Here is a 72,089-nt window from a genome sequence, read left to right as displayed (position 1 = left end):
TTCTGTAACAACCAAATCCTGAGATGAAACAATGGCAAAATCATGATCATATATTCATATATAATAGAACTTGAGGATGCACCAACCACCAATTCAATACATTAACACATAAAGCATGGATATGGCACTTAGGTTAAAAGGAAAATTCTATAAAATAGTTGTAAGGCCAGCAAACAATGGATATGGCACTAAACATAATTGAATGGGAAAACAGGATTCATATAGCTGACCCAATATAGTTGGGACAGGGCTTATATGCCATACCAAGGGCATTTGACCAACTAAAATTTGATGAGATTGGATGGTTTCAAATATCCCTACTGTTTATGAGCCTCAAATATTAAACCCTGAGGCATTTCTCAAGTCTCAACTTAAGGTGAGCTTCAAGGCATAATCCTCAAATGCTCTTGAAAACTCTGTGGAGAAATGGCAGATACTTGGCTAGGGAGATTTTTTTTTCCTTTTGGGTCAATGTTTAGGAATATTCACTTCATGTAAACATCATTCCCACATTTTACCATCTAGATAATACACAGACCACCAAGAGTCAATAAACTACAAATCATCTGAATGGTTATAGTTGGGGTTTATATATACTTAGTGGCCCTGTGCTTCTGTATAACAATGTACTCTTTCTTGACCAAATAATTATAAAATTGAGTAAATTATCTTTTATTATAACACACTTTGAGACCTTTGACACTAATCACCATTTGGTGTTTCTACTAGATACCTGCTCCAGTTATTATGGAACCCCTGAAGGATGTATTCCCTGTAGCAAGTGCACCTTCCATGTTTGCATTACTCAAATTGGCCTGCAACAGTGAGAGAGTAACATGCATAAGCACCAATACAGAGGTGATACTTTCATAAATAAAAGCATGGATTATAGTAGATACAGCTCCAGAAGTAGATTTTCAATGCTAATAATGCCATTTTCCAATTTGGGGGAATAATTGTATCCTGGACAAATTCTATTGATCCATTAGATAATGTTATATACATCATACCCAATTTGACTACCCCCGCTCCCTTTTTCTGCTCCAAGGGGCTACACAACAAGGGGTAGCCCATACCCCAAACCAATAACCCCCCCCCACACACACACACACCCAGGTGCATGCATGATTAGATCCCAAGTCTCCACTACAACCAGCAGGAGACCTTTAGCCATTTGATGACACAGTACAAACTCCTAATGTTGAAATATTCAAGCAGTTGATTTTGTTGATAATCCAAAACTCTTGCTAGCCATTTGATGAGAAAGTTTAAATTGATACTTTGTACTTCTAATATGCCCATTTTTATTGAAAATATGTTGCATCGGACCTTTTGTTGGGATGATGGGTTCATTGGTTCAATAAAAACTTCATGGAACACTTGAATAAAGCTAGACTCTGTCACAGTTGCAGTACACTCAAGACTACCAAAATCAAGACAGTAGTATGGTTATTTTTGTATGTTCACTACCATTTACCATGTCATGGATTCCCAATCATGGAAATAATACCTACATCCATATACACGCTAATGTATGTTTACACATTGAGGCATCTTAAGTTCATCTGAAGAAAAACCTAATGACACAACATACGATGCCAGCTCGCTCACTGTTTGTCTTCCTAGTTTTATTTTGAGTTGAGAATTCTGACAATTCTTAAGTAGATAGACTCATATCCACACCACAAAAGATGTCCAGTTAGGACTTGTTTTTTATTTTTTTTTTTGATGAATAGTTAGGACTTGTTAATCTAGACCTTGAGAAAATTCATTAAGGTTGTATTTGATACCCAAACTTGTGAAAATCCAATTGCTCAAAGAATTGGATTGGGAATACTTATCAAAAAAAAGGATTGGATTTTATCAAAAAAAAAAGGATTGGATTGGGAAATAAATTTTATGTCCTGATGGACAATTAATGCAAGCATTGAAGAATAAAAAGAAACAGGGGAAACTGCAATCTTGTATAGATCACGGGACAAATGTGCCACCTTTTGTCATGCAGCACACAGGGCATACAGAGTTCCGTCATCCTAGCTTCCTTATGGAGCTTTGAAATTTATGGGGACTGGGGAGTAATTCCTTATTTATTTATTTATTAAGGTGGGGGGTGGGGGGTGGGGGGGAGTAATTCAATTTGCTCTTAAAATTCTCACCCATATGAGAGATATTTGAGTTGTCTCAGAAACCACCTAAATACAGCCACCTTTTAAACTTAGGTGGACTTTTGAATTTTAACAATTTCAGAAGGTCTCAATCTCTTTATTTAGGTTTTTTCACTTGTATTGCCAGAATAAGAATACTAACCTAATCTACTAAACAGTCTAGTCCTGTGACCTTGCATATCTTACTTCCAAACCTCTAGGTTAATCTATTACCTTTCTAAGTGTTTAATCAATTGTACAGGGTCACACTCGGAACTACAGATTATAAGTTTGCACCAGGGAACTTATGCCTTTATAGTTGAAATATTAATCACCATGTTTGTTTAGTAGGATATAAAATTAAGCTTGGATTTTTTTTCCTTTTGCTTTTCCACATTTCTCACACTTGTTTTCATGGTTCATGATTATATAAGGGTATAAAGAATGGATGAAAACTTGAATATCGAATGCATTATTTAGACTTATCAACTGCTTTGTTATATGGGCAATATGGTAAGCTATAGATCTCTGGTAGTATGGGATTTATACAAATAAGAACCTGTGCAAAATGAGAGACTGTAGTCCATAGAACATGCAGAAAAAGAAAATAAATGAAAGTATTAGAAACAAAACAAGACACGGATCTTAGAATTAGCAAGATCACCTTAGTCACATTTGCCAAGGAAAAATCTGCACCTCTAAGATCAGCATCAGAAAGATCAGCCCCTGAAAGATAGATATGGACAGCGGGTGAATAATATCTCAAAAGAAAAGTGCAAAAATATGAATTAGATTAAGATAGAAAACAATAGAATGAGTAGTTAAGAGTTGGTGAAGAAGTCCAGGGTGGAAAATTACTCAATCCAACAATGATACATGTGGACGAAATAACCAAAAAGTAATAGAGTGTGGACGAAATAACCAAAAAGTAATAGAATACTTAATGATGGCTATTTTTCCAATATATGGAAACACCTGAAGAAATAACTTACAGTATGATCTCCTGCACAGATATAGTATTTACCCATTGAGAGCTTTGCCATAACAGAAGTTTGAGCTTATCGACATCAACCACTATGTCATAATAAGAAAAATGGGGTTGCTCCTTCGGCAAAGCTGGGATAAAGTTGAGCCAAAAGGTCCCGATTCAAGATAAATTCATGAGGAAGTGGGATTTCTTTAGGATCTATTCTTGTTTAGTTGTTTTTATATAATATACCCAAAACTAATCCAAGTCAACCTCCTTTAGTCTAGTTCATACACTTTACTGTTTTGTAGAAATGCATATTGTATTTTCTTAACAATGACGCAGCAATAATTGTATAGCTCACTTATTTGTCACCTGATATTCTACTTCTACAATATTGCAAAATGTTAGCAACGCCTACCATAGCAATAATAAGAAAGTAATCAATTAGAATCATTCAGATCTCCTGCTATATCAGCCCCTATATGGTAATCTGTGTTTGAGTATCTAAGACACTATGTTGCATAGATACATGTAATAGTAACTCAACAATACAAACAACAAGAGTAGTGAAGCAAAATTGCTTAAACATAAGCAAGATTTTACATATCATTTAAATGTTCTAAAAAGTAAAGCAATGGACCTTGCCTTTTTTTCTTGGGAAGGTGTTCAATTGAGATCTTTGATATATGGCTGGTAAAATACCATATATCAAATCATACTCAGGAAAGATGCATGGTGCAAGGACAGGCCCTTATGTTGATCTTTTCATCTTTTTGTGGGGTCTGAGTTGATAGAAATGTTGGTGCTAGTGGTGCAATGAATTAACCAATCAGGAAAGATGGTTCTGTCATACTAAAACCATTATGTTTGTAGGTGAGAACTGAGAAGTGCTCAGGCATTAGGACTTTAAGCACATGTTATGATTCTCTAGGTCAAAATGGAAGATATGGTTATGTATACATATAAGAATCCACATTTAACGGTTAATAGAAGCTTTGAGTGATCCCTAAAATATATACGAGTTGGAAATTCACGGAAAGTACATAACTAGTTAAATGTAGCACAAATAATAAGAGTGTAAAGAGAAAACGAAACCTGTTAAATCGGCATCAAAGAAGCTAGCACCCAATAAGTTTGCACCTTTAAAATTGGCTTGTCTTAATATCGACTAGAATAAAGAAAACAAGGAACCAATGAGTCATTAACAAGTCAACAACTTAGTGCCAGCTATAAAATGTTCCGTCGGAGTCTGTACCGTTTTAAAGTCCTGCTTGATCAAAGTCTTTCCGCTAAAATCCTTTCCAGTAAGATCCTGACCCCTCGTAACTTCAGCCCCATAAGGACCTCCTCCCTTCCACATTGAGAAAAACAAAGAAAAAGAACACACACATGCAGAATCAAAAAAAAAAAAAAAATCATAACTTTGAGGGAAATAAAGAGGATACAGCTAAGACCTTAACGCAAAAATGATTATTAGCCCAAAAAAATGCAGAACTAGATTTCCTTCTTGTTCTGTTGATATTTTGCAAATCCAAAACCAAAGAGCAAGAAAGAAGAGAAATTACCTTGAATGCAAGCGCCGGATCAGCCAGGAACAGAGAAGCAGATAGAACAGCAAGCAAGCTTGCCCTAGCGATTGATTCACCAAGAGATGAGAAGTGATGTACTGGAGCTACGATCTTCTCCAATCTCTGTTAAAATGAGTGACAAACTAAGATGAGCGAACCGAATTGTTAGACTTGAACAGATAACTGGAAAGAATTGCAGAAGGCAGAGTGGGTAAATTGGTTACAGGTAAATGTTGCTGGTGCGCACGATAGTCGGAAGAGCATAAACACAAAATCGGTTTGGAATTAGAGCGATGAGGTCTGAGACAAGGAGACAGCTTTGGAGTGATTTTGGAAGAGAGAGGAGAAACGTGAAGAACCGCCATGGCCTTGGCTTGCCTTCCGCGAGATCGACAGTCCTCGTCATTTTCGCCTTATCCAATTATTAATTTATTATTGTTTATTATCAAAAAAATAATATTGATTCATTTCCACGTTTCACATCATTAACCGTTGAATTGGTATCAAAGAGGAATCATTTCCATTCTATGATGGAGTATAGGTGTTATGTGGATTCCAATCCAACGTCAGCGGAATAAGACCCAAACCAAGAGAAGGGGAGGGTTGGCCCAAACAAAAATCTAGGCCTGGTTCATTACGTTAGGATTTAGGAATTAGGATTAAGCCCTTCCGCATTCAGGCCCGATAGGCGATAGGCCCGTGCGAGTTGGCCAAGTTTGTAAATTTTAGCTTGGGTTCAGCTTTGAGTTGTTTAGCTGGGCCTTGCCTTTGGCTCAGCCCGGATATTATTTTATATTGTTTTTTTTTTTTTTAAACCTTATGGTTGGTTGGTTCCTTCTTTTTTTATGAATATAAACTAATAGGGCCCGTGAAAGGGAGTTCAAATCAGCACCCTACAACGTCCCACGGTACATCTCCGGCCGTGTATTGGGAACATCTCCCAATGATAATATCAGGAATGATGATGTCATCATCGGGAGATGTTTCCAATATACGGTGGAGATGTGCTGTGGGACGTTGTGAGGGGCAGTCTTGTGGGGCATTGATTCAGTCTCTGTGAAAAGCTGCTATTTAGGGGATTTTTTTTTTCTGCATTTTGAGAGGGAGGAAATTTGGTCAATGGGATTCAAAATCTCATAGACCAAGAAGCCCATGTTCTTTTTTCAGATATATGGGGGGACCAAGGAAAGTTTATTTTCTTGGGTACCATCTCCTAGGTGGGTAAATAATTTTCTCACTTGTGGGAAAAGTTGACAATACTTGAATGGAACAAAAATGCCCCTTTTAATATTAGATTTTTATGGCTAAAATGGTCATTGCCTTATTTACAAGAGAAATAAAAGAACATGCATAAATGCACTTACCCGAGTAAATCTTTCATGGGAAACACTTACCTGGTAAATGCATTTACCCGGGTAAATAACTTACCGAAAAGCGAACGGAGCCCTAATAGAATGAGGGAGGAAATTAAAATTGAAGCAAAAGAACAATTTAAGTAGTGTTTTTATTAAGAGAAATTGAAACCAAAAGAGCCTTCCAAAAGAGAAAAGTAAGACGATAAAGATCCTCCACAAGCAAAAATTCTGCACACACTCTGAAAGCAAGTGCGTCTAATCGTACATTGAGCACTATTTTCTTATGAATTTCATGTACATGTATGAAAGATATTCCCAATGTATGATTGGATGCCATGTGTGCAGAGATTTTGCGTGCAGTTCGGTCCTGGATGACAAAATAGAGGCATTGTATGTTTCCAACCAAGGGAAGAAATTGGATTCAGTTCTCACACCATGCTTACAGACAATTGTAGCTATGTATTGAAAATATCTCCCCATGAATTAAAACATATAAATATGGAGATGTTCCCAATGCACAGGGCTGCAAAAGACTATGAACACAATGTGAACACCGTTTTGTGAGGACTAAATCTGGTCTGGTCTCCCAAGGGAAAGAGACAATGGTGAAGCATTCCAGCGATCCTTATAGTGAATTTAGAACATGAATGGTGAATATAGAAGACAGAAAAAAAAAAAAAACAAATATTTGTAACAATGGATCTTCAGAAAATTGTTATACAATGCTTTTTGTTGTTCAATTGCAAGTGACAATGTTTTCAACCCTCCGTTGACCCGGCTAGTCGAACCGCTTAAAACGTCACTCGATTAGGATTTTGGGTCCAGTTTAGTCAAGACCCGTTAGACAATAAAAAATGTTGATTTGTTCAAGAACTGTTCAACCCGGTCGGTTCAACTATTGACTCGTTCAACCTAGTGACCAGGTCGCGGGGTTGCACACTTAATGCGTGCAAAACTTTCAGAGGCCATAACTTTGCAATCCAATGTCCAATTGGGGTAATTTTTTGTAACTTTTTGATATCTATGCATCCCAAGGAACCACAGTGCCTTGCCCCACTATTTTCGCGAAAAGAAAAACCCTTTTTGGCCTCAAATTGCAATTTTTAGTATTTTTTATAAATTAAAAAACATAAATTAAATATAAAATAATACATATTACATATCAAAAAGATATTTATACATTGTAGCGCGATCCGGTCACTCCTATCTGGCACTCGCGTGGCTCCTGAGAGGTACCTGGGACGAGAGGGAAGAAGAAGTTCTCCCGGGGGTTTGCCTAGCGGGAACACTCCGATGATTAAGTTAGTACTTTGTGCAAGAAGCGAAGGGAAAACGAAGGCTAAAAGTGAAGATTGTGCAAGTGGTTCGAAGATACCTTGTTCCTTGAGAATAAGCCCCTTATAACTGAATTTCGTTGCTTTAGGCCCTCTGCTTCTGACAGGGCAGGTATAACCGCCACTGTCAGTCTGCCATAGCCGTTACTGGCAAGGCTGAGGTGGCACGCGCGGAGCCGTCGTTGCAGGGTACGTGCCTGTCAGGTAAGAGACACCTTTCTGAAGGTGACAAGCGCGACACTTTCTGACGAGGGACATGTCTACTGTCCACAGATTTGTCGAGCACGACAGTCGAGTAGGAAGCCTTCCTGCGGTATGCCGAGCTACCCTTCCGCGAATTACCCTGAGCCGGACTGTCTCTTGAGTGACGAGATGCCCGTAGCAAATTATGCCGAGCTGGTTGACCCGAGGTGTCCATGCCTCGGGGTGTCTAGAGATGGATCGGCGTGCTCCTGTCTGGGAGTGGCCCGAGGTCCATTGGGAGGAGCTCAGGCCTCAAGAGAGGTCAGGGCGCCCCGAAGTGCCTCAACCCCGGAGAGGAGATGCGAGTGAGGCAGCTTCCGGCGAGTGGTTCATCCACCCAGTTGCCGAGATGAACTCGGTGGGACCTTCCCTCCGAGTTGTGGTCACGTCCGTTGCGCTGTCATGCTAAGTCACTGTTTGAGCAAGGTCACGCCCACGTGTACCCGTACTGCGAGATCGGGCCAAATCACCCTCCATCAATTGCCCCCCACTCCCTGCGCTGGCGGCGATGACCCAGCGTGAGGAGGTCATGACACGCCGGGTGGATTTGGCGTTGGTCTTCATGCTGCTTTGTCGCGCGCTCCGTCCAGCTAGACCGGTTTAGCACCCGGTTTGACCAAAAAAAGACTCGAGTCGCGTCTAGATTACGTGCGGATCTCACGCGATTCAGACTTCGCGAACGTCAAAAACGCGCTCAACCGTTTTCGCCTCGAGGAACCCGCAGCTGTGGCTATAACTAGGGGGACCCTTGGCCATTTTCTTCGCCACAAAGCTCTCGTCGATAGTGTTTGAGCTCACCTCGGAGGTCTCTTAGCTTGGGTCTTCCAATTCGTCCTGTTCTCCCAATCCGGTTGCGTTTCTTTTGGTAGTCCTCCCGAGCTTCCTTCCCCTTTTCAATTTGTTTCTTCGCTTTAGTTCGCTATGTCATCTAGCGTAGACAACCTTATCGACGAGCCCGAGGTGGGTACCTCGGCTCGGGGTGGCTCCTCTATTGCTCAGCCATCCAAAGTACGGGTGGCTTTGGGTCATCTGGCGTCCACCTCCCACCGGGATCGGGAGCCAGATCAGTTCAGCCCTTCTATAATGACTTTAGAGAGGCTTCAGGACCTCATACAGAGGTTCCGCCTCCCTAAGGAATACTCATATAGCCTTCCCACCGGAAACTTCTCATGGGAGCACGGTCCTGACGAGATTGTGATCTTCAGGGAGCAACTGATAGTCGGGCTCCGACTTCCTCTTCACGCTTTGATTGTTGAGGTGTTGGTACACTTTAACATCACCCTAGACCAACTCCACCTGAACTCCATACAGAATGTGGTGGGGTCCATCTCTCTTTGCTTTGACCATTCCCTCTCCATAGATTTAGATGTTCTCAACTCTCTCTCTCTCTCTCTCCTTATAAATTACAATAATGCCTTTCTCTCTCTTGCCATCTCTGTCTCTCTCCTTATAAATTACAAGAATGCCACTCTCTCCAACTGAGGGAGACCTCAACTCGGCATCTCGACTGCTAAGAGACCTACAATCAAAGGTAGTCGAGCTTGAGTTCAAGTCTCTAATTCGAATCAAGCTCGAACTAGACGACACCCTATACTTTAGGCTGAGTACCAATTTAGTAAGCCAAACTTTAAAACGTGACAATGTAGTACCCGAACTTTCAAAATGCTACAATCTAGTACCTATCGTTAATGGACCGTCAATTATATATATCACGTGACCTTATGTGTGATTTAAGACTTTTAAAAATATCAAAATTACCCTTGGACACTGTTCATCATCTTCTTTCTCAAGAAAATGAAACAAAGCCCAAACACACTACTCATCATTTTCTTTCTCAAGAAAATGAAGATCGAATTCCGGGAACACAAAACTCTTGATGGAGGTGAATCCTCCATCCACCAACCGAGGAATGAACATATGGCTTTCTCAAGAAAATGAACGTCTGACCGTCTTCACCGCACCTCGGGAATTTTCCCTTAGGCTCTGTTTGATTGCTAGAAAGAGGTGGAAAAGATGGAATATTCCTAAAATATTCCACTTTCCCATGTTTGTTTTATGAGACACGAAAATGGGATGGGAAAATAGGGGGCACGTACTTTCTCAAAAACTGGGATTTGATATCGCACAAAAACAGTGCGACCCCGGTGAGAAAATAAAGGGAAAGAGTATCGGGCTTGCTTTTTAAAAGAGTTCGTTGTCTGTCTTCTCCACCTCCTATGCCCCAATAGCAAACATCCAAGCTTCCGGTGACATTTTCAGATAGATGGTTGTCTCCACTTCCTATGCTGCAATCACAGTGGGCCTGGCTGCCATGGTTTCCGACAACCAATGCCAATGCTCACTCTCTCACTCTCTCTCTTCAGCGTTTGATTTCCTTCTACCATTTTACTTCGATCAAGATATAACCTATTTTTTCTTGAAAAAATAGAGCTCTTTTCTTCTCTTCAACTCTCCATCTCGTACTCTGTTATCTCCCCTGTCTACTACATGGATATTACTGTTCTCCTAATACAATGATTTCCACCAAATGTTTCCAAACACCATTATCGTTCCTTCGATTAAAATTCTGATTTTCATAAATTATTTCCAAATGCACTCAACTCATTTTGATAATTAATTATTTTCAGAATTTATCCAACTATAGAACAAATAGATGCCCTTATACAATGTTCAAAGCCCAGAAACCAATAAACGAATCCCAACTTTGGCAAGCCAGTAGTGTTGAAGCCCAGCTTTAAATCTCCTCTAAACCTGAAAAATTGCAATCACCCACCATATGTTCGACCAAATTTCCTGTCAAACACCTTCGCTTGGAACAGTCTCATCCAAGCCCATGTCACCAGTCGTGATCCCTATCATCTAATTTGGAGCCTATGGGCACTTGAAATCACTACAGGAAGAAAAAGAATTTATGAATCATGATACTATAGGACAAAGTGGGTTAAAGCGCCTTCTCACAAATGCCATTTCATGGATAGCAATGGTCCGTTGTTATGTGAAAAATTATGGATTCAATGAGTTTGAAACTTTTTAGAGGGACAACTGATTTTTGGAGCTAAATAATTTTATTTTCAATTCTGATTTATGTCATGTTTTCTCTCAATAATTTTCTCATAAATCAAATGATGGAAAATGAAAACTTCACACTTTCTCATCCCATCCCATTCCATCCTTTCCCATCCCACAAACCAATCAGAGCCTTAATAAAACAATCGTCTCTCCTGACTACATTGCTGAGGAAAAGCTAGAAAGAAGCCTGATTATATCTGCATAAACGGAGAACTGATATGGTACACGACCTAGTCATCAAAAAGGATGCAAGCCAATTGTTAGAGGATATATGAACTCTTTTACGCCTCATAAGTAGGGTGATAAGTGTGACAGATAGTAACAATCTCATCTCAAGCATCTGTTTCGAGCTAAGAAGCTTCCTCTCTGGAGATGGGGAAGCTTTGATGTTTGTGGCCTGCAGACTACTAACTTACATGAGCAAACCTGCAACTCAATTATCCATGTCTACGTGTGATTTTGCCTTCTGGGTGCGATCCTCACCATGAGTGCTCGAAAACGACAGAGATTTGAGACAAATAGCAGGCCCCTATTGTCCTTCCATAACGTATAGAATTGATCCAAATTTACTCAAGAGTTTCCATTTGAGTGTAAGATAAGAGTCTTCGCGGCAAATTAGTCCAGGCAGTTAGCCGTCCGTCGGTCCATCTAGGTCCTTCATTTCATGTTCATCAAATGTGTAATGTTAGGTATTACCAAAAAGTAATGTTAGGTATTTAGATATGTAAGTGGTGAAAAATAAAATAAAGAAAGGAATTATCCTCAGCAGTTAGCAATTCTCATTCTCTTTCTGGGTATGTCTGCTCGCGAAGGTCTGAGCAGAGGTGTCTGAGTATGTGGAGTAAGTTTGGATTTAAAATCGCAAGAATTTCATCCCCCGAATTCGGTGGCAACAGATGCATAGTGGCGGAGAACAGTGACAATGAACTGTGGCGATGAACAGTATGATGCGGAAACCATTGTTGGACTGGAACAGTGCCAAGGAACAGTGCGGTGAATATTCATAGACTGGAATAATAGCGGTGAACAGTGCAGGGAACTTTTGTTTAGTTCTGACTCCATGAATACTGGTTTTCTCTCTAGTTTTCTCTTTTGTGGCGGGGAATAATGGCAGTGTTCAACGAAGGAGTCGATGAATAGTGGCGGTGAATAGTAAAAAATTAGATGAAATTTAAGGGGTATTTGTGTCTTTTCCCATGACACTTAACGGTGAGTGGATGCCAAGTATTAGATTGTAGTAAAATGAAAGTTCGGGTACTACATTGTCACATTTTAAAGTTAAGGTACTAAATTGGCACTGGCATAAAGTATAAGGTACCTGTCAAGAATTTTTCCTTTTTTTTCAAATTACAAAAATGCCACTTTCTCTCCTATTAACTCTCTCTCTCTTTCTTATAAATTATAAGAATGCCACTCTTTCATTCTCTCTCTCTCTCTTGCTTTTTTTCCGTACAAAATACAATAATGTCATTTTTCCTACCAATTCTCTCACTTTTTCCTTACAAATTACAATAATACCACTTTCTCCTATCACTCTCTCTCCTTATAAATTACAAGAATGTCGCTCTTTCCAATTAAGGGAGACCTCAGCTCGACATCTCGATTGCTAGGGGGCCTGCAATCAAAGGTAGTTGAGCTCGAACTTCTGAGCTCGAGCTAGACAATACCTTGACCACTAAGAGAGACCTCAGCACAGCACCTTGACAACTGAGGGAGACCTCAGTTCGGTACCTCATCAACTAAGGGAGACCTCAGCTCGGCACCTCTCCTGCTAGGGAAACCTTAACTCGACACTTTAGCAACTAAGGGATACATCGGCTATTGAGGGAGAGCTTGGCTCGGCACCTCGGCTGCTAGGGAGACATGCAATCAAAGGTCTCACGAGCCTAATCAAGTGTATACATAGGGTGTCACCTCGGCTTAGCACCTCGGTCATTGAGGGAGATCTCGTCTCAACACCTCGACAACCGAGGGAGACCTCAACTTGGCACCTTATTAAGTAAGGGAGACCTCAACTCGACACCTCGCCTTCTAGGGAAACCTCAGCTCAACACTTCAGCAGCTAAGGGAGACCTCGGTTTGGCACCTCGACAATTGAGGGAGACATTGGCTCGGCGCTTCGGCTACTTGAGAGACCTGCAATCAAAGGTAGCCAAACTCGAACTTCCAACACAGGGCCTCGAATCGAACTTGAGCTTGATAGTTTATGAGCGAGTCCCAACAACACAAGGCCCCCTCTGCTAGTATATATATATACACGATGACGTGGCACAGTCTGAACCATTCAACCCAACCGATCGAACTAGTGACCCACAACCCAAGAGGCAAAAACGGCCTCGAGTTGGTTTTTAAAACATTGGCAAGTGATATTGCCCTTTTATCTTTTTTAGTATTTTTCCTAAAATGTTCGATACAATGACTATAAAGTTGGATTCTAATGGATTTCTTTGCCCTTTTAAGCCTTGGAATCAATGCTTACAAGACGTTACAAACAACACTATTATGATAGAGACACATTCAATCGTCCCAATGAAAAAGGAAAATAGTTGAGCAATACAATTATGAAATGTTCATCTTTCTTTTTTCTGTCATTTGAATTGAAATGACCCTTGATAGAAAGGAATGCCAAAGTAAGGATACATTACATAAGCAAACCCCCTCCGCACCAAATGGAATAAGGTCACTTGAAACTTGAAAAATGAAAATGTAGAGTCGGGGCCGCCTGTCGCTTGATGTAAAGTAAAGTAAAATCTTGGCCCCGCAAGCATGAGCTGGTGGGTCTGGATCTTTCTTCAATTTCCTATTCATATATTTTCATATGAACTAGCGAGTGGCGCCCGTGCTAATACTGAGTAAGTGGGAGAATAAAAAAAAAAAAAAAACAGAACAATAGAAGCTGTAGTTGTGGGATCTGAATCCGGGTTTCTATGAAAACAAACAAAAGAAATACAAATTTTATATGCATGAGTACAAAAAAAAAAGATTTTACAAAGTTACTAAACATATAATTCTTAAAAGAAATACAAATTTTATATATATTGTAATGGAACCATCTTACAAATAAAGTCATCAAACATGCTATTCATCTTGTGAATGTGGAATAATGTCTTCAACATATGAAACTATCCTCAAGGGAGCACTTATAACAGAAATATACCCTACGCAATTAGAAAGAAACATCGATGATAATAAAGCCCCTATCTAATTTGAACTTAATTTAACTTCACTCAGCCTATCAAAAAAAAAATCACTCAAATGGCCACTATGGTTTACTTTTAAATTTAACATGCTACATATCCAATGAAAATTAGTTAATGAATAGGCAGCCAATACCAATTTGGCTATCCTTGGAAGGAGAAGTAATTTAACATTTATGCTTGAATCACAACATAATTATAGTAAGAAACTTGAAAAGGTTAAACCAAACAAAGACAAGGCATGCAACAAATCTTAAGACAACTTGAACATGTAGCAAGAAAATACTTAAATAAAAATCACAAGGGAAACCCAAGTAGAGAACCGAAACCATTTGGCAAAGCCACATCATAAAATGCATGCAAAACGGATTATGCATGTTCGAAAAAACCAGAACAAACAGAGAAGAAAAATGATGAAGAGTCGAGATCTTAAAAATCCTACAAAATAGATCAAATAAAAGGAAGAAGATACCATGTGTCACAGGTTAGATACAGGGAGATTGAGGCTTGATGGTAACCTGCAAAAGAAAAAAGAAAGAAGATAATTTATTCAATAGAAGAGTCAACATAGACCCATAAAGGAATCAAGGGAGGGAGATGATAGAAGAGGAGAAGCTCCTCCTAATATTTTTGGATGAGGTGGGGAGTTACATATTGGGGGAGCGGGTGCCTTGTTGACAATTGTACTTGAAGAAAGCTGCAACAACAAACACAACCTCATTAAAACAATTAAGAATGCTTCAATAAACATTGAAGTTATAGGCGGTGCTCGATTCCACTTTTGAGTCCAAAAAGAGAGGGTTACTGATTGAATGACCTCTCAACCAGGCTGAGATGTGGATACAGTATCTATACATAAAGAACAAAAATAATAAAAGAAATTAAGAATAGAATAGGCAGTTGCCTATGTACAAAGATCGTTAATTAATTCTCTTTCTAATTTAGTGGTTGCCAAATCTGTATGAGAGCCTTTATTAGTAACTGCTATTCTTGGAGAAGATCTTTTATTGGCAACTGCTAAAGATCTTTTATTGGTAGCTACTAAGCTAGACTGAGAGCCTCCATTAGTAACTACCAAACTTGTAGAGTTACCTTCCAAAGAACTTTTCTTAATACGCCCCCCTCAGTCGAAACTGGGTTGGAAGCACATGAAGCTTGGATCGGAGAAAATCAAATCGAGATGGAGCAAGAGGTTTGGTAAAGATGTCGTCCAGCTGATCATCAGTAAAAATATACCGGATGTCCAAATTTTTACGGAGAATATATCACGCAAAAAATGAAAGTCCACTTCGATGTGCTTGGTACAAGCATGAAACACCAGATGTGCTACCGGATACGTGGCGCCAATATTATCACAGTAAAGAATAGGTGGAACAGACTAATGAATACCCAAATCCCGTAGTAGAGACTGAAGCCACAATAATTCGGTTGTGGTGTTATCTAATGAGCAAAATTCGGCTTTAGTGCTAGAATGGGCAATGGTGGGCTATTTCTTCGCACTCTATGAGATTAAATGAGACCCAAGAAAAATAACATAGCCGCTAGTAGATCGGCGGTCATCAGGGCAACCGGCCCAATCAACATCTAAAAAAGCAACTAAATACCCAGGAGAATTAGAAGCAAAAAATAGCTCATACTCAATTGTGCCTTTGAGATAACACAAAATGCGTTTCACTACTGTCCAATGACAATTGGTCGGGTTCTGAAGGAATTAGCAAGCCTTGTTCACCGCAAATGCCACATCCGGTCGTGTGAACATAACATACTGCAGGGCCCCAACAATGATGTGATACTAAGTAGGAGGTCCAAAATGTAACGCCTTTGAGAAAGAAATAGTCCAGTCTTGTGTCGATGAGCTTCTACTCCAAGAAAATAGTGTAGAGATCCGAGGTCCTTAAGAGAGAAACTTCAAGACAGATCCAAAATGAGTTGAGAAACATGAGTAGCAGAAGAAACAGTAACAATAATATTGTCAACATAAACCAAAATATATAGAGAAATATTATTTTTGGTGTAAATGAAGAGAGAGGGATCACACTGAGAACTTCTGAAGCCAAAGATCATGAAGTCTACTATTGAGTCGAGAGAACCAAGCCCGAGGGGCTTGACGAAGACCATAGAGAGCCTTTTTAAGCTTGCAGACATAATCTAGACATCTATGATCCTCAAAACCCCAGGGCTATTTAATATAAATATTTCCTTGAATAAATCCATTCAAGAAGGAATTGTGAACATCTAACTGCTTAATGTCCCATCCTTGTGAGATGGCCAAAGATAAAACCGTTCGGACAATGGTTGGCTTAACAACAGGGTTAAAAGTGTCAGTGAAGTCGACACCAAGAACTTGAGAGAAATCCTGAGCTACTAGTCTGGCTTTGTATCGTTCCATAGAACCATCAAGTTTTCTCTTAATTTTGTAAACCCACTTAGAGCCAACAATATTCATAGACGGACCATAAGGAACAAGCTGCCACGTACCATTCTGTACGAGAGCATGAAATTCATATGTCATAGCAGTGCGCTAGTGAGTAGACATTGACGCCCGAGAGTAGGAAGTTGGTTTTACATCACTCTGACTACCATCTGCAAGTAGTCCTTCAGGTAAAGGATACCTTGTGGTAGTTTGCGCATGGTGGGAACTCATGGAACAAGTAGTCATATAATGTGTTTGTACAGCTGGAGCAGGAACAACAAGTGTGGCATCCAGAATCTCTTGAACCAACCGTGTTTTCTGACGTGGTTGATCTGTCTGATTATCAACATGAGATAAAGATTCATTAGTATCAGTTGAAGACGAGCTTGCAATTATCTAGTTTAGGTTAAAAATTTTCTTACTATCATCATTAGGATCTGGAATTTCCTCTGATGGTGCCTTGACTAAACCATCAATTAGGCCCATCAGTTTGTAGGCTCTAAGAACTGGCAGAAGTTGAACCCTACATAGAAGAAAATTTATCAATTCAACTTGATGGTGAGATGTGGAAAAATGTTAGGAATGGAGTTTATGGCTACTATAGTAGTCATGTTCTGAAGATCAAAGAAATTGGAACTCATGACTTCAAACGAATCAACACTGTGAGATGCCATAGGCTCTAATACCAAGATAAGAATGTAGAAGGGAGAAAAGTATAAAATAAAAGAATTCTTTATATTGCTTGAATGACCTGTTGACCAGACTGTAATGGGTATAGCATATATACACAAAGAACAAAAATAATAAAAGAAACTAAGAATAGAATATGCGGTTGCCAATCTACAAAGATTATTAATTAATCTTTCTAATAGTGGTTATGCGGTTGCCAATCTACAAAGATTATTAATTAATCTTTCTAATATAGTGGTTGCCAAATCTTTATAAAAGCCTTTATTATTAACCATTATTCTTGAAGGAGATTTTTCATTGGCAGCTACTAAAGATCATTTATTAATAGCTGCTAAAATGGACAGAGAGCCTTAAAACAATTAAAATGATTCGGTAAACATTGAAGCTATAAATGGTGCTCGGTTCCACTTTGATTCCAAAAAGAGAGGATTACTGAAGCTCCAGGCGGTGATCGGTTCCACCTAGAAAGAGAAAACATATAGAAACCAGCGGCAAAACTTGGCCAAGAAGGCAAGAAAAAGCCCAAAATCCATAGACATAGGTGATCACCTGTCTAGTCAATTAAATAGTCAAGTCTACAGACAAACACATGATTACCCCTATAATCCTCAACCGAGATTGAGAAGCCACTTGGTTCCACCACCAGGCTTCAGCAATGCACGTACAAGGTGTGCATGTGAGGTTCTCGAGGAGCGGTGTCCTCGTGTCGCTACCACCCCTGAAACTAAAGGCAGCTATTAGTTACGGACAGAGCTCGATGGAACCACCACCTCCACACCTGCAAACGATGAATGAATCAGCAACACAAAATAATAACTAATAAGTTTATAGAGAACAAATTATAGAATGGTAGAGAAACAAGAGAAAAAGGCAAAAGTGTTAGAGTTAGGATATATAGAAGCTTACCTCGTAGAAGCTTCAAGAAAGCTTCTTAGTAAGGGAAACTACCACCGCCACTGCCACCCTCTTAATCACCCCCTAAGATCTAGACGATCTTAGCCCAAGAGCGACTCTACCACTGCAATAGTCTCTAAGGATGATAATTTTTCTCATTTTTTTAATCTTCGCGGGGATCTACTCCGTTGAAGGGGGATGGCGGGGGGACAGAGAGAGCATTCTCTGCTCCGTGGGATTCCGATTTTTTAATATAATTGTAATTTTATTTTAAATTTACTTTTTAAATAAAAATAAAATAATTAACATTATAAAAAATCAGAGCGATTAGGAATTCCCGCGAGGATGGGAATGAGAATAACCTTGTCCCCGTTAGTGGGGACGGAAATGGGAAGAGGCTCCCACCTCGTTGCCATTCCTAATAGTTTTAGGCCTCCCCCCTCATTCACTCACTCTCTCTCTCATTCCTCTTCTTCTTCCTTGGTTCCACTTTCCCACTCTGTCTCCCTCTCCCCTCTCGGCCCTCAGTTGTTAGTCAGCTTGTCATGCCTCACAGCTCGAGACGCCCGGTGCGTCCGGTTAAAATTGTGCCTCACTCGAGATGCCTGACTAAAACTGTATCAACGCCCGATTAAAAGTGTGCTTCAACAGTTCGAGACTTCCGGTTAAAATCGTCTCTCAGCGTCGGGTGTCAACCTCCGATTAAAAGCATGCCCTCAGCAGCTCGAGACCTCCGGTTAAAAGCGTCATGAGCAGCGAGAGACCTTCGGTTAAAAGCGGCCGGCCCTCGCATGCTCAGCAACGTTAAGCATACCCTTGACCCACACACTCTCCTCATACAAGACTTGTGTAAATACCATTCTATGGAAGAAAAGATTCCATTTGACGATCAGACAAGCATCGTCTGTATGCCCTTTTTCTTGTTTATGATATATATATAGTGTGTGTTTATGATATATATATTTGGTAGCGCATCCCTCCTCTTAGTTGGAGGGTAGTTCGGACATCGGATGCTTATTTAGTCACTGGGGTGGCTTACTCGATGTGGGCACTCTGATGTTTAAGTCAATTAATCGTGCATATCTTGTGTCGTTTGGGTTGATACCCTTATATAGGTGAACTGTCATATGCCTTACGTTACGAAACACCTCCAAAAATAACCATTCTTTAAATGGGGGAATGTCATGGGAATGAAATTTAATTCTGTTCAACTAAACAATTGAAATTGAAATAGCCTATTCTGATTTCAATTCTAGACCCCTATCTCTATTAACCAAACGAGACATAAAACACCATAAATACTAACTTTAAAATCTAAACTCTAAACCCTTAAATAATTAACCCTAACCTAAAGTAGACTTTAAATTCTAAACCCTAAAATTAGTGTATAAAATGAATAGGATGCATGTCAATATTTTTTCCATTTGAAAAAGAGTGTAAATATAAATTTGCACAGTTCATACATATAAGCTCCATTTGTATGCATTTTTCCCAAATGAATAATTTATATGTAGATTCGGAGTCCATTTGGATATACTCTACCTAAATTTTCAACCCAACCCATGTTGCATAATACATAGAAGGGGTGGCCCACCAAGCAAGTAGCCCATGTAAGGCAATATTTTTTTCTACCTTTTGAAACAAATAGAAAAAGCAAAAGGAAATAAAAAGGAAAGGACAAAAAGACTTTGTGTAGTAAGTAATAAGGTATGTATCAGCATGGTTTTATACAAGCTTTCTTTATATTTCTTTTCTTTGTTTTGTAAGATCTAAGAGGGCAAGTCTCATTTGACCAAACATTTGGAGATTGTATTGTAAAATAAAATAAACTAGACAACTAGACAATATTGGGCCTTGGATTATAAGATTTGGACAGCCGTTTGGGACCCCATTACTTGGCCTGGACCTCAAGATCAGGACTAAGTGATCAAATAGACCAGAAAAGCAATACTTTGACCCAATTAAAATATACAAAAGAATTAATATTAACCTTAACAGATAAACTTTACAAAATCTATTAAATTAACCAATTTAAGGGGGGAATTGGAAAAGAAGAATAGTCCTGGAATTCAGAGGCAAAGGCACTTTTGAGCGAGAGAGAGAGAGAGAATAACCCACAGTCACAGAAGTGATAAGAAAGAGCAAGACTCTACAGTAGTTGCAAATCCTTTGAATGAAGAAAGACTCCAATCCAATCATGCATGTATAGTTGGTGCATTATCCCACTTAATTCAAAAGGGGGGGTGGTCCCCAAAACGGTCAACTGATTAGTTGGCAAAACGATTATTAATTCTTGATTATTGCAATCTCATTGCTGGGGGAGGATATATATGGATATGACCATTGTTTGGATAGAAATAATATTGAGGATAAGACAAGTGAAGGAATATAAAACTAAAAGAAAAGACAGAGAGTCAGAGATACATGTACACCATTTTCTTTTTCATTTTGATAAATGAGTTACATGTACACCATTACACCCTGGTTGTGGGACTAAGGACTCCGTAGCAGTACCACAGTTTTGAGGCATTTATAACCCAGCTACGACCTACGACCTGAATAAAAATCATTATCAGAGAATTGGATCCATTTAACTGGGCCAGAATTCAACTTTACAGAATACTACATTAATTATTAAAGCTCAAACCCTTACGGAATGCATGGATCAGAAACCTAAATGTCATCTCATATTGGTTGAGGTTGACCTCATCCTTTGAACATATATAGGTAACGTGAGCAGTACTGGTTGGGGCCTGGACTGGATGAACCGATTCTGTACCTGGACCCAAAAAACGATCCCATGTGTACATGAGTATAAAATATTAGATTAATTCCTTCACACATCCATCATCCCATGTGCTACACTAGATTGGTCCTGCAGACGAAGCAATGTCTTAATTCAGATGGTATTATTAATTTTGTTATTATTTTATGACTTATCTCCATGTTACATAAATCAAGTGGGCTGTGATTATTCTTCTGCCATAACTTAAACTTAGTGCTCCTCCTTTTTCTCTCTGTCTCTTGTTGCAGCGATTCGTTCGAGGTATATATATGAACGATTTTATACCGTCTTGGTCTTCTTCATGTCTACAAGATTGGATCCAGCCGGTTTGAATGGTCACAAAATTTGGCATTGGCACTATTCCATTCTATGTTGAGTTTTTTGCCTATTCCTTTGCCCATTCCAAAGTTGGAAAAGCATTTTATTTTTTTGGTTAAAGCTGATTGAATCAGTATCAGTTCAGTGAATCAGTGATGCTTTAATGAGGCACCGCCAGTCATATATAGAGGGATGGGTCATAGGGAGAGGGCCCCCAAAGTCCAATCCAGGCTTCACCCAATTCACCACAAATTACAAGTTGAAACTTGGAATCAATATAACTTGACTTAACCCATGATAAAAAGAATAAATTTCCATTGGAATAACAAGTTAACAACTATTGCATTTTATGAATAATATAGAGACAAACGGTGAAATGATACACATGTTAACATGTTAAATAGGAGACACCACAAGACTGCCCCAATAACGTCCTATATTACATCTCCGCCGTGTATTGATATTATCATCATTCTTGATTTATCATCGGAAAATATTCTCAATACACGATGGAGATGTACAGTATGACATTGTGGGGGGCAGTCTTGTGGGGGCTGATTTGAATTCGTCAAATAGATTTTAGCCTTCACTCGAGCCGCCATCATTGATGATATTTGGACTTTACAACAAAAGATATTGGCTTTGGTGCTTGTTGGCGGGCTTCAGCCTCCAGTTTGGTTAGCTTTCTAGTATATTACAATAAATACATGGATGCAAACCTGAAATTATGGTGTTTTTGTGTCCCGATCCCCACTGTAATTATGTAGTGGCTAACCTGAAAATTTTATTGCTTTATTTCTTATCGAATATTAAGTGAGATTTTAAGGAGGTGGGGCTACTTAATGGGTGAAAGTTAGGATTCATTGAATTTGCATTAGGAATTAGAATCAGAATTGAAATGATCTATTTTTATAGTCTTGTTGGTTCAGACAGAAATGAGAATAAAAATCAAAATCAATATGAATAAAATTCCATTCCCAAAGGAAGGGGAGGGAATAGTCATTCCCCTCAAATGGGGAAATACCATTCGACCAAAAATGGGAATGAGATTTTAGTTTCACCCAACCAAACAATTAAAATTGGAATAACCCATTCTGATTCCGATTCCAAACCTTTATTTCCTTGAGCCAAACAGAATCTTAAATTTGATAAATTATTATACCCTTAAATATTTATCATATAATGATTTTATTCATATTAAAAGACAAAGCAACAAAGCATTCAGTTCAGCAATTTCAGCTGTTTTGAATAACCTGTCAAATCCACAGCATTGTTCCTCACTACTTGCAAAGAATACTTGTACCACATGCGGTTAAAGAATGAACAAACAAGCTTTTAAATTTTGAAAATTTCAATTCAGTCATTTCACAATTCACATCAAAAATCTAAAATGGATTGTCTTAAGAAGAAAATTATTGGGTTTTAATTATTTTATTATTAACGTTTACATTTATTAATTTTGATGTCGTATCCAAAATCTGGCGAAATATATAAAAATAAGTGGCCAAGAGCCCTAATGTTCAGTTTGGAAAAAATATAAATACAAATTTGTAGAATGTAAAACCTTTTATTTTGTATATATTTACATTTGTACAAGAGCTACTGCATGATTTTATAAGGAACTCTTGATTGTTGATGAAGATAAAAGAGTTGGATTACATTTATCATTCTACTACCTGGTCTACCCAACTGCAATCGACGGGAAAAGCTTAATTAATTTAGGATGTGTTTGGGTTTATATGAAATTGACAAAGCCATATAGCCAATTCCATAACCTTCTGAATTCCATCCTTGGGTTTCAATTGTAGCGGAGTGGAAAATGAAACAATACAGATTTAATCCTACATATCCTCATTTTCGTGGCTTTTGAAATACCTAGGGCCTACCATGCATATTTGAGCTATGTAGAATTGAGGTGGAAGTTTAATTAGGTTCCATTAATTTCCACTTCTGCTATGCAAAGAAAGGATGGACATTGGACAGTGAGATTGGAGGATTGCTCAGATCCAGAGGGCCCTCATTTCCCTGATCCCTGTGGAGATTTATTCTGAATGGGGTGGGGACGGGGATGATTTCCCCCGAGATAAGGATGGAGAAATTTTCATCTTTGTTAACGAGGACGGAGAGAGCACTCTCCGCGACCCTAATCCCTGCCCCATGGGATCTCCACTAATATATATGTATATGTGTACATATGTTTGGATTTTTTCTAATAGGATTATAAATTTTAATCATTTTATTTTTATTTTTTAAATAAAATAAAAAACAAAAAATGGTTAATATTATAAAAAATCACAGGGAATGGGGATCCCCATGAAGATGGGGGGGGTAACCTTGTCCTTGTTAGCGGAGATGGGGACGGGGACGGGGACGGGGATGGGGATGGGGATTTTCGCAAGGACGGGGATGGGGAGAGGATCCCCACCCCTCCCCATTGCCATTCCTAATCCAAATGTCCACTTACTTTGAAGTTTGAAGACTCAATTATAATTAATTCAAATAAAAATGAGAAAAAAGTAGGAAAACAATAAATAATACAAAAATTCAATCCCATCTTACCTTAAAATAATATTTGTTTAAATAAAAAAATAAGAAAAAATATAGGAAAATAATGGCTCAGCCCAGGATCAGAATTTTTAAGCTTAAATTACAATTGAAATCGGAATTGAAGCCAATTTATGGGTGGACATTGATGTATAGATTGGGGGTATTTGATATTTTTGAATGTTCTTATAGTTTGAATTGGAATTCAGAAATCTGCATTGAGCCTTTACCTATGCGTTCTCTGGATCCTACTTTGCTTCTTCACTGCCCTCCGATGCATGCGTTCCATTCCTTCACTCTCTCTCTCATGTATGATTCTATTCATTTAGTTAATTTACTCAAGTTTAATGTGATGTTCTATATAGGATTATATTGTTAGCACTTTTTTTTTTTTTTTGCAGTTTGAATGGACCTTCTCTGGATCCTAGATTATTTCTTCTTTTTTTTTTTTTGATAGTTGGGAAAGGATACAACTAAAATATTAGTTTGGAAAGAGTACAAATATAATTATGTACAGTGTAAAACTTTATATTATGTATTTGTAAATATTTACAAAAAATATATATATTGTATTTGTATTGTATATATTTATATTTATTTACATTTCTATTCTTCCCAAAGTGAGCCAAAGACACAAACGATATGGAATAGAAAATAAGAAAGACCTCATGGGTGGCTTCTTTCTTCCTCGAATTAAAGATTGTACAAATTCCAACATATCCTTATAAATTACTCGTAGAAGCTTATCAAAAAGCATCTCTAGCAATGACAACTTGGGCTGTTCATAGTTTGGTTAATCGAACTATGAAACTTTTTTTTAACCAAACCAGTATTATCGATTTTTGGAAAATCAGTAATCGAAATCGAATTAAAATCAATGGGTTAATTGGTTGACCGGTTTGGTTAACCATTAGTTCAGTTCGTCGGATTTTTGGTTTTTTAATAATTATAACATATATTATAAAAATATATATAAATATATATATATATAATATTATATATTAAATAATAAATAAATATATCATATATTATAAATATATATATATATTTATATATAGTGTATATTTATTAATTTATAATATATAAAATATATATAAAAAATATATAGAAATATATGTATATCGCTCGGTTTGGTTAATTGCCGGTTTTCTATATTGATTAACCGAAACTAAATCGGTACCTTCGATTTTTTAAGAACACCAAATCAAAATCAAACTGACTAGTTCAATTAACCGATTTTTCAATTCTATTTTAGTCTGTTTTTTTCGGTCGATTCAGTTTTTTTATTTTTTCTGCTCACCCCTAATGACACCCACCACACATCAACCATCAGCTCTTCTAGATGCATCAAAATTGAGTTTAATCTAATAGAAATGTATACTTAACACTTTGTTGTAGTAGGTAAGATAAGAGCATTTTGGTTGTAGAAAAACCTAGAATTTCATCGATGACATGTAAACTTGTGAATTTATAAGATGTTAGAAACAAAAACCTATTCAAGGACCTTACATATAACAGCTTTGCCAAATGATTTTTTGCTTGAGGGAGTAAGTTAAAAAATAGAAAACATATTCAGAAATTTTAACTAACAGCTTAAGCTTTTATGTATATTAAAGGGTATGAGATAAAAATTTATAGAATAAAGCAATGGCATTAATCTGTTAACCCATATAATGGATATCTAAGAAAAGTTCTATATATGGTAAGCATATGACGAAGATATATATTAAGCCTATTCTGAAAAGCAGACAAGTATAAAGGAAATTTTTTGTATATATATTTTTTATGGGATACTAACTGAAGTGAAAAGTGCGGTATCTCTTGTTGCATTTTGTTCATCCTACACTAAGTTTTTATATATATGATGAAAGCCTTTAAACCAATAAGGCAATAAGGCTTTGTGATGTATAGATCTGTTCATGGGTCGGATGGTTCGATGGGTCAGCCCGGCCCTCGGACGGGCTTGAATATGTAAAAGAGCCCGCGGGCTTAACCTTAGGCCAAAAAGCCTGGCCTGCAATAAATTCAAGCCAAGTTCGGAATTTGCCAAAATAGCCCGGCCTGAGTCCAACTCGGCCCGACCTATAGATTAAAGTTAAAAAACCCTAGTCGAACCCCTCTTCTCTTTCACCTCTTTCCAGCCGAACCTCTCTTCTCTTCAGTTTTCACATCCTCCTCAGTCCTCAGTCTTTACACTCTCAGGCAACCACACAACCGATGAGGCGCGCGAACATTTACCGTTCCTCTTCTCACTTTTTCTCTCTTTCTTTCTCTCTCTCTCTCTCTCTCTCTCTCTCTCTCTCTCTCTCTCTCTCTCAGACGCGAATTGGTCACTCTTGAAATCGCAGCTTACAAATCTCAGACACCGCGAACTCAGCTTATAGTCACCGATGGCGACGGCGAGTTCTCTCTCTCTCTCAGACGCAAACTAATCACTATTGAAATCGCAGCTTACAGTCACTACGAACTCGGGCTTCGGGCTTTTTATCAAGGCCAGGCTCGGGCCCAAGTTGTAGGCCCATTGGTCGAGCCGGGCTCGGGTTCAGGCCTAACAAATTTCCATTCATGAAGAATAAAAGCCCGGACCAAGCCCGAGCCCGAGCCTGAGCCCGGCCCGGCCTGGCCCGCCCCATGAACAGGTCTAGTGATGTATCTTATGCCCATGTTTCACAAATTAACAGTAAAATGGAAAGAGGCCACTCAAGCCAAACAGAATCAATCGAGTACGAGTTGATTCAGAGCGATTTCCGGGTCAACTGAGAGGTATCCTTCTTACGGATCATGTTATGTTTTATGTTAGTACTTAGTAGGTGTAGAACAGTAGAAATACGTTTAAGTCACGCTTAAAATAGGTATTAATACATTAATGGCATTTGAATTAGAAAAGGCAGAGAGAGAGAAGGTAGCGTTGGCTGGCTGCTGGGGCCACCTTGGCATTCGATACTATGTCGGGACTCGGGAAATTGACGTGTTCGATGTTCCCACATCCTCACGCGCACGTTACCCCACACTCTACGTCTCCAATACCACAATACGTTACATTACATTATAATCTACTACTTATACTTTCTTCTCTCATTTATTATTATTACCTGTCTTTCTTCACTGATGAGAGAGAGAGAGAGAGAGTCGGAGGAGGAGGAAAGAGAGATTCATAATTTCACACGGAGCGAAAACCAGGAATCTTACAAAACCAGACATGCCAAAACCGCCAATCTGAATTCTGAGCTAACAGGTAGAAGCACATCCACCGCTTTTATCTGATCAAAGTCTAGACAGGTCGATAGATGGATAGGTAGATCACTACTACTACTACCACTAAATCGCTACATAGATCGGATGTGTTAATTACTCTAATATATGTACATATTATTATAGAGGGAGAAAGGGTTTATTTATATTTATATACAATAGAGATAGAGAGATAAGGGAGGAGGTGGAGGTGGAGGCGGGACAGGACGATGATAACGGCCTCTACAGTCATCACTGATCTGCTGATGGAGCATAGATTCATGTTCCTCGAAGACATACACGGGGATCGATTTTGCATCGTACGCCAAGTAGTGCTTAATTAGTTATTGTACGGTCATACCCAGAGAGAGAGAGAGAGAGGAACCACCTGTATTCCCCTGTACTTGCCGTATCTGTTTAGGCAAGCAAAGCTTTCTCCCTTTCTTTCCTTCTGCTCAGTTTTCAGTTATTAAACCCAGAAGAAAAAAAAAATAGAAAAGTAAACATACCCGCAGCAGCAAAAGTTGTAACTACATATTATACATTCCAAGAGAGAGAGATCACACAGATCTCGTCCTTGAAGCAGATGCAACAACGGGGTTTTCACGCTTTCACTTGAGGGTGAATGAAGTATAAGCTAACCTTCTTCGGTTTCTATGATTTCAAACGGTATGATGTGAGATAGTTGCATTCTCTGGTTTTTAGAAGCTGGAGCTTGCTCTTTATATTATTTCAGGATCTTATGTATCAGCCTTCAATTGCAAATCTATCAGTTAGGGTTTCATGCAGAAGTAAAGGAGAAGAAAACCCATGTGGGTAGCAGAACTTCAGATTCCTTCACCATCATAATTTGCTGGGTGGTGTGATTGTTGGAAGCAGTTCGACGACTGGCTTTGGGTGACAGACAACAAATAAAGTTTTGGACTTTTATCTTCTAGTTGGGTTTTCTTCATCATCAAACTCTCCCATTTTCATGTCCAACAACCAGAAAAAGTAAAAAGAAAAAAAAAAAACAAGAAAAAAAGAACAAAGAGGACTCTCCATCTTCGCTGTTGGGTATCTCCCTATCGGTCTCAGTCCACGACAAAGGCGGAGCGACACTTGGTGCAATATATTCAATCAACAACACAAAGAAGGGAAAGCTAAAGAGGGTCTGTTATTAATCTCCTTTTTCCTTCTTTCAATTTGCATTTTTCTCTACCAAATAACAAGGGTTTCTCCGAAGAAGCAGCCCTGGCAAATCGGTGGTGGGTCGGAAATGTGGGGTTGGGAGGGTTCGACCCGGTGCTGTCGACCCCGTCCCTTCAACTCAGAAACACAGACGATGACCATGGTGGATTGGGGCGACTCGGTCCTAGGAGAGAGCAAGAGCTTATGGACCCCGCTACTACCACCAATAGCAGCGGTAGCAACAGTACTGCCAATCCTAACGCTTCCAACCAAAACGCTGAAGACGATGACAGCAGGAACAACGACCGAGACGCCGAAGATCAGAACGCTGGTCATGAGGGTGTCGAAACTGGTAGTGCTCGGAGACCTCGTGGCCGCCCACCAGGGTCCAAGAACAAGCCAAAGCCGCCTATTATTATAACCAGAGAGAGCCCAAATGCGCTACGGAGCCACGTCTTAGAGATCAGTAGCGGTAGCGACGTCGTAGAAAGCATTGCGACATTCGCTCGGCGCCGGCAGCGTGGAGTCTGTGTTCTAAGCGGAAGCGGTGTCGTCACCAATGTTACTCTCCGTCAACCGGCAGCATCGGGTGCGGTCATCACTCTTCATGGACGCTTCGAGATACTCTCGCTCTCTGGGGCGTTTTTGCCCGCACCATCACCGCCCGGTGCGAGCGGGCTGACCGTCTATTTGGCTGGAGGGCAGGGGCAGGTGGTGGGTGGCAGTGTTGTGGGTGCGCTCATGGCGTCTGGACCAGTAATGGTGATTGCAGCGACATTCGCGAATGCGACGTACGAGCGGCTGCCAATCAAAGACGAACCGGCCGGCGAGGGTATGCAATTACAGCAAACATCAGGGGTAAATTCGGGAACTTCTGGTATTTCTGCATCTCAGTCTCATGTTTTACCTGACCCGTCTTCCCTGCCCATCTATAATCTCCCGCCAAATCTGCTTACCAACGGTCAGATGCCACATGATGTGTTTTGGGCTCCTCCCCGACCACCTCCATCTTACTAAAACAAGAAGAATCGATACAACTGCAAGTGAGAGAGAGAGAAAGCGATAGGAAGAGATGTAGTTAGTGATACTGCTCTTTTCATCTTCATCATCATCCTCTTATTCTTCTGTTTTCTTTTTCATTTGGGTTCTCTCTGAATGGTTTTAATTTTCTTCATTTCTGTGTCCTTGTGTAACATAGAATCAAAGTCGATATTTCTTTTTCATCTTTCTGTGAATTTGATGTCTTGACTCTCGAGTAGGTTTGTTCTGCTATTCTCTGTTTGTGGAAGAATGTATTCAACTTTGTAGAAAAAACAAAGCGGTCGAGAAATGACGTTGGAGTCTCAAAATCTATTTGGAATTCTCTCTTGGAAAGATTAAAGAACCCATTCTTCCTTACTGTTAAACCTGGTGAGTGAACCCGACATATCATACATATTTAATTGATTTATTTAGTTATCATTCATTGTCTTAATTCTACTTTTTGTTATTTTATGGGCGAGTTCCCTGAGAAGTGAGCAAAAGCTTAGTTTGGACATTGGAAAGGGTGCTTTGAGGAATTGCTCGGTTTTCATTAGTGAAGCAATGAGTAATGACAAACCAGCTGTAGCACTGATTTGACATTTCCAATTCTGATTCCTGAGTTCTGACACACTTAAATTAGTATTTTCTGTATGTTATCAAAACTAAATAAATAATAATCAAAGTAAAAAAGTAGGGCCTATAAAGCTCAACAGTTAAGCGAAACGAAACAATATAGGGGTTGTCTCGGAGCTTCTACAAGAGGATGATGATGGTTCATGACTTCATGGGTGCTTGCTTTAATTTGGTTACTTGCTGCCATAAAGGGTGGTGACGTGGTGGAGGTTGGGGTCAAGGGGGACTAATTAAGTTCATCTGAATCCTTCCTAAAATGGGTCACTTCTAATTCTCTAAGCAAGTTGGTCTGGTTGTTGGGTCCTTAAAAGTAGAAGGACCCAACCTGTTACCTGCTGTCCGAAAATAAAAATGCACTCTTTCACATCAGTTTGCAACCTGCGGTCATATTCCATAAGCTCTATCATTATGTGCATTATCTGCTGTAACATATACTTTTAGGAAACTCTATTTTTGGCCAAACACAGAGGTCGTACTAATGGTAGAGTATTATCTTTTCATGCTCGAACATAGATAAAGTATCCCTTTAATATTGATGGAAAATAGATTTCTTAGATACTTGATTTATAGCTTTTGTGTAAATACTGGTCCCTAGCTGTTCTGAAGGGTTCTCCCAGTCTCCCATTGTACTCTTTTATATCTTTTACAAATATTCCACTCTTTATACTTTGATTCCATGTCTCCTGTGAGGTAAGGTATTCTTCAATCAATTTAAGTAGTTTATTAATTAGCAATGCACCAAGTTTGCATGAGATCATACATACATGTGTGTGTATACAGAAATATTATTACATAATAAGACAAAATAAAAGACAGAAAATATACAAATTATGGTAAATACAATATGCTTTCTCGTTTATTTTTATTTAAAATTCATTGTTTAATCATTCAATCACTTGCAACCATGATGCAACATGCTCAAATCAACCTGCCTTGTAAAAGATGCATCAATTACCCACGTGTTTAGTTATAATTGTGGTTAATAGTTTAATACTATGCTATTTTATTTTCACTTTCTATTTTTAAATATCACCATGCCATTATTTAAAATATATGCTTAAAAGGTCATTACCCGATGTTGGTCCAATGGTCCTAGCTATCTGGGGTTTTGTGTGGGGTGGACTGGATACGGACCTAACCTTTGGCGACTTTTGCACCAAAGTGCCACTCTCAACTCAAACCCACGCTATAATGTGTGTCACCCAAGATTTTGCCATTACACCAAGCAATATCTCTTAATTTAGAATATATATATATATATATATATATATATATATATATGCTCCATGCATTATATATAGTTTGAGTTGACTTATTTGGACCCTCTTTGACAATTGGGCAGATGGCATAGTATGATGATCATCTTGTCCTCAACAAGCAATATTATAAAGTCACATATCAACTTAAATCCATGCTCTAATGCTTGCCAGCCCAAGATTTTACCATTAGACCAACCTATGACTCCTAATTCAGAATAGATGCTCCATGTATGATATATGTTTTTTATGAGAATTCTTTTTTTTTTTTTTGACTTATTTGGACCCTCTTTAAATTTGTGATCAGATTCTCATTGACAATTGAACAGATGGCATAGTAATGATGATCATCTTGTCCTCAATAAACAATATTAGAAAGCCATTTATCATCCCAACTATATATATGATTATTAGCACTATGTGGAACAAAACTCATGTAGCCAAAGAAGAAAAAAACCAATCCCTCATTACCTCGCTTACTTTTGGGACCTGATGTTCTAGGAGCATTGAAGTATACATCAGTCTCAACAAGACTTCCAGATGGCATGGATAATTAACCAACTAATTCTAGTCCTCCAAGTATTGTGATATTTCTTCCTCTCACATTTATCCATTTGAACTTTATTTTCCTTGTTTAGTGATTCTTCTCCTAAATAACTATAAAAGGAAAATCTAGTTGTCAATATACTACGAAATGTAAATGAATTAATGTTGCATTACTATTGAAGACAAAGTTCCAAAGGAAGAAATAAAATCTCCTACACCTACTAATTCATTGAAATTCCTTGAAGTTTGGTCTTATTTATTACTTGTATTCAAAAGTGAACAGGTAATACCATGCTCATATTGTTTTCATTATATTTGCATATTGATAAATTCTTCCTCCTTTTCTCTTGCAACAATTGTAGATTCTCTTCATAATTAAGTAGGACCTCAAGGATGAAATAGTAGTCCAAGCTAGCCTTATGATGGTATGAGAGAAAAAAGAAAAACAAAAGGAAATCCATGGGTTAAATATGGCACTATTGTTTCCTTCTTTCTATAGGTGGATCTTGGTGATTTTTTCCTCCTTGTACAGTTATACCACAAGTGTTCATTAGAATACCAGCCACTGCACTGCTTCAGAAAGACAAGTGCACTTCTAAGTACCCCCTCTCTTCCCTGGTTCAAACCTATCTCATATACCTTACTTAGTCTTTAGGCCCTAATCACCCTGCTTTTCAACAGATTTTTGAAGCACCCAAATCCCTACTGGATTTTTTTTCCTAGTGTTTCAATGTACATTTCCCTATTTTAACCATGCTGTGTGATGTTATTGTTGGTTTTGTGAAAAAAGATTTCTAGGGGCTTATAAATTAATTGGTCAAAACAAGAGATATTAAAACTCTCAAGGTAGATAACCACAGTGATATTCTTGAAATTGTGTTTTTTCATGACTTAATGAAGTCAACTCCAGTTTGGTTATTATTGTAATTTTTACATTAAAACCGATTTACACTGTGATGGAGTTTAGTATGGTTGGTAGAGACACAAAGTTGAAAAGAACACCATGATGTAATCTCTAAGCTGATGATGGCAAGAAAGTGATCAGTTTATGTTATAATTTTAGGAACTTACTTGCTCACAAGCAATTTTCAGTCCATGCTTATATAATCTAATGTGCTAGTTTTTTCAAGCACTGCGTATTATGATACTTGAAGGCTTGTTATTAATTTCCTCTAAAATAGAAGGATATTCTCTATTATTTCTCTATTTCAACCTCTCTTCTATTCTTCTAATGACTAAACTTTGAGTCCGTGTTTATTTTATCTAATATGCCAGTCTGTTCAGGCATTATGGTTTTAGTTTACGATGATACATTCATGCATGCTATTTCTTCTATATTGTCATGCTATTCTCTGTTATTGCTCTATCTCAATCTCTCTTCTATTCTCATTGCTGAGATTTTATTCAGTACCTCTCTCTCTCTCTCTCTAACTCTTCCATTCTATTCTCCACTAATTTATTCATACTGCTATTTTTAAGTTATTATTTACTGTGCACTGACCTTTCCTTTTGATTTCAGTCTTGAAAATTCTCCTAACCCCTGGCCAAACCCACACTATATACAAATCCAAACTGCTATCAACCAACCTCTTTTGTAACTTTAACTTAACCTTTTGTGGATATTTCTTACATAAATTTTCAATCACATAACCAACTCTGATAGCTCTCTTAAACATTAGTTTCTTGCATTCCAGTGATCAAACCTGAAAGTAGAAAGTAAAGGGCCCCTGCCTGTCCTACTCCTACATGGATATTGATGCTACCCTTGAGAATGCCTCCTACTTCTATCATCCTCTACCCACTTGTAGTATACTTCCTTCAGTCAACATGATCTCTTTAATATGAAAAAGAATTGAAGAAATTGGGTGATAGCTCTTAAATCTTCAGAGCTGAATGATCAAGTAGAAGGGTCAACATGCAAAGGAAATATGAAAATGGAGGATCTTGTGGTTACAATCACATAATGATTTAAATGGAGAAATGGATTCGGGATGAGAGTACAATGGAGACTAATGTGATGATGTAGATTCAACTTTATCCTGTTTTTAGAAAAATATATAGCAGCTGATGGTAGCTAAATGCCATCCATATTTCATGGATCCGGGAGTAGATGTCAATAGATATATGCTTCTTGGAATCAGAACTACTCAACCCCAAAATCTTGGGATGCAGATGCTAGGTTTATAGGTTCCTCAAATAGTACACTACAAATATATAAATGCATCATATGTTGAACAAAACAAATAAACAATCCACATCAAGCAAGGAACCTCTAAACTTTCAAAATAATAATGAACACCCAGAAATAATAGGGTAATGAAAATATTCAATTAGGTTAAGGTGGCACTAATTCCTATTTGGACATTGTATACATTCATCTTTCAACTTCTAGTTGTAACACTTTTTTAGCCATGTCAGTTAATAAATCATATCTTGTGTGTCCAAATAAATGGGTGGCGACCCACTCCATCAAATTCAGCATCAGAAAAGTGGTACCGTTTGACAGATTTTTAACACGTTAGTAGGTCAAATAAGTGAAAACATGATATAGAGTTTGCCGAGACTGTTTGGTCTTGTGCATAGAAGACATGGTTTAGTGTTGAATGCTCTAAATAGACGAGGAGATGACCAAAAATGGCATAGTTTATGTTAAGAGAAGACATAAGGAGTATGATTGAACATCAGATCTTCGGAGTAGATCTTATCCGGAAGAAGGAAGATTTCCAAATTCCTGCTGATCTAGTTAAAGTTTTCTTGTTGAACTTAGACCACAAAGACTCTGAATTCCTACTGATGTCAAACTTATACCCAATTGCAAGTACAACTTGAGATAGTAACAAGAACCCTGCAAGAAAGTTGTCAAAACAAACATAGCCTTAGGTCTTTGATGATTGGAATCCCTTTCCACCAAGAGAGGAGTGTCTCTGCTGGTTCCTGTCGTTAGATCTGGTACTGAACTTAAGCCATAACCTTTTCATCTAGAACCATGGTTCTCAGTTTATATATCTAACAATGCACATTATGATTGATAGGGAGGAGGTAAGGAACCCGGACTTCTACTCACTTTTTCTACCTGCGTAAATTGCAGCCACACATCTCACAATTCAAGATGGCGATGTGTGGCTGCAATTTGCACCGGGTAGAGTGTGGGTAGAGAGTAGTGGGCAGGAAATCCAGTTTAAGGGATAAGCCCATGATACCTAGATGCTTGTACACGAGTGCCATGTCATATCAGAGTTGGACTTTTTATGTAACCAACACTTTCTCTAATCATACTCAAGCATTATTTTGGGATGATGGGGAAAGGCTATGTGTGTATATGCTGGTTGGTTAGTGAACAAAGATAGGTATGCTTTCTCACCTAACTTCATTTATTGTCAGTTACCAGTGTTCTTGTAGATTTTGGAATCAATGCCTGCTGTTTTGAAATGTTTTGTTAACTATGGATCACAGGTTGCATCCTTTGTGTTTTCACATTTACATTTGACAGGATGCTCCAAACTTGTGTGGTATTGATAATTGAAAAAAAAAATCATCCTTGAGGTACTGCCATTGTGGACATGTGGAGGCATGTTTCTTGTCAAGATGTTTGTGTTTTTTTAGCGCCATGAAACTTAGTAAATGATATTCTTGTGTCTTGATCTTAAATTACTGTAAAACAACACCATTTACAGCACTTAACATGGTGTACAATTATCTATTTGATTTAGATTAACCATTTGAAGTGCCCAGGCTCATTGTGGTAGGGGCAATGAACCTCACAAGCACCATTGCACCCTGTTGGGTCCCCACCCCCTAATTCCCCACTAATGTGTCAGTGCCATAATTCTGAGTGCTGCGTGCCCCCATCATTGTTCATGTAGAGGATGATGGATCCCATATCATCAGATTGAGTTTTGAGGACAAGCGCTATGCTATTCAAGATGTGTAACCCTGAATTCTAGAGAATAGTTATCATATTTCTTTGTTGAATCCTGCTATTTGATTTAGATTAGCCATTTGAAAGAGCTAATTTTACCAAGTGTAATATAGTTTGGTTATTAACTATAAGGCATAGAAGTTAGAAAACAGCACAAGCAAATGTTCTCCCATCAAAGAAGGCTGAGACGATGGTTCTCATTTAAGCCTTGTTCATTAGCCGGTATTTAGCGGGTGTAGGTTGATCAACTTACCGTTGTTCGTTTTCCACAATATTAGGTCCCATGGAAAAAATTTTGGGGTTTTTATTCAGAAATCTTAGTTCCACCGTCTGTAATTTCATATTTCTGAGGTGAACTATAGTCTACTTATCCCAAAAATTTTTACTGGAGATTATCAGTTGCGTAGGTAACCAATACCCTCCCATGACTTGGGTAAATCTCTCTCTCTCTCTCCCTCTCTCTCTCTCTCCAGGTAGGTGTTAAACTTTCAGAATGCTGAAGCATGCTTCTTAGCCAGGTAAGTAAAAACGGACGAGGCCGTAGGGGGTGTTTGTCAGTGTGGACGGTTTAGGAAGCTGATTGCATGTTATTGTAAGCTTCAAACCTGGTTATCATTATGCGTATGTCAGGCCTGTGCATGTCAATCCTTTTATCTAAGGTAGTATATCTCTAGATGTTGGCCAAACCATGTCGCAACCTACTGTGCTTGCTATCTTCCAAATGTGTCAGTCCAGTAATTCACAGTCGTCTTCAACTCCAGGAAACCCTAGGTGCACATGTTGATCTTCTGCATTTGACAATAGACAAGGCTGGAAATAACTAATCAGAACTTTTGTCCTTTTTGAGGCCCAAAGATCTTTAACCAAGTATGCTAATGGGGCCATATGGTCAGGCAATACACAAGAAACATCTCCCACTATGAATCCCTTGTGAATTATTTGTGGGGGGTTTAGATCTCCCATTGCAACTAAACTCTGAAGGGCAAGGTTTAATGGCCACAAGGCAGGCCAATCTACCATGTGGCTACGCTTGTCGCTGTGTGGTGAGAGAAGCCCACTGTATGTCTAGTAAAGAAAGTTATCCGTACATCATGATGGGTTGCATTTGCAGTCTGTAGAAGTACCTCTTTTGGCTTTTGGAATCAACTTTGCTATTTTATCAAAAAAAAAAAGAATCAATTTTGATAGTTTATAAGGGATCAAAAGGTTTCACCGGATTCTTCCCTTCTGATTGACAGAAAGAAGAAGCTACGCTTGGATTGGTGAACATAGGAAATTAGGTTATGGTCCAAGGAGGTGGTTTGACGTCGACCCAAAATGGGATTGATCAGTGCGATGATCCCAACTGCAAGTTGAAGGTTAGTGCCTCAGCTGACCAATCCTTAAGCTTCTTGAACCCCCATCAAACGCTTTCTGCAACAGCTGTGGAATGAGGTGTTTAGAGAGAGAGAGAGAGAGCCTTAGGAAGGATATAAGAAGCGTATGCGCAATGTGACTGTCGACTTGGTAAATTACACCCGAGGAAATCGATCCAGGATCCTTGCATCTCCCATAGAGCTGAGGATGGATCAGAAAACTTGCAGTACGAATCTTTCTCAGATTGAATTTGATTTTTTTTTTTTTTTTATAATGAATTAGGTTTAGTTAGACCTCTCTGTTTGGGTTCCTTCTACTCCAGACCTATTATCACCATCTTATTTATGCCAAGCTGAAATGATGAAATTACACCAATCCTTATGGTAAATATGGTCAATCTAGGGCCATTCATGGCGAGTTTTGAACGAGGTGCTTCTGTGAAAGAGAATTAATGTGGATACACTGTCAGCAGAACTTTCAATTAAATATCTTGGTCATGGGAATTACAGGAAATTGAACACCAAACATTTAATAATTGGCACAATCAGCCATGAGTCGAGTGTTCTCATCAAACCCGAGACCTAGAGTCGTTCCACCAGATAAATAACGTCTGATCACCTCATCATCTTAATTTTCATATCAAAACCTTAAATCACTAAACCCTAAAAGTGAAATGAAAAATCAATTTGATTGGACACTGAGCCAAATATTACCCAGAAGCAGAGGGAGAGCTTTGGTTCTATTAGAGAAGTATAGATGGATCAGGTCACAAGCAAGGTTTAAAATATCAATATAGGGCGATCCGCCAGTATCGGTACTGTTTTTCTTTTTCTTTTTTTTTTATTTTTTCCGAATCTAGTTCAAAGGGACCGGTCTAAGGCCAGTCTATCCTCTGAACCACTCACCAACACAAAACACTCCCTGTAGGGGCATGCATCGAGAATGCTCCAATATGATATGTATTGACCGATATGGGCCAATACATACGATATTTTGAACCTTGCTCACAAGCTATAACTTGGCAATCTGCCCCGTACTTTAACCCTGACGGCCTCACCCAATTAAAAATGGCTTCCAACTGGAATGCTGACTGTATGCCTAGTATCTAAAACCAGATCAATCAGATTTCCTTACCATCTTGGTCTCTACAAGGGTATTATTTTAATTAAAAAGCATACAATTTCTTCACCATCCCGCTTGCACGATGGGCTTCGGTCCAGCCAATATGCAAAGAATTTAAGGAGCCGTCCAAGGTGAATCGAGTTCTGATGAAGGATCAGGATTCAGGACATGTCTGCAGTCCTCCCAAGTAATATGTTCGTAAATCCAATATTTACCAAAAAAGAGTGTTAGGGGACGGGGGCCGGCGCCTCCGGGCTCAGGCGTCAGGCCTGTAGATGGGACGGGACCCTCGGGGCATCTCAAGGATCAGGATTCAGGACAGACAATAATTAGGTGGCTTCCAAGTTGCATGCAAAACGCCGGTACCTCAAAATCAGTTTTCCTCATCTTTTCAACAGTAAGCTGCATAGCATAAATCACAATTTGTAAAAGGCAGAAGACCTAGCACGTCAACTTCTGCTTGGTGGACCTCACTCCTTGCTTTTTTTCATTGATATGCCGATTGATATTTATCCATAAAGGCCTTCCCATCAGCGTGACACCATATAAATAATGGTAAAAGAAAGCCTTGGCTAACATATATCGGCCACAGGTCTATTTAACTTTGATAAATCCACTCTAATTTTGCTTCAATTATGTGTCAAATAATGGGTAATAAAACCCTTAAACCTCCCTGGGCTTTCTAAAACGGCCTTAAACTTCTCGGGCTTTTTGGGATAAAGTGTTAACCCCCTCACTAACTTCATTACCATTAGAAATCCAACCAACAGCAACCGCTAATGTCATGCATTTTACTATATTATAATGCCAATTTTGCCCTTATGTAAAATCATCAAATGTTTGATGACCAAAATACCCTTAAATCTTTAACTAAAAGGTACCCTAAAATCCTTAACAAAAACATATTTACATGTATTAACAGTTCAAGGGTAAAGTTGGAATTAGAAAAAATCTACTACCTTAATTGGAGGAATTAGTATGGACAGAAGACATTTAATATCTTTTTCCATTTGAAAGTACCTGAGAGGGTCTATAAGTCCCTTTATCCCCAAAAGACGGAAGGTTTGGGGGCAGGTCAAACTGTCAAAGTTAAGAAGAGGTTTGAGGGATTTACAGTTACCATCTAGAGTTCAATAGTAACCCTTACCAAAGCTGTGACTGGTGCCATCCCTCAACTCCTCGGATGTTTTTAACTTCTCACAAAAAAAAAAAAAAAGAATCTGGAGATTAATAAAATTCAAGAGTCTAACCTACCTCAAATTACATACTAAAAAAATATGTAAATAATTGAATCCAGATATACCCCATGTCATCCAAATACCCAAATAACATCCAAACTAAAAACCATTTTACAACATTATTGCCAAAACTACTGAAATTCCACGAACTCCACTCTTGCCACTCCAACTGAACTAGATTCAGTCAATCAATGACTAAACACCTCTGTAAAAACTAAGCACCGCCACCTGGGATACACATTATACATCCATTAAATCAAATTTTGGCACCGACTCTCCTTCCCCCTAAAGATGTAGAAATCTAATGGGACAAAGAGATAAACTTTGCTAATACCAACCAGACAGTAAGGGACTCAAAACCAGGACCTCAGTTATAATATTTGCTGATGCCAACAGCCAACCAGTCCAAAATAGCAAACCAGTATCTCCCTTTAATTGCTTCTAATGAATAAAAACCCCCTCCATTCCATAAAAACCAAAATTGCAAAACATGAGTACTTCAAAATTAGTTTCATCAAGCAATACCCCATCAATAAGCAATCTTTTCATTGGATGGGGAAGACCGGGAAACAATAACTTAGCATCAAATCAGCATAAATTCCATCTTTACCACATCAAGATTAAACCCCATAGACTACCATGGTTGAAATTAAATTTGAGTTCAATTAGGGCACAAAACCAGAATTCCATTTATAGTTGGAAAATAAAATAAAGGCAAAGGCATCTCTCTACAGAAAAAACAGTTTAGGGGATCTCCCAGACACAGTGTTGTTAAGAACGAAGCAGACATAAAGACCAGAAAGCTCACAAAATCACTGGTTTACCAGGTTGACCAATATTATAATTGTCAGCCTGTCAAAAGACTCAAAACCACCCAAATTCAGGAACCAGAAGGCTCAATTTCCCCAAAATCTACCTCCATTTCACCAGACAATAACATATATTAATTGGGAGCAAATAGCACCAGAATTGGCCTTTCAGGGGCAGAAAGAACAACGCCATACCATACAAAGGGGATATTTGAGAACGACTGAAGTTGCTAAACTGAATGACTTATTGCTTTGCCAATAAATAATAATAAAATATTCAAGGGTATAGAAAGCTACCCAACTTCAGCTTCAGCCACTAAGGAGCACACAATCTCCTTAAAAACTTATTCACTAAAAGACAAAGCAATAAGCTTTTCAGTTCAGCCACTTCAGCTGTCCCAAGAAAGTCCAGAGTCCCAAATGCCAACTATATCCATGCTTTCTCCCAATCCCAAACTCTAGTGATCTCCAAGAGCCACCATAGCCACTTTCCTAACAAAACATACACTAACAGCAAATGCTAACTGAGAGGGTGACCCTTGTAATGAAATTTTCTTTTTATATGTTAAGCGTATAATCATTATAATTCTGATACAACCCACTGAATACTAATGTCAAACCATACAGGAGATTTTAGTGCATACATACATGGTGACGCCATCCAGAGACACTTGACAGCTGACATCAACAGCAAGACAGTATGAGTCGGGTGCCTATATCACCTTGATGAATTTTAAAAACAAAGTCCGCATAACAGCTCTCATGCTGCCAACCATAAAGAGGCTAAATCATCATACAATATAAAGAGATCAAGTATTTAGAAACAGAGTTTTAGCCAATAGAGTTTGGAGTCTTTCCTTCTAGAAGTCCAGAGAATCATGTATGATACTTCACCTGAATTGATGTTCAATAAGTGGTTCTGCACAAGGCCCTGCTCAACCAAGTCATCTAGTTGACAGTATTCTCATCTATCAATCAACCACAAAGCCAATTTAGTATAAACTTCATTTTAAACAAAGTGCCAAGACCTTTAGGTTTCATTGTTCTACATTCAGGCAATAAGATTTTATTTTATTTTATTGACCTTGTCAAATGGGGTATTATTGTTTTACCATCAACAGTACATAGATCTATATAACATAACATATAAATTAATGCCACTGAAAGCTTTAAGAAGCCACTGTGATAAACAACAAGATGGTTTCATATCCACCCAGTTAAGAACTACAAAAAAATAAAATCAAATTCCCATATAAGGGAAGGCAAATATTACCAGAAAATCTAGCAGCAAGGTCTGCACAAAGTTGCACATCAACAGAATAGCTCAGGAAATCCTCATTTTTCCAGTTTTCAGCTGCCACCAGTAAACACAGACTACATTAAACAGCTATGCTGTATAACAGAATCATTCCCACTTTAGAAAAACATAAGATTGCCATTAAATGATAGAAAATGCTCTTCAACAGAAAAATAAAAAGAAGAAAAAGAAAAACAGCTCAATGCATCAAGAGTAGCAAAAAGTAGAATTAGTTATTAATGCCCTTCTTTGCTCTTAATGATTCAAGAGCCTTTTTTCGCAACTCAATCTCAAGTCTTTTCTGCTCAGACTCTGAGTCTTCAGCATCATTCAGATGTGATTCCCTCCTTGCATCAACTTTCTCATCTGAACCATTGGCATTAGTCTGGTTTCTCTCAAAATCTGAAGGTGGAGTCACCATATCCACTGACTTGACTTTCATCTTGGCTGCTTTCCTTTCTTCCCTTCTATGGTGCCATTCTTCATGGCGTCAACGCCTCTCCTCTTTCTGTAATCTCCTTTCTTCTTTCCTTCTTTTCTTTGCCTCCTTCCTCTCATCAATTTGAGAATCATGATAATCATCCAAATTCAATTCATGCCTATCCACTCTCTTATGCTTTCTCCTTTCCATGTATTTGGATCTGTGCTTCTCATTTTCAGAATCAGAACCATAAGCACCAGCTTGGCTTTTCCTATCAACCTTTTTCCCCGATTTATGAACTTCTATTTTGTAAACTCGGTCACTTCCCTCGATATTGGTCAAATAAGAATGCTTCTTTTCATCAGCTGTTCGACCTTCTCTGAGACACCGTCTCTGTAACTCTTCATATGAAGAAGAATCTCTTTCATGTTCATACACAGATGGTTTTTTGTCCTGGGCATGCTCGATTATATAGCCTTCTCCCCTTAGCCTCCCTGGCCTATATTCAACTTCTTCCAACATTGGTGATGTCCACTGAATAGGGCTTTCAGGATGATCGGTCCAGACTGAAGCTTTCTCACTGCAGAAGAGTTTGATGTCATATGTCTACAGAACTTGTACATATAGATAGGTCTTTCCACAAATATCAGTAAATAAATGAAGAGAACAAAAAAACTGAAATGACTCTATACCTTTTTCTGTCCTTGTCTTTTCTCCTTGGCAGCATGTCATCTGGACGACTCCAACCTTCAACAGAACCACAGCTAGCTAATCTTTCAGGGGAATATTCTTCTTGCTGAAGAACCTTTGTAAGAGTTTTTTTCTGACCATCACTTATGGATGAATGCCTTGTTCTTTTTCGTGAGGAATCAAAAATGTTATTCCCATGATCCCTAAAATATTAGAAATCCAGCACCAATAAGAAAGAATAAAACAAAACTAATATAACTAAGAAGTCATCCTCATAACACATTACAGTTTAATTTCTGTATTTTATGTTGGCCATTTAAACTTCTTCCTTTTGTTATGGTAGCACCAAAATCCAGCTTCCTCCTTTTGCAACCAACCTACTACCAGCTTTGAGTCTCCTTCAACAATCAGCTTTGAAGGTAGGACGATGGAGACTGTAAACACCAGAGACTGTTAACACCGGAAACCTGCGACAAGTCCTAGATTACTACAAGGATGAGAAAGTCAATAGAAATCGGTTCAAAATCCTTTGAGTTTGACACAACCTTTCAAACAAGATGATTTTATAATGCTAACTGAGAGAGGAAAGGGTGATTGGTCGAGAATATCCCTGAAAGCAGAGGAGACGACCTGGATGAGAGATTTCCTCCGAGAGGTGATTTCCACGCAAACAGGAATAGTTAAAGAGCGCAAACACGCTCACAGAGGGAAGGTGTTATTAATTCAACAAAGTGCAAATCGTTGGGGTAGATTCATCCATTTAAGTTGTTGGGAACTTGCCGAAAAACAAAGGTCAATCTGCATACCAGAAGAAGAAAAGAAGTCAGGTTGGAAGATTTTTTTCGAAGTGCTTGACTCTTTCACCCCTAAGATCGGACCTTCAGTTTCTGAAACCCCAGCTGCCTTCCCGTCACTGACAACCGGGCGGAGAAGAGTTGTGAAGGCTGGAGGTTCGGCCCATATCTCTATCACCACCCAAGAAAGACCTTTTGGATATTGGAAGAATGCGTTTGTGTACCAGAACAGACGAATTGGGTTGGAACGAAATCAAACTCGGTCTCTCGACAAATCTTCACACTCCGACCCTCATCCGTCTTCACCCCTTCTCCAGCAACAAAGTGGTGGGGTTCGCTCCTTTATAAAGACCTAGCCTTTGCTTGGGCTAGAATGGAGAATTTCTACATTTATGGCAATTGGGTGAAGCTAAACCATTGGTGGTCAACTGCAAACGCTGTCCCCTTAGATATACTCTTTGATGGATGGATCACCATTCATGGACTCCCGTTTCACTTGTGGAAGGAGGGTGTTTTTGAGCTGATCGGAAATCTGTAAGGAGGACTAGAAGAAGTTGATCCCAAAACAAAAGGCTTGTCTGAGTTGAGGGAGGCTCAACTGAAGGTGAAAAATCGAGGAATACACTCTATCCCTCGATCAATACCAATCCTCGATAGGAATGTCTAGTTTTTTGCTTTGGTCGTAGTGGAGAAGACAACCGAGTCAAATATCTGTTGACAGTTGTTTATGTATTCAGGTTTAGTATCATAAGGGTACTGTTGGAATTTCTCCTCTGTTTATATTGTTCGCCTGTACTAGTATAAATAATAAAATCATTCTTTCACCCCCTAAGTTCAAGAGGGCTTTCAGTCACTCGACTCACCTCTCTTCTCTCTTCTCCTCTCCTCTCTTCACTTGCTCTTGCCCAACATGGTATCAGAGCAAGTCGTCCAGGCCTGAAGGGTGATGTCAAACTAACTACTGTTGCATCCAGTGTTGTCTCTGAAATAGCCTTGTACAGCTGTACTCTTTTGGTTGCTGTTTCAATTTTTTTTTATTCAGATATCATGGGCAGTGAAGATTCAGCCACATCTGAAGCTTCCTCAATGCTGAATGGAATGGGTGGGGGTGACCTATCCTTTCCTATGGCTGTTGTCCCTCTTGATGGTTTAAATTACCTGGAGTGGTCAAGAGGGATCAAATTATACATCACTGCAAGGGGGAAGATAGGCTATATTAATGGGAGGATAAAAGAACCATCATCCGGGAGTGTTGAATATGATAGATGGAATCAGAAGAACAGTATTGTTATGTCCTGGCTCTTGGTTTCCATGCAACCTCAAATCAGGAAGAATTTCATGTGGGCTGAAACTGCGAATGAAATCTGGGAACAAGCAAAGTCTACATATTCAGAATTGCGACACTATGCCAAAATTTATCAACTGCAGGCAGCATCTTCTACTGGTAGACAGAGGGAGAGGTGTTTATCGGTCTATTACTCTAACTTAACATCTGTCTGGAAGGAGTTGGATCACTACCAGAGTGTGGATTGGAAGTGTGATGAGGATGCTAAGTACAAACAGCTTGTCTCCCAGCAAAGGGTGTTTGCATTCTTACATGGTCTGAATCCTATGTATGAATCTATCAGGGTTCAGATTCTCAGCTCTAAGGATCTCCCATCTGTTCAGGAAGTCTATGCTCTTGTACAGTCTGAAGAAAGCAGGAGAAATTTGATGAACAGCCCTGGTGGGGATGCTGTTGTGTTGGTTGCAAAAAGGGGGTGTATCTACTGGTGTGGGATCTTCTTCCCGGAAAGGAGATCTCCAGAAAAAAAACAGAAAAGGAAAAATTGTGGTGCACTCATTGCCAGAAACCCCGACACACCAAAGATACATGTTGGGATCTTCATGGGAAACCAAAATGGGCTCAAGATCTGACTAAGAAGCAAGGTTCAGAGGTGAATAAGAAGTACGGACAGCAAAATTCAAAGAAACATCACATGGCCAACATGGCTACTCGGGAGAATCAGCCCCCCATTTCTACTGTGACTCAGACACATCTCACTGAACCTGACCCGAGGGAGGACATTATGAATTCCTTCCGTGACCATTTAGAGCTCTATGGTAGAGCAATTCGTCAGATGGATGCTCCTCCCTCAACCTCATTTGCATCCACGTCAGGTAACCATGCCACTGCTTTCCATGTTGCTTCTCACACCCCTGACTCTCCATGGATCATTGATTCTGGAGCATCAAAACATATGACTGGTACGTCCTCTTACTTTCAAACCTATCACCCTCTTTCTGGAAGAGACAAGGTGAGACTAACCGATGGATCATACTCTTCCATAGATGGTCAAGGAACTCTCTCTCTTCCTCTTGGCCTTACCCTTTCTGATGTTCTTCGTGTTCCAAATTTTCCCATTAATTTGTTCTCTGTTAGTAGTGTTACTAATTCCTTGAATTGCTCAGTGACTTTTTTCCCTTCTCATTGTGCGATTCAAGATCTGGCCTCGGGGAGGACGATTGGTAGGGGTCGTATGGCTGATGGACTTTACATGCTAGAGAATAAGGCTGGTCTTCATGTTACAGAGTCTATGAGTCAGTCCTGTAAGAAAAAAGTCTATTTATGGCATTATCGTCTTGGTCATTTGTCTTTTGAGTCTTTGAAAGTTGTATTCCCAGAACTGTTTAAATCAATGTTTGTTTCTGATTTTTCTTGTCAAACGTGTCAGTTGAGTAAGCATTGTAGAACTCATTTTCTTCAAAGAAATAGTAAATCTGAATCTCCGTTTCACATTGTTCATTCTGATGTGTGGGGCCCTGTTACTTTACCATCTGAGAGTAGCTACAAGTATTTCATTACCCTCATTGATGATTATTCTAGATATACTTGGGTATACCCGATGCGAACCAAGGAAGAAGTACCAAAAATCATTCAAGATTTCCAGCGGATGGTCTTCACTCAATTTCAACCTGAAACCCAAATTTTTCAATCAGACAATGCAAAAGAATTTTTTCATAGTGACCTCACGGAATTTTTTGCTTCGCATGGTTCCCTTCACCGTAGCTCTTGTGCCCGCACACCACAACAAAATGGTGTGGCCGAACGGAAGAACCGTCATCTCCTTGAAGTGGCTCGGGGTTTACTACTTCATATGAATGTTCCCAAACGGTTTTGGCTTGAAGTTGTTCTTTGTTCCACTTACCTTATAAACCATATGCCCTCTCGTCGGTTAGAGTACAAAGCCCCACATCAACTTCTCTTTCCTAAGGCTCCCTTTCTTTCTATTCCTCCTCGTGTCTTTGGTTGCCTGTGTTTTGTCCAAAATCTGTCTCCCACCCGTGGGAAATTGGATTCTCGTGCTATCCCTTGCATATTTCTTGGTTACTCCTTCACTCAAAAGGGATACCGTTGTTTTGATCATGTTTCTCGTAAATTCTATGTCTCTATGGATGTTTCTTTCTTTGAATATGAACATTTCTATCATGTTTCTCCTCAGGAGGAGTGTAGGCATGAGGAGAAACTGGTTCAGCTTCCCTCTCTCCCTGACCCTCCACATTTTCGTGTTTTTTCTCGTCGTCGCAAAGGCCAACCAAATTCAAGAGCTGTAGAGAATCCGGAAGCTGTACCTCCAGTGCCACCAGACTCCTCGGGGGAGGATCATACTCACTCAAGTATTTTGGCTCCCAATGATGTTCTTGAATCTATTGAAAATGATTCCTCTACTGCTAATGATCTTGACCGTCCTATTGCTCACAGGAAGGGTGTTAGATTGTGCACCACTAAACATCCCATTTCCAACTTTGTCTCCTATGAGAACATTTCACCCTCATTCTGTGCTTTCCTTACCTCTATTGACAGTGTCCCTATCCCTAAGAATGTGGCAGAAGCTCTTTCAGTTCCTGAATGAACAAATGCCATGAGGGAAGAAATTAATGCCCTTCACAAAAATGGCACATGGGAACTTGTTGATCTTCCTAAGGGAAAGGTTCCAATTGGATGTAAATGGATGTTCACAGTCAAGCATAAGGCTGATGGAACAGTGGAAAGGTATAAAGCTTGCTTAGTGGCAAAGGGATTTACTCAAGTGTATAGAGTTGATTATGCAAAAACTTTTGCCCCCGTTGCCAAGATGAGTTCCATTAGAGTCCTTTTCTCTCTTGCGGCTAATCAGGATTGGGTTTTACACCAGCTGGACATCAAGAATGCATTCTTGAATGGTGACCTTGAAGAGGAAGTGTACATGATTCAACCTCCTAGTTTTCTAGCCCAAGGCAATGAACAGGAAGTGTGCAAGTTGAAGAAGTCCTTATACGGGCTGAAACAATCACCAAGAGCTTGGTTCAGCAGATTCCATGTGATAGTTCAGCAGAAAGGATACAGGCAATGTCAATCAGATCACACACTGCTTGTGAAAAAAGGAGAAGGTAAAATTGCTGCTCTAATTGTATATGTGGATGACATAATTGTTACTTGTGCTTGGGATGATGAAATTCAGAAATTGAAACTTTTTCTTGCCACTCAGTTTGAAGTGAAGGATCTAGGACCTGCCAGATACTTCCTTGGAATTGAAGTCGCCCGATCAAAGAAGGGTATCTTCATTTCTCAAAGGAAATATGTCCTAGATTTACTTCGGGACACTGGGAAGATGGGGGTGAAGCCAATTGACTCTCCCATTGACCCCAACCATAAATTAGGTGACAACTGTGGTGAATCTCTCAAGGATGTGAAACAGTTTCAGAGGCTTGTAGGGAGATTGTTATACCTTTCTATGACTCGCCCAAACATTACATATGTTGTTGGTGCCCTCAGTCAGTTCATGCATGCTCCTAGGTCTTCTCATCTTGAAGCAGCAGAGAGAATCCTCTGATATCTAAAGAAGTATCCGGGTACTGGTTTGTTATTTCAAAAGCACGGACATTTGAAAGTTGAAGTTTATACAGATGCAGATTGGGTTGGATCCCAAAGTGACAGAAAGTCTACCAGTGGCTACTGCACCTTTATAGGAGGGAACTTTGTTACATGGAGGAGTAAAAAGCAAAATGTGGTGGCTAGATCCAGTGCTATCGTGCTATGGCCCACGAGGTCGCTGAAGGCATGTGGATAAAGAATTTGTTGGGGGAGTTGGGTTTCCCAGTGACCAAACCTATAACTCTATTTTGTGATAACAAAGCAGCTATAAGCATTGCTGCCAATCCAGTGCTACATGATAGAACAAAGCACATCGAAGTTGACAAGCATTTTATCAGAGAGAAAGTTATCACAGGCGAAGTATGTACCCCCTATGTCACTTCTAAGAACCAGCTTGCAAACATCTTTACAAAGGGTTTAAACCTTTTCAGACATCATGATCTTTGTGACAAGTTGGGCATGATTGATATCTATGCTCCAACTTGAGGGGGAGTGTTGACAGTTGTTTATGTATTCAGGTTTAGTACCATAAGGGTACTGTTGGAATTTCTCCTCTGTTTATATTGTTCGACTGTACTAGTATAAATAATAAAATCATTCTTTCGCCCCCTAAGTTCAAGAGGGCTTTCAGTCACTCGACTCACCTCTCTTCTCTCTTCTCCTCTCCTCTCTTCACTTGCTCTTGCCCAACAATATCAAACTCGTTGAGTCATCTCGGAGCAACGGTACACAAACACGTGGGAGTTCTATGGCCCTCGATCAACCAGGAGATGGGGCAGGTCGGTCAAGTGCAAAGGAAGGAAAACCTGTGGCGGGTTTTGAAGAGATGGGCAAAGTCAAGAATAGGTGGGCTTTTGCTCTACCGAGAAATAGAAAGAGAGAGGAAGCAAAAAAGAGTAGCTCAAAGAGCCGGATTAGGAAGCCTTTTCAAATTTTAAAAGGAGCCTCGACTCGGAAGTTCATCTCAGAGAAAGAGGTGTTTCTTTCGAGTTCGGGTGAGCCACATCAGCACAAAGATGATCCGACTAAGAATCCTAGCCTTGTCTCGAGCCGAACCCACCTCTCCCAAGATGTTCGCATGCGTCAAGGTACTCACACGCATAGCCTCTTTTCGACTCCCACTTACAACGGATGGGACTTCCCTGAAACCCCCTCCAAGCTCAAAATCTCACCGGAAAGAAGTCTTCCATTCACCGACACTCGAGTACCCATCGTCAAGCTACTCCGGAGAAGTAGAAGAGTCGAACTCAGATGAAGGTATGAGCTTCTACAAGACGGAGACAAAGGTCGACCCATAGGAAGTAGCTTTTCTAGAGCCAAAGCTCTCCTTGACGGAGGAAAGGAGTGAGGTGCGTCAATTTGTTGGAAGAAGTCTGTTTAGCTGATCCGGAGTACGGGATTCAGTTGCTTAGTTACAAAAGCCCTGAGGACGGAGGAGGAAGAAACTCACCGCACTCTTTGAACACAACCTCATCCAGATCTTGCTCTCCTTCAAACCTCTGCTTTCCTTGCTCTTCTTCAAACCTCGAATCTACTCATCTTTTTAATCATTGTAGCTTTCCTCCTCACTGTAGCCATTTGTTTCCTTGTGGTCCAAGTTTAGGCGACCGACAATTCCAACCGTTGGACAATCCCAGTATTCACGACCACAGTTCTGGTTCAAAGGAAACTTCGTTGGTCAAAGCAAGGGCTAAAGTTACAGCAAGCCAAGAAAAGGAAAAACAGAAAGTAACTGAAGTTATAGAGATGGCAGGGAAACTAGAAATTCACTGTAGTGGAACAGTGGGATCTCGAGCTTGGAAAGAAAGAACACAAAGGAAGTTTGTGAGCCTAAGGAAGTAAACGACTTAAAGCAAGGAAAAAACACAATAGGGAATTAAAGCGTCTACAATGGGGGATAGTGGGCCAGAATGCGGATAGCAAAGGGGAAGAGAGTAGAAGATTAAGTAAGGGAAAGCCAGCTAGAGTAAACTACTAAAGATACTGAGTTGGAATGCCAGGGGGTTGGGTGGTGATGTCAAGTGAAGCATAGTGAAAGACATGTTGAGAAGAGAGAATCCTGACATAATTCTCTTGCAAGAAACAAAAAAAGAATCTATGGACAGGAGATTGGTAAAATCAATTTAGGGAACAAGAGGCAGAAATTGGGCAGCCCTTCCAACCACAGGCACCTCAGGAAGAATTATCATAATGTGGAGAGAAGATGTAGTGTCTGGAGTAGAAGTAAACAAAGGTGATTTCACGATTTCATTCCTGTTCAATAACAAGGAAGAGGATTTCACCTGGATCCTAACTACAGTTTATGGTCCAAACACCCCCCTCAAAGAGGAATCAGTTTTGGGAGGAGTTGGATTCCCTTCATGAACAGGCAAACATCCCCTGGGTTGTGGGTGGGGATTTCAATGTCACTAGATTCAGTTATGAGCACACTCGAACGGGAAAAGAGTAAACAAAAGTACGAGAGAATTCTCCAAATTCATTTCTAGACACAAGTTGCATGATCTTCCCCTTAGAAATGGTAGTTTCACCTGGTCCAACATGCAAGAGAATGCTCTAAGGTGTAGGCTAGACAGATTTCTAATATCACCAGAATGGGAAGATCTCTATCCATTGATCCATCAAGAGATCAGGCCCTGATGCATCTCTGATCATTGGCCAATTGCACTTACTACAAATCTAAAGCATCGGGGAAAAACCCCTTTTAGATTGGAAAAATTCTGGATCGAGCACAAAGATTTTTCCAAGAAGATGGAAACCTGGTAGGAGGAATGCAAAGTGGAAGGCTGGTCAAGTTACAGATTTCTAGAAAAGCTAAAGTATGTGAAACAGTGAAAAGGAATCTAAAAAGGTGGGGGAAAGAGGAATTTAAAGCATTCAAGGAAGAGAAATACTCTTGCTATCAAAATTAGATGACCTGGACCAAAAGGAGCAAACCCGCCAATTAGAGGATAGTGGAAGAAGAAAGAGAACCATCTTAAGACAAGAATGGGAAAAGGTGGTAAGGCGTGAAGAAGTGTATTGGAGACAAAGATCAAGGATCAGATGGCTGAAAGAGGGAGATAAAAATTCCAAATTCTTTCACATATATGCTTCTAAAAGGAGGAAAAGGAATCACATCTCAAAAATAAAAATCAAGCAAAAAGAGACGAAGGACCCCGAAGAAATCTCTGAAGCCTTTGTAAGTTTTTCAAAGATCTCTATTCAAAGACCGAAAATAGAAACTCTCATCTAAGTTCTTGGGAAGGCTCAAAAATTTCAAAGATAAGTAAAATCTGGTTAGAAAGGGAATTTCAAGAACAAGAAGTGATGGAAGCACTCTTCAATATGGACGGTGATAGGGCACCAGGGCCAAATGGATTTCCTCCTTTTTTCTATCAAATTTGTTGGAATACCATTAAACAAGATCTGCTAGAGGTGTTTAAAGACTTTTACCACTCGGCCATAGTAAATAAGGGAAATAACTCCAACTTCATATGTCTGATTCCAAAAACGCAAGGCACTCCTGAAGTGAAAGATTTCAGACCTATCAGTTTAGTTGGAAGTGTTTACAAAATTCTAGCAAAGGTGTTGGCTAGAAAATTGAAGGAAATTCTAGGTGAGATCATTTCACCTAATCAATTTGCATTTGTAAAAGGGCGGCAAATTGTTGATAGCATTCTGATAGTAAACGAATGCATGGAAGAGAGGAAAATGAATGGCAAGCTAGGGGTGATTGTGAAGCTAGACTTGGAAAAAGCATACGACAAAGTGGATTGGGAATGTCTACTAGAAGGTTTGGAAGAAGATGGATTCAATGGGTGGAGGGATGCGTTAAATCCACGTGGTTCTTAGTTCTGATCAATGGGCAACCTAAAGGCTATTTCAAGGCTATTAGGGGATTAAGGCAAGGATGTCCCCTCTCCCTCTTACTCTTCACTCTCATAATGGAAATTTTTAGCCAATTGGTGAAGAAGGCAAATCTGTTAGGGTTGGTGAGGGGTTTCGAAGTTGGAAGAGATTCAATTCAGATGACACACCTTCAATTTGCAAATGACATTATGATGTTTTTAGAGGCTGAAGAAGCCAATGTTGTCAACTTGAAAAGGATCATAATCTGTTTTGAATGGATTTTGGGGCTCCATGTTAACTTCTCTAAGAGCAATATTGTTGGGCTGAATGTAGCAAATGTTCAGTCCCTAAGCAATTTTAAGGAAATTCTTGGCTGCAAAACCGAAAGCCTTCCTTTCTCCTATCTTGGAATGCCCCTTGGAGGAAACCCAAAGACTCAAAATTTTTGGGATCCAGTAATAGAAAAATGTGAAAAAAGCTGGCCACGTGGAAAAGAGACTACTTATCCAAAGGCAAGAAACTCACCCTAATCAAAGCTTCTTTGGCAAACTTTCCCACATACTATTTCTCATCCTTTCGAATGCCAAACAAAATTGTCAATCAACTGGAAAGGCTTCAAAGAAATTTTCTTTGAGAGGGAAGTGGGGAAAAGGGACCCCATCTCCTGAATTGGTCCCAGGTGTGCAATTCTAAGGAGGAAAGGTGATTTGGGAATAGGTCATTTAAGAGAAAAAAACACAGTTCTTCTAAATAAATGGTTGTGGAGATTTCCTCAGGAATCGAATGCCCTTTGGACCGAGATCGTCAGTAACAAGTACGGGAAACATGCAAACGGTTGGGATTGCAAGTTGCACTTGAACCGGATCAAGGACATAAACCCTTGGAAAGGTATACTCTCAACCTACCAAAATTCCATCTCCTTTATCAGGTACAAAGTGGGAAATGGGGATAAAATAAAATTCTGGACTGATGTTTGGTGGGATGACTTTACCTTGGTTGAATCCTTTCCTCGCCTCTATAGCCTTACCCGAAACAAATAAGCTCCCATCTCCCTTGTCCTATCCTCACATCACTCCCAGTACAACTGGAACCTAGACTTTAGAAGACCTCTGAGAGAAAATGAACTTAAGGAAATATCTAGATTCCTTTACACTCTCAGAGAAGTGTACATTTCCCCAAACACCCCTGACACTCGAGTCTGGACCCTACAAGGCTACACCCAGCAAGTAAGTTCTCAACCAAGTCCTACTTCAGCGCTCTAATCAAGAAAGATCAGTTAACTAAACTTTTCCTATTTAAGACAGTCTGGTGCACTCACATTCCCTCCAGAGTTTGCTTTTTTGCGTGGGAAGCCAGTCTAAAGAAGATCAACACTTTGGATCTTCTCCAGAAAAAGAACCAAGGAAAGTCCTATCTATCCCCTCATGCTTGTTGTTTGTGTTTAAAATCCAGAGAATCAGCAATCACATTCTGAACCACTGTGAGGAAACCTGAAAATTTTGGAATTTCTTTCTCAATTTTTTTCAACTTTAGTTGGACATTCCCCGAACATGTGATAGGCTGCCTCAGACAATGGACAGCAAGAAGGTTAAGTAAAAGAGGAAGGATTCTGTGGATTTCCGTAGCACATGCCATCTTATGGAGCATCTGGGAAGAAAGAAATAACCGAATCTTCAACAACAGAGAAAGAAACTTTGAGCTTTTGTCTATCATTTCTCATAGAATTTTCATTTGGACCTCCAACTCAGAGCATTTTAAAGGGGTTCCACTTTCTGACCTCCAAAGAAATGTTGCAGAATTTCTGTCCTCCAAACACCAACCCTTAATCCTCCCTACCCCACATTCTTCTGTGGCGGAAGGGGAGATAACCTTGTACTTCGATGGAAGTGCGTTTGGAAACCCAGGTGCAGCAGGAATCAGTGGAATTTTCAGAAGAGATGACACAGTTATTTGGGCTTTCAGCGGACCAATAGGGATAGCTTCTTCAACAAAGGCTGAAATTATGGCAGCACTAACTGGAATCAGGATTGCGAGAGATTTGGATTTTCAGAACATCACCATAAAAGGAGATTCAGCAAATACAATCAGATGGCTAGCTGACTATGGCAGTGGGCCATGGGCTTTAGCTCATTTTTTGACTGAAGCAAGGGATATCCTTCTCAACCTAAATGCACAGCTGGGTTGGATCCCTAGGGAGCTAAACACTAATGCAGATGGTCTAGCAAAAGCTGGTGCTCACAGGAATGTCTTGTTTAGCGATATTCTCTTCCTACTTAACTCTTGAGTTGTAATTTCTGTATGCATCTTCTTATGTACCCTCTATTTCATCAATAAAGTTACCATCTTTTTCAAAAAAATAATAATAACTAAGAAGTCAAAATTGACAGAACAGTCAATGTTGATCCTACCTGTAGAGAATAAGTTCCTCCTCACTTGCTCCTGAATTGTCATGATGAATAATATGACCTCTTAGTTGCTTGACAGGACTTGGCTGGTCATGGTGGTGTAATTGTTCTCTTGTTTGCCTAACAGGACTGTCAGATGCATTGGATATCCTTGAGAAGTACATAAAATGTTAGCATTTTTTTATCAGTACATAAAATGTTAGCATTTTTTTTATCAGTACATAAAATGTTAGCATATCAAAGTCAGGAAAGAAGAGCATAAACATTATGACATTTTAATGCAGTACCATGCTACAGAGTACAAACCTATCTTCGCTGGGATTCATTCTCTGTGGATTTGGTGAAGTTTCTGATGGACTTCGAGACATTTCTTGTGATGGTGACAATAAAGACATTTTCTGATGGGCCTTGCTTTGATAAATTGGATGCCCAGTGCATGCCTGATCAGACTGATCAACCTCATCTCTCTCAGGGGTATGATGAACAGGAGACATTTTCTCACGGGTCCTATATGGAGGACTACATGTAACGGCAAAGTATGACTTAGGCAAACCATGTTCTAAAACAACACCATGGGATCTAAAGTGAAAACAGAAGCCTATTTGACTTGCTCAAAGAAAAAAGAAAAAAAACTACCTTTGAGATTCAGAACCCTCGTGGTATTTTCTGTTATCCATTCCATTAATGGAGAGGTCATGATCCCTACTCAAGCTCCTTCGGCTTCGGTATGCAGGACTGTAACTTCTATAAGGACTATGACTCCTGTAAATAGATTATTAGATTAAAAACCAATAGTTTTATTATAAAATGAAAAGTATAGAGCAAATTGAAGGTCAAATACCTATTTCCTTGTCTAGAGGATCGTTTTCTGTGTCTTGGGGACCTAGGAAGAGGTGACTTCCTTATCAGTGGTGGAGACCAATACTGAGGCAATGGTGACCTCCACCGGCGAGATGGAGACCTATGCCGGGAAGGTGTTCGTGACCGCCTGCAGATGGGAGACCTCCATCTCAGAGGAGATCTATGTCGTATAGGTGATGGAGATCTTCGGCGCAAGCGAGGTGGGGATCGATGCCTAAAAGGAGATGATTTGTATCTTACAGGAGATGGAGATCTACGTCGCACAGGAGATGGAGATCTGTGTTGCATAGGAGATGGATGTTTCCATCGCACAAGAGATGGAGATCTATGCCGTACAGGCACTGGAGATTTGTGCTGCATGGGTGACGAGGAGGGAGATCTGCGTCGCACAGGCACTGGAGATTTGTGCCGCACAGGCGACGAGGAAGGAGATCTGTGTCGCACAGGCAATGGGGAGGACATCCTATGCTGCACAAGAGAGGGTGATTTGTGCTGTAAATGAGATCTCCTTAGAGGAGACCTGGATCTTCTTGGTGAATGTCTGCATCGAGGAGAAATAGAATGTCTTTGTGGTGACCGATACCCCCTATCAGGAGAAATAGAGTGCCTTCTCAATTGAGGTGATCCAGACATGCTTCTTGATTTGTACCTATCACTAAGACAGGTAAAACATATAGGTCAACTAAAATAACAGAAGTTGAAAACACACACAGTGTAGTAGGTACTAAGGCTCTAAAGTTGTCATGCTCATGCAAAAGCACAAGAATTACACAAAAACACCTGGCCAACAAAAGTTGTTTAAAGCTAAAATATTCAGACAAATTTATTGTTAAAACATACCCTGAGTGGTTCCTGGAATTGGAAAGTGACCTACTGATTGACCTGGAACGTAGGCTCCTGGGAAGCAACAAAGAGAAGAGTAGATACATTAAATGCAAGAGAAGAGTAGATACCGATGAGATGAAGAGGAGCAATCAACTGAATGTGGAGACTTAGAGACCCTGTAAAGCAAATGGAAAAGTTGTTTTTTCTTTTTGTTTTGGAACATCAAAAACATGATAAAAAGCATTTACCATATTCCATTTTCCTACATACTGCAAAAAATACTTAAAAATATGTTAGATTTACTGAGAATATGAACCGAGATGTCATTGCAAAGAAGTAAACCCAGAAGATTGCATGCAACAGTGCATCAAGGCACAGAGAGGGAAATCCAAGGTTGCAGGTTTCAATTCACAAAACGGAAAACAGGAAGACCTATAACAAAACTGGGCATTCATATGCTGCATGCTACACATTACAAAATCATAAATTGCATATATATGTAGAAATATATCACATAATGGATAATCAACTCTAACTAATTTGCAAAATCAGAACAAGAGGACATGCACATAACCCAATAGGGTGTGAGGGATCAATTGTCAACACAACGCCATTGACAATGCTGTGCAAGTGCTTCAAAACAGAGACTATCTTGATAAGAAATTAAAATAAGAAAAAGAAAAAAGGCAATATATCCTTTCTTATCACCTAGGAATATTAGTACCATGTAATTAAAAGAAGCAAAAGAAAGAAGAGTATGATTTGACTCAGTAACATACTGAGCCAAGCACTTCATGAATAAATATCAAAAGATATAAAATATTTGTAACATGAGGAAAACAATTAGGTTAGCATGTCACTGCAAGGAGAATAACAATGCTAGAAGAAACCTCATCAAGTGAATACATTCTATTACATGTGAACTTTGGACTTTGAAGCACTATAACACTACCCATCTTGAGGAGGAGAGCCAGAAATATTACAATCTATGAAGTTCTTCCAATAAGGCATCAACTATCTAAAATAACAAATTTAAATTCAGTAGCATACTCGCATCACCAATGATGACCATGCATGGATTTTCACTGTTGTCCACTTTTTATAGATCCATTATTAAAAGGATATTCAATTGTCCATGAGACACACATCCTTTAGACAAGGCACCTCAATATATGAGGCATGTCCTGACAAGTGTCATGACAATGAGTTGACCAATGTCCACAAATGAACTGGCAAATCCACATGTCCACGACTACAAGTTGACTAATGTCCAACTCTACAAAAATGTGTAGGACTCAGCTACAGTGCAAATCAGGTGAACTTATCAAAATGCTGCTGCATAAATTCTCCAAAGTTGTGAACCCTTACTTTAAATACCTCTATATGATAGTAGTCCAACCATTAAACTATCACATAGGGGACACTAGTATTTTTATTTTCCCAAGTTACGCATAATTTAACACCCATTGCTTATTGGATCCTTTCCAGTTAACATTGGAATTAGGTGAACAATGAAAAGGAACTAGTCAGTCCATATGGCATATAGGCAAAGGTTGTGAGCTTAACTTGTCAAATGCAAATTGTAAATTAACTATGTTTTTTTTGGTAAGTGTAATTTAACTATGTCATACTTATATAATTTATGAATTTTAAGAGTAATATTAAAAACCATAATATTAATACATATATATATAATAAAATATAATTTATGTGAGTCATGTCTGGGAATTATACTTTTTCGGGTTCACCAAGTTAGACCCTTGGACACGTGTCAGATTCCAAACCCCATGTCCATGTCCATGCAACACAGAATTTATCATTAATAAATGAAAAGTGACAAAAGAAACACAGGCCAATCCATCTGCAAATGAAGCTCAAGTAGTTACTGTGTGAAAGGAAATCCTGCAAAGATAAAATAAGAGAAGTAGATGGTGTCAGTTCTAACCTGTCATTTCCTCTTGAGCCTTTCCTCTCCTCAGCTTCCTTTTCTTCATCAGGGTGAGCACTGGGAGCTCTCGACTGTGAATACCTCAAGATTGGGTCAGACGCAACATTAGTTTCCTTGGAGACATCAACCTCGCCATCCTACAGTAGTTTGAGGTAAAGAACGATATGAACCCAAATAATTGCAGAAGCACGCTGAATGGCAGAACAAACATAAAGAAAGTCAAAACCAAAAACCCCAGTTCCAGAATAGATAACTCTGGCATAGATGAATTATTACCATCTTCTTCAGCTTCTCTTGGTCAAGCTCTCTTCCCTCTTTCTCTTTCTTCTTCTGAATTTCAAGTTTAATCCGGTCTGCCTCAACCTATGATAACCATAGCAACAATTAACAGAAAAGCAACAATAATACCACAAAATAAGAACTAAAAGCAATAATCTATATGAATTTAAACCTTCTTCTTCCTAGTTTCCTCTTCCTTAGCATCCAAAAACTGTTGAGGAACACCGCTTGCATTCTTCTGGGCACTAAGCAGGAGAGTCCAAAGCTCTTTCATGAACTTCCCAGTATTTTTCTCCATGAACCCAGTAAGATGGATCTGAACCTCCTTCCCATTAACGTCCTGCAAGTAAAAGAAAGCACAATCCAAGCTCATTTTCGATATCAAAAAAACTATAAAAAGGAGCAATAACTTTTACAGAAAAAAAGAAAGAATATCAAGATTACTTTTCCATCTAGAAGTCCATATATGAGATTGATTAGAACTTCATCTTCGAACCCGAGAAGCTTGGTCACCCTATTAGCAATCCAAGGTCTGATGACATCCATCTTTACCTTCGTCATGTCCACCTAAAAACATAATTTCGATGATAATAAATTACCAATAGATTGTTGTTAGCCTTATCATCATTGTTTCCGTACGAAACAACTAGTTTCAATTAAAAAATTAAAACTTATCGGATCCTACTAAACCCTAGCTTTCAGAACTGTAAATAATCCTAGCGAAACTGACAATGAAAACAAAATAAGTGATAAGTGCGAACCAGATGATCCAATTCAGGTGCGAACTTCTGAGTTTTCAAAAGCTTCGCCTGTTTGTTCGAGAATCGAGTGTCTTGGTCGGCAGAAGTACCCTAATAAATCAAATCGAATAAAAGTCCAGCAGGAATCTCATTATGGAATGAAGCAGAATTTTAAAGAAATGCATAAAATCGATAAGCTCGGATGTAGAAAAAATGCAAATAAATACAGGGTCAAAATTTTATTCAAGAAAAGAAATGAAAGGAAATTTTACCCGGAAGAACCCGCCCGACATCTTCTATGGATTTGATCGAGGCCTGTAAATGTTGTTGTGAGAGGAGGATCAATTCAATGAGTTAGGAGGCCAGCGAAGATTTGTGAAAAGTGGAAGACGACAGCAAACGAAGCGAATCAATCCTGGCCTGCCTGTCTCCCTACTTGTATTTGGCCTTGCATGCGAGCCCGGATCTACGCAAACTCGCAAAGCGTGCGAAAACGATCAATGTACATCAGCCGCATATCAGGAATATCTCCCTACTCGTATAGAGATGATCCCGATGTGCGGCTGGATACGGGATACCTTACTCTCGGCATGTTCGCGTGCTTCTTTCTTTCGGTAAATAACTTTTCCGTCTGCTAGAGCTGGGAGAATCTTGAAAACAAAAATTGCACGGCATCGAACCACACAAGGATAATAATAAATAGGGAAAATCTATCATGGTACCCGAAGAGCTTTTTTTTCCCCCCGGTACCCGAGAGCTCAGAACAACTAAAAGCACCCCGTTAATTTTGATGAATACCATCTGATTGGTCACCCTTTATATCAAGATTTTAAAATCCCACCTGCAAATGGAATCGCTGCCATCGATTCTTGGGTTAGTGGTTTGATCATTCGGGTCAGGTCGTTTGATTATATTGGAATATTAGGGCATATATTCATTATTTTGTTACTTTAATGAGAAAAAGAAAATTTGTGACACACATGTGGTTGACGGTTTAGAAAGAAAGAAGGAAAGAAAGAAAAAACAAAAAAAAGGAAGGAAAAAAAAAAAGAAGATGAAAAAGGAAGAAAAAGGAAGGAAATGAATGAAATAATGGAGGAGGTCTCACATTCACCAATGATGACAATGGTGATAGTGACAGCAACCATTTGTATATGTCTCATCTCAGATTTGGGAACTAAGATCTCAAATATGTGATATGAGATTTGATCTCCCCGCTCCAATCTTGCATTTTTGTCATCTCTCTCGCTCTCTCTCTCTTGTCTCAATCTCTTCTATCTTATTAAACTACGAACTGTATATGGGTCAAACAGGTCAATGGTTCAACCATGGGGTTAACGGTGCTTTGACCAAATCGACAGTTTTTGGCCCATGAACAAAGTTAAGGGTGAAACAAAACCGGTTATCTAGACGGTTTCAGGGCCAAACGGTTTGACCGTCTAGGGCAACAACAATTCAAAAACGTTGTGTGATACTAGTTGATTTGTTATAAAATTTTCAATGTCATGTCTTTTTGGGTGTTACAATCGAATCCTTTTATCTCTTGTATATATCTATACTATTATACTATTAAGGCTTCATTTACATCTTGACAAGTCATTTATTTGGGCAAATGTACTTATTTAGGCAAGTGCTTCTTGGAAGACACTTATCAAATAAGTGTACTTACCAATATTATTTTATTCCCTAGGTAAAATTGTATAATGATAATTTTATCCAAAAAAAAGTGACATTATTGAAGGGACAATATTGTCCCATCATATTAGCAAATTTTTGTGCTGATGGGTAAGTGATTTACCTAAGTCTTATGAGGGTATTAGTTGCCCAGGTAAATAAGTCATTCAGGAATCATTCTTTTTTGCAAGACCCACTAATACCAAAATATGAACTCAGGTTTTTTTCCATGGGACCCACCAACTTATCCACCCCCACAATGAAAAGTGTGGAACTTTTGTTTAACTAAAATACTCCAAATTTTGAATTTGGTCCCTTTCTAATTGCAAGGATAGAAATGTAATTTGAACAACCATTTTTCTCCCCACTCAAATCCCTCCCATTAAATCTTATATTTAAGTTATTAATTCCCATTAACATTCATTAAATCTTATTATTGACTAGAATATTTCTATCTTTGAATTTGCTCACTCTAATTGTGAGGGCACAAAATGTAATTTAGATCAACGTTTTAAAAAATGACCCAAAAACATAATCGTTCTAGCCACCGGTTTCCGGGTCGATGGTTCGACCACCCAGGTTAATGGGTTGTTGACTTTTTCAATGGTTTTTTACTAAACCGGGTTTGGGGAAAAATGGAACCAGTTCCTAAATGGTTCCCAGGCTGAACGGTTTGGCAATCTGGGTCAACGGCAATTCGAAAACCTTGATTTGAATAACTACGTTTCACAACAAAATTTGTACCAATACAATATCAACATGATGCGTGTCCACACATCTCACCATGAGGTTGGGACCCATTATGATAATGGAACTCACCATGTTTGGAATATTGTGCAGACAAAAAATCATGTTGTAACATTCTTTTTATGAGAAAATCCATCCAGGAAAACTTGAGATGTTGTGATTGACAGGAACAATATCTCTAGATTGGAGGCATTTGTGATAATTATCCCCAAGTGTATTGACATAAATACCATTAAGGCCCTGTTTGCTTACCAATTCTTACTTACCTAGGTAAATTCACACATCTAGGTAAAACTTATCCAGATAAGTTTATTTACCCATGTTCTTTTATTATAGAAATTTACCTAAGCAAATAAGACACCCCAACTTACCCATGTTCTTTTGCCTCACCTACTTTCATGGGTAAGATGATTATTTTTTTGCTATTGCCAATGTTACCCTTCTGCCAAAATGAATGTTTTTGGATCAGTTCATCATTGGATTTCTTGTTAATAAAAAATAATTTAATCTAAATTGAACATAAAAAAATAAATAATAAACAAAAATCACTTCATATTTTATTAATTTTATTATCCATAGGAATTAATGGTGCAACACCACACCTAGCTCCACTGTAGTGTTTTGTTTCTTACAACTTATTGGGCTATGACATTTCAAGTTTGGAGATGTTCACATCAATGAACCAATTTTTCCTTGATGGGTTGTAAGCAAGACTCCAAGCAAAACATGCATAATTAAATAAATAAAAAGAATAAATACAAATTGACAAGTAAATATATACAAAAATTTATCATCATTTTTATTTATTATATAACAAATCAATTAACCGTCCCTTAAATGATCTATTAACAATGTACAGAGTAAAATACAATAGAGAGATTTATCATTCCCTAATGTACTTGGTAAAACATGCCACAACCATTTGTCATATTTTATGGATGGAACTAATGTTGTTGATTGCCATTTAACTTTTGCCAAAGGTGGAACTAATGTGGCAGTAAGTTGCTAATGTGTCATTAGTTGCCATTATTCTTTTGCCAAGACTCCAATGGACAACAAAAAAAAATCATTTTCACCATATTTTATGGGTTCATTAGCATATCATAATGTGGAGCAAATTGCTACAAAAATTTGTTTTTTTGCAAGTAAAAAACAAAAAAGAAGGGGAATATGAAAACTCGTTGATGCTATGGAGAAAGATGATTAACAAATTTTGACAACAATGAAACCTCTTTCACAAACCGAAAAAAAAATAGATGGACTGCACCAGATTGATTTGAAATGATTTGGAAACTCACAGAAGGTAGGAGGCCTCTATGGCGGTTGTTGCTTTCCGTTTGAACAAAGGATTTGGGGAAGAAGTCAATCTCATGCCCTAATCTTTGATGGGAATTTTTGTATGATTAAAGTTGGTCTTAGTGGGAAAGTAACTTACCCACCTCAAAGGTGAGTAGATTTTTCCCAAGTAAATAGCTAAATTATTTACTTAGGGGAATGCTATCTTTCCTAGGGATGCAAATGGATTGGGTTTTGATCCGATCCGATTCAAAATTAGCGAATTCAAATACCCTCCCCCTTTGGACTTCGAATCAGATTGGATCGCGAAATTGGATGCGTTTAGAATTCAGATCGAATTCGAATCACCCCCTATTTCGATCTGAAAAGATCCGATCCGATCCAACCCTCGCACACATATATATAATATTATTTTATATAATTATTAAAAAATAAAATTTGTACCCCATTTTAATATTTTGTTTTAAAAAATGACAGTTGTGAGCTCTAGGAAGCTCATGGCCGGCTCAAAGAGTTGGAGTCGCCACCCATTTTTTAGAGAAATGGGCCCTCATTTTCATGTTTGAAAACAAGATTTAGGTCTTTGATAGTGACTCCGTTTTCCATGGGAAAGGCACATAACCAAGAGATTTCGGGTCCCAAGGATTGGGGGAGGGAAGGTATTAGGCACCCCTCTCTCCAAACTGCTTTAGTAGCCCGATATGGGAGTTATTTAGGCTCAGCTTCTTTCGGGGAAAAACAGAAATGGTTGCAAGCATTTCTTAAATTCAGAGGAACATGCTTTCAACTTCTCCTAAGACCGATTTTGAGGTGATGTTATCGGGTCTTAGGTACTGATTTCCCTAAGACCCTTGCCTCTATTCTCAGCCAAAAAGAAATTCCAAGCAATGGTTCTCCAATATTTCAGAACCTCAAGCAACCCAGAAAAACTAAAAAAAAAAAAAAAGCTTACCTTTTGTATGTACCTTGTTAAAAGATTTCCAGTAGCTAAAAGGACTTCAAATGAAACTTGAGTAAGGTACAAGACTAAGTTGAATGGGTGTATCACAGAAGTTGGGAAAACTGCCCTCCTCCTCTCTCTTTCTTTCTCTAGGGACCTCTCTCAGGTCCTCCCTTCAGTCCCCCCCCCCCTTCAATCTTGAGTTAGGCCTCTATTTATAGAGAAAATGGAAGGAGATGGGTCTAAAATTCATTCAACTGCAGTGTTTGTGACTTAGCATACTTCTTTCAATAAAATAGGCAAAGATTCTCCAAAGAAATAGGCAAAGATTCTTCAAAGAAATAGGTGTATAGTCAAGCTTTCCTGTTTGGTGAAACTCTTTCTTCGATTTGGGGGTGGTTTTCATGGGTTTTGTGCATCCAATGGGAGCTTGGGGCGTGCCAGATGTTGCAGCCCCGTATTTGGGACTGATAGTGGCAAAAAACGTAAATTTGATGAAGGGGAATATAAAAACGAAGGGGAATATGAAAACTCGTTGATGCTATGGAGAAAGATGATTAACAAATTTTGACAACAATGAAACCTCTTTCATGAACCAAAAAAAAAGATGGATTGCACCAGATTGATTTGAAATAATTTGGAAACTCATAGAAGGTAGGAGGTCTCTATGGTGGTTGTTGCTTTCCGTTTGAACAAAGGATTTGGGGAAGAAGCCAATCTCATGCCCTAATATTTCATGGGTATTTTTGTATGATTAAAAGTTGGTCTCAATGGGAAAGTAACTTACCCATTTGGAATCTCATGCCCTAATATTCCTAGGGGAATGCATCATTTCTAGGGGTGCAAATGGATCGGATTCTGATCCGATCCGATTTGGAATTAGTGAATTCGGATACCCCCCCTTTCAGACTTTGAATTGGATTGGATTGCAAAATTGGATCCGTTTAGAATTCAGATCGAATTCGAATCACCCATTGTTTCAATCCGAAAAGATCCGATCCGATCCAACCCTCACACACACACACACAGATATATTTATATATATATATTATAATTATTAAAAAATGACATTTGTACCCCATTTTAATATTTTGTTTTAAAAGTAATATATTGTAATTTAATTAATTACATAAGTCTAAAATTGTAAATATAAAAGTAAAATTGTAACCCTAATACCCTATGGAACAAAAGACAAAAGTGGAGTTTGAACCGAAGACCCATTCTCTATTTCTCTTCCAGCATTCCTCTGTTCTAACTTCTAAGCATGAGAAGTGAGAAGAATTGAAGAACCCTAGCCACTGCACGCCATTGTGTTGTTTCATGCCGCCATTGCTGGTGACCGATCATCAGTTGGGACTTGTCCTTCGGTTCAATCTTCACCATCACTAGTTGTCAGTTGCCTCACATAGTTGCATTCACATCTCAACAACGCTGTTGGTAATCTTTCGTCCCCCATCTTCTATTTTTTTTTCATTTTTCCCTTTTCATTTCTAAATCCACCAAGATCACCTCACACAGTGATGCGAATAAAAATTATCATATTCTTATCTATGAATATTCAATCTTTCTACACTTAATTTACATTTAATTGGACTCATTACTCTAGTATTTTGATTCGGGGCAAGGAAAAAGTAGCAAGAAGGAAAACAAGGCTAATCGGATGGTTTTTCACAGTTTCGGCACCGTTTAGTGATTTGGGCCTAACTCTCATATCCGAGCTCCCATTAGGCTGATTCAAGATGCACTGCAAAGATAAGAGCGAGATCTACAACTTTCATGTTTTGGGTTTTGACAAATTCGGCTTGCACCGAAGTCAAAATCGGGTCCAAAGTCAAAGCGGATCCATAGTAAAGCCTATCTCACAACTGAAGCCCAATTCGCAGAAAAGCCTTATAGCAGCTCAACTTATTAAAACAGCCCACTTGAATTCAAGAATCCAGAGTCCTTTTAGATTTGAACTCTAAATGTAATTCTAGAAGATTGAGGTCATTACATAAGAGATAAGATAAGATAGAATATGATCAATTTAGAACTAACCTAGATTATCCATTCTAGGGATAACTCCAAGTAGTTGTAACAGCCCCTCCCCTAAACTATATCAAGGGTTGGGCGTACCAGCCCCTGGCAAGAAGGACTCAATCAATCAATTACTGAAGTTCCCTCTAAAGAATAAAGAAGATCATCAAGAAAACTTCAAGAAGGAGATCAACAAAGGAAGAAAGCTTCAAGAAAGAGGTGGTGGCAAGAAGAGAAAATCTCAACTCCTAGAGTGAAATCATGAGTTCTTTCTTTCCTCTTGTTTGTTTTATTTCCTTTTTCATGAATTGATTTATATATATATATATATTGCATTTACACCACCATTAAGCACAAATAAGGCTAAAAGCACAAAATTTACCTTAGATAGGGGTGTAAATCCTTGCTATGAATAGGGACGGAAATGGGTCAGGTTCGAAGAGACAAATTTTACACTGCCCCCATTTCCCCAAACCTCCCAATCTATATCATCCCCAAAATTTGCAGTAGATTAGTTTTTCAGAATCCAAACCCTTTCCATATATAAAAATGCAAAACCCTCACCAAGCCTATCCTCTCCACATTTGAGGGTGGGTAGTTCGGATTAGTAAGTTAGGTCTAAAGCCTACACATCATTTTTTATTATTTGCTTTTGTATATAAGCATTAAACAAGCAAAATCATGAACAAACATTAAAAATGAAAAATGCCAATTGATGAAGGACGATTTGACCCGACCTATGAAATGGCGACACGTGGATGCTGACTCAGCGTAAGCGACAGCTTAGCATTGTGGTCCAGTACAATTAAGTAATGGGCCCATAAAGCAACTCGCTACATGGTAGTGGGCTAAAGGAGGGGCTCGCCACAACGCGAGCTCCGGGTTCCCCGAGCTACCTCTAAAGGGATATTCCGAGGCAAACTTTAACTTGCGAGCTAAGAAAACCAGCTCGCCCGAGCTCCCGAACAAGACAAGTCATCCTGAGGACCAATTCTACTAGGGGTACTTTTGAAGTATTCGAAGTTCGTTGCAAAGTAGCTCGCGAATGGGCCGCACGAGCATTCCTCAAGAAGCTTCTATTTAACAAGCCGTACCAGTCAGACTGGGCCACGTCCCTAACTAACGGCGCAGTCCCTGTTCTTTCGACAGTCTGTGCCCACGTCTCTCAGTAGGCGGAGGCGTGCCTGTCACTTTGAGGACGTGTCACTCACCCGAGTAAGGAGTACGTCCCAACGGCCACCTGCGCAGCCCTGGCAGGTAACGGCTGTGGCAAGGACCCAGCGGCGGTTATGCCCGATCTCGCAAGAGCGCTCCTATAAAATCCCTCAGGGCAGAGGAGAAACTTTTTCTTGAGACCTCTAATCTCTCGAGTATAGTGATAAAGCGCGTCCTCCACTCTTAGCCTTCGTTTCTCTCTTTACTTCCCATACACAGTACTAACTTAAGCAACGGAGTATTCCCACCGGCAAATCCCCGAGAATCCTTCCTTTCATCTTCTCAAGTGCCGCTCGTTGCCAACAAGGAGCCAGTCAGCAGCTAGGTAGGAGTGCCCGGATCGTGCCACATCACCAATTATTTGATTGGAACATGTATGAAATACATAAACTATCAATTGGGAGGGTTGGGTTTAACCTAAACACTATACCCTACCTATACCTGTATTGTTTGTAAAATCCCAAAACCTTTCCCACCCCAAAATTTGATTTCAAAAAAAAAAAAAAACACCCTTTCAAGGTGGTGAAAATTGCCATCCCTAGCTATGAAAAATTGCTTGTTAGCTTACTGGATATAACAAAGATCTGTGATTGAGTTGTCAAGGGTTGGGGGGAGAGCCATTCACGGTTGGCTGTTTTATAAACCATTTGCCTACCAAAAAAATGAAACTACAATTAATTGCCTCAACCTGAACTAGATGCAAAGTTTGCACCCAATTTGGGCTTGCAATTTTGCATTGAAAGCAAAAGGGAATCTAAGATTTAAGGGACAATAATCTCGGGATAAAATATTTCAGCTCTATGTTCCTTAAAATTACTGGAAGTACTTTTTTGCCCTGCTTAGTTCATAACAAATGTGGCCTTATATTCTAATGGATTTGTGTCCAAAATTTTGTAATTATTGTTAAGTAAGAAAGCACATGAAATTTATAACCCCTTGTAGCATTTGGTTTTTGAGAAAATTGTTGAAATTAGGAAAGTTGTGGAGAATAAGAACAAATTTCCCAATTTCATCAATAAATTTCTCAGAGCCAAACACAACCTAAGTTAACTTGTTTCTATATCTTGTATTTGCAAATGAAAGGCTCGACTCCATTGCAGATCTGTCGAATATAATGGAAAACCACAACTGGAATAATTTTCATTTCACTTTGCATCCAAACATTTTGCTAGTGCTTGGAAGAACAGTGTGTTTGGTTCCATTTACATTTATTGAAAAAACGTTGCCACCTCAGTGCCATATCAGCATTTGGGTTAATAAACGTTTCTTGGGTTTAAAATTATTGTTCCGTGCGAGCGTTTATTGAGAAAATGTTGATAAACGTTTTTCATTGGTTTTCGTAAAAGGAGCCATTGGGGGAAGTATCAAATTCTCGCTACCCCCAATGGCTAGTCATTTCACAAAATGCAAGTATGATGTAACACTGATGTGTAATCCGATGTGGCACAGATAGTTTCTGATCCGGTGCATAGTGGATCTACCATTCCACAAGAAAAAAAAAACATTTTGAAACCCTAACCATGAATTAGGGTATCGAACTGAGGTAAGTTAACACCACAGACGATTGGCCTTGCAGGGAGCTTTTCTTTTCATGCATTGACACTGACTAGTGGACGCCGGTAAGTTTGCCGTCGACACCCTGTTAATCCCTCGCCTTGATGCCGACAAGGTGTTTTTTTCTTGACGAATCGTAACATTTTCTCCTTTGCAGCTCTCGTCGGCATAGTGCTTCATATGCCGTTAATCCCTTGCAAATCAATGCTGTTTCTTTTGCCCATTTGAATGGTATGTCCACCGTTCCCCTCCTCTAGACTTTTTTAATTTATTGTGAATGGGGGATACCCAATCTAAACGTTTTTGATTTACTGGGTTGTTCTCTACTTCAATCTTAGATCTGAACCAGTTTGCCGTTTGTATGCTTTCTTAATTAAAAATTAAAAGGCTTTTCTCTTCCAGTCTACTATTTTTATTTAGACTTTAAATGGTCTTACCGTGAGCAAAGAAAAGCATGCATGCAAGATCTTAGATGCAATAAGTGTAATATTTAGTTGGAAGGAATACAAATACAAATGTAAATATGTAGAGTGCAAAACCTTGTATTTTGTATCATTTTGTATATATTTACATTTATATTCTTTTCAAACTGAGCCTAAGATTAATAGAGTGAACCAACCTAAAACCTGAGTTTTTTTTTTTTTCTTTTGGGTCGGGTCTAGTTTATCCTTGGGTAAACCAACCCGGGTTGATTCACATTCAATGTGTTAGAAACATTTTTAATACATTAGATCCAACTAACCCAATGAAGTTTAAATGTCCAACAATGAGGGGTGCGTAAAATAACTTGCCCTCTTTATTGTCTTGGATGAGGTCATGGTGGAGTTAGGTTGCTTTAGTAAAAAGTTCTGATTTTTATCGGTCTTATTCAAAGTTTAAGTAAAAAACCCACTTTCAAAGTTTATTTTCAAGGTGCAAATAAATGTTTTTTTATATAATAATTTTTTGATCAAACTAATATTTTACCAACCAAATATTTTTTCTGGAATCCAAGAATAGAAGAAAATATCAAACAAGGAATACAATGAGATTAGGAGAAAAAAATTGATAATTTGCATATAATATGCATAAATAAATATTGATTTCACACTTTGAAGACCTATACCACATATTTCGACCATTAGATGTGGTTTGCATCATAGATCCACTGTTGGATCTGAAAATCGGTCATTAAATACAGGCACATGTAATTTGGACCATTGGATTGACAAATGACTCCTATACATCAAAGTGAAAGTGTCACACTGAAACACCGATATGGCTATTTCTTGAAACGCGCCACCAAACAGCAAATATGAAAAATGTTTTATTCTGCTGAGTTGTGAAGGGGTGTTTCTTGAAACATCCAAAATAGGCCCAACCAAACAAAGGAAAAACATTTAAAGTGAGTGTTTATTAGATAAACGTTTACCTAATAAACGCCCCTCCAATAAACACATAAGGAACCAAACACATATAATGTACATGCACATTCATTGCATTTAGTACGTGTCTCTCCACTAAATACTTATTGATGTGGCGCGATCCGGGCACTCCTAGCTGGCGGCTGACAGGCTCCTTGCTGGCAACGAGCGGCACCTGAGAAGACGAAAGGAAGGATTCCCGAGGGTTTGCCCAGTGGGAATACTCCGATGCTTAAGTTAGTACTGTGTATGGAAGTAAAGAGGGCAAATGAAAGCTAAGAGTGGAGGTCGCGCTTATCACTATGTTTGAGAGGTTGGAGGTCTTAAGAGAGAGTTTCTCCTCTGCCCTGGGGGCTTTTATAGGAGTGCTCTTGTGAGATCAGGCATAACCGCCACTGGGCTCCTACCGTAGCCGTTACCTGCCAGGTCTGCGCAGGTGATCGTTACAGTGTACTATCCGCTTGGTTGAGTGACACGTCCCAAAGGGGCAGGCATGCCTCCATCTGTCGAGAGACGTGGGCACAGACTGTCGAAAGAACAAGGACTGCGCCGCCAGTCGAGAGACGCAGCGTAGTCTGTTTGGTACGGTCTTGTCAAATGGAAGCTTCCTGAGAGCGTCGCATCACTCAGTCGCAAGCTACCTCGTAGCGAGCTATCCTTGGTGCGAGCTACTTTGCAGCAAGCTCTTTGGGGTACTTTGAGGTGACCCTCATCAAGGTTGGTCTTTGGGGCAGTCTTCTACCTAGGTGCTAGAGCGAGCTGGTTTCCCTAGCTCGCGAGCTGAAATATTCTTGGAGTATTCCCTTATTGGTAGCTCGGGGAACCTGGAGCTCGCGTTGTAGCGAGCCTTTCCTTTACTTTGCCACCGCGTAGCGAACTGCTTTATGAGCCTATCACTTAGCCGTACCGGAACACAATGTTGAGCTGTCGCTTACGCTGAGTCAGCGTCCACGTGTCGTCATTTCATAGGTCAGGTCAAATCATCCTTCATCAATTGCCTCTCACTCCTCGGGCTAAGAGTGCCGCCTTAGTGTGAGGAGTTTATGAAGCGCAATGGACTGATTTGACCGAAATTCAAACTTGATTGACCGTAATAAATGCATTGGCGGGAATCAAGAGATCTTCTGACTTCTTCCGACTTCTCGGATTTTGAAAACGTGCTGAGGTGGCCTTTAATTCCGAATGTCGTGCGGCTTCGACTACCTTAATCGTGGAAGATGTGCCGCCAATCGCCTTCGGTTTTCAGAAGGTGTGCGGTCAGGGCGCCCGCGGGCCATTGGATCTGTTTCGGTCCAGGCCGTCGGTTTAAGAGGGCAAGGGCTATAAATGGGGAGCCCCCCTCAGCCCTACCTCCGTCCACGCCATCTTCCTTTGGATTCTGAGGTTGCGTACTTCGCCTGGTCTACTCGAGTTTCTTAGTCTGCCCCGTTCCGTCTACTCTGGTGAGTCCCGATCGCCGTCAGCCATGTCTGGGTACCCACGCCATACCTACCACAGGGGCGATGGTCAAGATGATGATGATGCTCCCTCGAGCTCGGGGGGAGCCTGGGAGCATATCCCGGAAGCTCGGGAGGCCTCTGGCGACATGGCGTCCACTTCTAGGGTGAGGGATCCTGATACCTTTGGCCCTTCCTTGATGACAGCGGACAGGCTCAGGTCTCTGATCCGCTACTTTCGCCTTCCTGGGGATCTGGTTTACAACCTCCCTACTGGCAACTTCCCTTGGGAGCATGGTCCCAATGACATAGTGATCTTTCAGGAACAGCTCGAGGCTGGCCTGCGTCTTCCTCTGCACCCCTTGATAGTGGAGGTGCTGAACCACTTCAACGTTACTATAGACCAACTTCACCCGAACGCTGTTCGAAACATGGTTGGGACTATATCGTTATGTCACGAGTACTGCCTCCCTCTAGACCTTGACATTTTCACCTCTATCCTTTGTATAAAGAATGTTGCTCCTGGGGTTCCTCCGGAGAGGCGCTTTTACTACCTCTCTCCCCGTCGCGGCTACAAGCTCTTGTACGAGCTGCCGAATAGGATCCCCGCCTGGAAGTGAGACTACTTTGTGGTTCGTAACCCTGAGGGGTGGCCCTTTCCCACCGCTTGGAGGGGCGCCATCCAGGACCCCGGGGCCGAGCTGGACCCTGAGACTCGGAAAACGATGTTGTCCTGGGTGTCGGTAGGCTTCCTTTGCTCGGACTACTTGGCCGAGGAGAAGCTCATGCAGGCAGGCTTGAGCCCGGGTAGGTTGGCCTTTTAGGTTGCGTAGTGTCTTGTGACTTGTGTACACATGCATTTTGCTTCCTGTTGGACTGATATCTTGTGGTCTTTTGGCAGCCATCATGTCTAGTGCCGATTCGCGTCGCCTTCTCTCGGGCAGCCAGAGACGCCAGGTGAAGAGGACGCGCCCCGACCGGACCCCTCCTTCGGGAAGC

The 72,089-nt window shown here is 39.4% G+C and overlaps 2 protein-coding genes, 1 long non-coding RNA gene and 1 pseudogene across 6 annotated transcripts in view; 2 read left to right on the top strand and 2 right to left on the bottom strand.

Annotated features, from left to right (window-relative positions):
- The window catches only part of LOC104601102 (Tetratricopeptide repeat (TPR)-like superfamily protein), a 5,806-nt gene extending 718 nt beyond the window's left edge, over positions 1-5,088 (bottom strand). Inside the window, exons 1-6 of the mRNA XM_010264297.3 lie at positions 4,907-5,088; positions 4,680-4,805; positions 4,370-4,465; positions 4,210-4,282; positions 2,809-2,870; positions 734-815 (exon numbers count right to left, since the gene is read on the bottom strand). Coding sequence (XP_010262599.1) covers positions 734-815; positions 2,809-2,870; positions 4,210-4,282; positions 4,370-4,465; positions 4,680-4,805; positions 4,907-5,047 — 580 coding nt within the window. The 5' untranslated portion in view covers positions 5,048-5,088. The remainder of the gene's footprint in view (positions 1-733; positions 816-2,808; positions 2,871-4,209; positions 4,283-4,369; positions 4,466-4,679; positions 4,806-4,906) is intronic.
- A 21,542-nt stretch (positions 5,089-26,630) lies between these two features.
- On the top strand, positions 26,631-29,274 carry LOC104601307 (AT-hook motif nuclear-localized protein 20 pseudogene; annotated as a pseudogene). Its single transcript, XR_016081924.1, has one exon. The product of XR_016081924.1 is annotated as an AT-hook motif nuclear-localized protein 20 pseudogene (transcript).
- Positions 29,275-38,789: 9,515 nt separating this feature from the next.
- LOC104601100 (uncharacterized) lies at positions 38,790-59,333 on the bottom strand. Of its 3 annotated transcripts, XM_088897283.1 has the most exons (16): positions 59,082-59,309; positions 58,831-58,920; positions 58,514-58,636; positions 58,242-58,409; positions 58,067-58,153; positions 57,788-57,927; positions 55,858-55,914; positions 54,998-55,672; positions 54,793-54,918; positions 54,463-54,675; positions 54,160-54,306; positions 42,238-42,438; positions 41,101-42,125; positions 40,722-40,795; positions 40,476-40,592; positions 38,790-39,246 (listed from the first exon to the last, which is right to left on the bottom strand). In XM_088897283.1, exons 1-13 carry the CDS (start codon positions 59,100-59,102, stop codon positions 41,615-41,617), a joined length of 2,559 nt encoding a protein of 852 aa, XP_088753409.1. In that variant the 5' UTR covers positions 59,103-59,309; the 3' UTR covers positions 38,790-39,246; positions 40,476-40,592; positions 40,722-40,795; positions 41,101-41,614. The 3 variants fall into 3 exon arrangements, with proteins under 3 accessions (XP_088753409.1, XP_088753408.1, XP_088753410.1); XM_088897282.1 differs by lacking the exon at positions 38,790-39,246 and having other exon boundaries at positions 40,353-40,592; XM_088897284.1 differs by lacking the exons at positions 38,790-39,246; positions 42,238-42,438 and having other exon boundaries at positions 40,353-40,592; positions 41,101-41,181; positions 59,082-59,333.
- An 8,672-nt stretch (positions 59,334-68,005) lies between these two features.
- Positions 68,006-72,089, top strand: part of LOC104601098 (uncharacterized) — a 15,297-nt gene continuing 11,213 nt past the window's right edge. Inside the window, exons 1-2 of the long non-coding RNA XR_735821.3 lie at positions 68,006-68,316; positions 68,409-68,482. This is a non-coding gene — a long non-coding RNA (uncharacterized LOC104601098). The remainder of the gene's footprint in view (positions 68,317-68,408; positions 68,483-72,089) is intronic.

This window comes from Nelumbo nucifera, chromosome 2 (assembly GCF_055504915.1).
Source record: "Nelumbo nucifera cultivar China Antique chromosome 2, China Antique-T2T, whole genome shotgun sequence".
NCBI lineage: Eukaryota > Viridiplantae > Streptophyta > Magnoliopsida > Proteales > Nelumbonaceae > Nelumbo > Nelumbo nucifera.
The sequence above is the reverse complement of the archived record's forward strand: the minus strand, read 5'-3'. Positions and strand labels throughout refer to the sequence as shown.

Coding starts and splice junctions, on each gene's coding strand:
- LOC104601100 (XM_088897283.1), bottom strand. CDS start 59,102: ATGTCGGGCGGGTTCTTCCGG. Junction 57,928..58,066: donor AAGAGAAGCTGAAGAAGATG/GTAATAATTCAT, acceptor AAACTACTGTAG/GATGGCGAGGTTGATGTCTC. Junction 54,919..54,997: donor TCCTCTAGACAAGGAAATAG/GTATTTGACCTT, acceptor ATCTATTTACAG/GAGTCATAGTCCTTATAGAA.